The sequence below is a fragment of the Aplidium turbinatum genome, chromosome 8, assembly GCF_918807975.1.
Source record: "Aplidium turbinatum chromosome 8, kaAplTurb1.1, whole genome shotgun sequence".
Taxonomy (NCBI): Eukaryota; Metazoa; Chordata; class Ascidiacea; order Aplousobranchia; family Polyclinidae; genus Aplidium; species Aplidium turbinatum.
In genome coordinates, this window is record NC_137479.1 from 27,823,030 (window position 1) to 27,895,118 (window position 72,089).

A 72,089-nucleotide genomic window follows, 5' to 3' on the forward strand; every position below is an offset into this window, starting at 1 on the left:
CATCCCTGGTTCAGGTTCTAGCATACTTTCTTCTTCATCATCACTTACTTCTTCAACCACCGTACTATCTTCCTCTTCGTATTGGAAACCAAGAGTCAGAAATTCATATGTTGTTCTATAGGCCTACTGTCTTGTTCAATACTCGTAATGTGACGCCAGCGCCGAGTCAGACTGCGTTCACCCTCTAAGCCAGCTAGTGGTGACATCTGGCGGATTAAAACTCATCTTCTACAGTTCTTTTATACTTGTTATTCTTCGGGCTACTTTCGGAAATATTTTTGCTACATAGACAGACAATCGATAACAACTTAATAACATTGAATTGCATAATTCAAAATTAATACAGAAATGAAACAGATACATAATTTCAAACGTTTTCGGCAAAACTTTCTGCCCTCTTCAGGAAAATATCTTAATTCATCTAAACAAAACAAAATTATTCGTGAAATGTTAATAATAAATGACTGAAATTCAATAAAACTGCACTGACCTGCGTACAAGCAACAACTGACGAACAAACACAAAAGGTGGTAGCAATCTGTCATAATTATGCGGGAGTGTGGTCATGAGACAAGATAGTGAGCGGACAACATAACATAAAATAAACGTAAGCTAATACAAATTCAACAAAAAAGATGCCCCTTTAGCGAATAATTGTTTGTTGAGCCTGGGGTTGTGCTGCTTTATTTGGAGTGCCTCATGAATTTTAGTTTCAAACTCTGATTGACAGTTGCGAATTATCTTGAATGAATCTAATGTAAATTTGATGTTGGAACAAATAGTGCAGTCATAAATGTGGTCTTTGATTGCACTGTGTTTATTGATGTCTGTTAAATTTAGGTGTTCCGTTGCTCTTGTTACCAAGTGTCTTGTGGACATACCTATGTATGTCATGTTCGTGTCGCACGAACAAGTGAATTTGTAATTTTTTTTGTTGAATTTGTATTAGCTTACGTCTATTTTATGTTATGTTGTCCGCTCACTATCTTGTCTCATGACCACACTCCCGCATAATTATGACAGATTGCTACCACCTTTTGTGTTTGTTCGTCAGTTGTTGCTTGTACGCAGGTCAGTGCAGTTTTATTGAATTTCAGTCATTTATTATTAACATTTCACGAATAATTTTGTTTTGTTTAGATGAATTAAGATATTTTCCTGAAGAGGGCAGAAAGTTTTGCCGAAAACGTTTGAAATTATGTATCTGTTTCATTTCTGTATTAATTTTGAATTATGCAATTCAATGTTATTAAGTTGTTATCGATTGTCTGTCTATGGTTTTTAAAAAGTACCTCTCTACCAAAGCTATACTATTTTTGCTACAATTTATTAAAATCCGCTATCAATAAATATGAATAGCCTATTATAGATATTACTTTGATAGAAACAGGTAAATATTCATTTGGCCTTTTTTACCGTTCCATCGCTTTAAAAAAAATGTCAAAAATCAACTGTTACATGGATATACATGCATAGTGCTCAATACAAAGGATAACTACCTTTACAGTATATCATCGTATCGTACTTCTTAATCTTTGTTCTCTACAGTAGTACCGTATCAGATTGTCCTGTTTTTGTATGTTTTACATAATAATTGTTGCAATTCGGTGGAGGTATTCAAGTTTATCCCCGTTATTTCAGGAAAGCTTTCGCAAGTGTTGTAGCCTATTCTAGCACACAATCACATATTGGTCGTTGGTTAATTGTTAGTCGCTGGTTTGAGTCTTCATCCTCGGCTTACTCAGTCTGAGAATGGAGATTCAAACCAAAAGCAGTTGTTTCTCAATCTCAGTGGCAAACCTTTTTTATTCATTGAAGTAATGTGCCTGCCTCTGCACACTAGTGTGTATGAATGTGTAGTTAGATTTACTGTTATGGGGTGGTGGCTGACTGATGACTGCTTATGGTCTTTCGCTGCCATCCTGATTGCGCCATAATCCAACCAACAGTTGTACAATGCATTGTTTTGACAATTACATTTACTCTGCTTGTTTGTTAATATATGGCGCTGTTGAAACAAAATAAATTGACTTGACTTATCTAATATTTTCCTTGTTTGGCCTTTTTTATATATTATTTTGGCTTTAAGACCTTCTCATAGTCTGGCAATTCTGCTGCTGAATGCTGATCATCATCTGCTTACTTTATCTTGTTTGAGTTTGGCTTATTTTTGGTCTTTTTTCTACCTATTTGGCCTCAATTTGGCCTTTTTTTTTGATGAGTTTGGCCTTTTTTGCAAATTTCAGTCTGGCAACCCTGGAGCATTCATTCATTCATTTTCCTGCTAGCGAAATTAACAATCGTTTTCGAGATTTTGCCGCAATTGAAAAGGACTTATTGCTATTCACTTCTTTCTGCGGGAAACCCGATGAGACTCCGGCTCACCTGCAGCTAATTGAGTTTCACTGCGTCGCTATGAGTGCCCAAGTCGACAGCAATATCATTCGCCTTCGGCTCTGGTGCTGGTAGATCTGAAATGGATTCCAGGTCGGGTCAAACCGAAGACTTTAAAAACAGTACTTGTTGCGTTCTTTCTTGCACAACACGGTTAGAATAAGTCGGGTAACAATGTGATGACATTGTAAAGCTGATATAAAATTTAAAATGAGCCCTATCGCTAAAAAACCTTAGCTGTTGCAGAGCGACAATAAATAAAACCATAACATTGTTGTGCTTTTTTATCAACAGCCGGATAAAACAAATACCAGAAACTCGAACGTTTTGCAAAGAAAAGATTAATGCTTGTTCGGCTGGGAGTTTTCGGTTATGAACTTGAACAAGAACCGCTTGCGATAAACATTGAGCCACTCTCGCATACGTGATGTTTTATGTGTGTCTGTCTACCACTAACCTCGATCCAAATTTGACCTGGGTATTGAAATCAAGACTGTCAGTTTTATCCTTCACACAGTGCCGGTCTTCGGGGTGTGCAAACCGTGCGATCGCACAGGGCTCGCAAATTAGCGGGTCCGCAATTTACTCAGAAAATGTAGAAAACATAGACTCAGCTTTATTTCCGAAAAATGCCAAAGAAAACATGATCTTATCCTTTTGCTATGCCACCAGACAGCACCATTTTACAGTAACATCATACCCAAATTTTTGTTTCACATGCTCTTAAGATGCACCGAATTCAAAGTAGTTTTCCAAAATTTTCTGCGGGAGGCCCCCCAGACCCCCTGCCTCTGGGGGTCGCCTTCGGCGAACACGCCGTCAGGCTTCGCCCGCCGGCCGTCAAACCCCCCTCCCCTTTCAAAATACCTAGCTACGCTACTGAATTAGATGATCTGGATCAAAAGTGGGAAAAACTAACCGGAAAAGGCGATCTGGTACTATGACACTTCCTCAAATGGGCGATCAACCTAATACAGAAAGCAATCACTAAGAAAACAAATCTATAGCTTTTTTTCCCCAAAAGTCTGAACCTTAAAACATTTGACCAGGCTAACACTCACAATAGTATTTCAATAAAATTTAATTTATGTTGTGGAACATGTTTTCGTTCATTAGAACTCTTCAGCACAACTGGATCGAAACAAAAATTATTCGAAACAAATTTAGCTTACAGTATAAATAGATGTCAGCACAACTGGACCAAAAACGAACGAAAAATTACATATGGTATTCAGTGGCGTAACCAAGGGGGGGTTTTGGGGGTTACAACCCCCCCCCCCTTTGGCACGCGTGTGACGTCACGATATTGAGAATGATGCTTTCAGTCTAAAAAAAATTGCTTAATTTTAAACAAAATTGCATTAAAAGAGCAAGTTTTGCCAATACCAAACATCTTAGCCAGGAATTAGCAACAAGAAAACATAGAGACTTAGCTTTATTTCCAAAAAATGCCGAAGAAAACATGATCTTATCCTTTTGCTATGCCACCAGACAGCACCATTTTACAGGAATATTCGTAACTACATTTTTGTTGAAAATGCTCTCAGAATGCACCAAATTCAAAGTAATTTTTCAAAATTTTCTGGGGGAGGCCCCCCAGACCCCCGCCGTTGGGTCGTCAACCCCCCCCCCTTTTCAAAATTCCTGGCTACGCTACTGATGGTATTAATTAGATAAAATGTTCATGACCTTCATGTTCTTTTCTTTTCTTCTTTCTTTTCTTCATTGTTTAGCAAACGCAACTATCGAATACTATAATTATAGTATAGGGAAAAAAGCTATTGATTTGTTTTCTTAATGATCTGGATCATTGTCATTAGGGCCCGCTAAGCATATTCCGCACAGGGCCCGAAATAGGCTACCCTAAGACCGGCATTGCTTCACATCAACACAACTGAATTTTAGAACATTTCTGGATGTTTCTCTTAACTTTTAACTCCCGTGATATGTAACTTATATAACAAAATACTTAAATCTGCATATTGCTTTGTTGTGTGAAAATGATATTAAAGTAAAGGGGGGTCCCATACTTGATTCAAGTGTCGGGTATGAGAAGATAAGGTTCTCATTGTACTAAGCCTTCGGCACTAAGGAGAGTAGGGTGGCCAGTTCCTTTCTCTCGGCCGCCTTTACTTCAGCAACTACGCCCACCCAACTTATTACACCCTGGGTAGAGGTGAGCGGTGTTTTTCAACAACCAGCTGAAGCCGGGAGTCGAACCAGGTTTGCATAATTGGGAAGCCAACGCCTTATCCGTTGCGCCATCCCACCGATATCAGTGCTTCCCAACCTTTTTCAGTTCACAACTCACTTTTGATGCAAGTTTTATTGCGCGACCCACTTTTAATGCAAGTTTTATTGTACGACCCACAATGATATCACATCTTTATTATGGCATCTTTTACTGCTGGCGTACGTACTGAAATAATTAATGCGACACAACACATCTAATTGTTAAGTGTTTGTTACATTGTTGCTTAATTGTTACGTAATGATAATGCAATAATTTCCCGATCTAATGGAAAACAGGGTGCACTGCACAATTCATGAAAAGTCAACAAATGAAGTGAAGATTAGTGATGGCGAAGTAGCCTACTGTTCAAGACCAAACTGCGGCTTGTGAAATCCATAGTATTTTTTAGAAAAATTTAACATTCAGTAACATTTAGAAATGCTTCGCGACCCACCTGAAATAGCTTCGCGACCCACCAATGGGTCGCAACCTACCATTTGGGCAGCACTGCACTATATTACTGCATGATGTACCATTTTTTGAGCAAAACAAAATTATCAGAGATTGTTGGCCCGCGGACACTTCCGCATTAACAAATTTGGCCCGTCTGGGGAAACGTTTGGACACCCCTGGGCTACAAAATGACAAATACAAGAGCAAAAAAAGAAAGTATAAACAAAAAATGCATGTTTTATGCTTAATCAAAGTAATGGAAGCCTACATTTTTTCCTGAGCCGAGTATTTTGTTTTTATGTTATTTGGTAGGATGACGTCAATATCAAGTAAAACAGGTTCTACAAGATACGTGTGAGACAACAAACGGTCAATTGATATCAGGCATTGACGATGCTAATTTCCAAACACATATGTAGCCAACGCGAGGTTCTCTATAATAACATAGACGTTTTATTATAGAATTAAAAGCTCAAATAAGATTTTGTAAACTGCAATTTTTTTTCGGCCCAGGAGCAAGTTTTTTCCAGCCATTTTTGATGGAGCAATACTCTGTCTGTGAAGCTTCAGAATGGTTTTAGCCAGTTGTAAGCGCGACCAGTGGTTCTGTTTGACGATTATTCGTTTTGTAGTGGCAGTGTAAAAACTCACCGGGCTTTCAATAGCTGTTAATGGAAGATATAAAGATCGCGTACTCAGTTATGTGGAATAAGAAACAGTAAGAGGAACAAGAAAATAAGGTTCTCATTATACTAAGACCAGGCACAGATGAGAGTGGGTTTAATTGATTGCGGGAACCGTTTATTCTCGGATGGAAGAGACTTCTTTAAGAGTTTAATCCTGGCAGTTTCACACAGTAGCGTTGACAAGGTGAGTCCAGAGAGTACTTTCGGACCCGGGCCCAAGATGAATTTAAGGGTCCGTAACCTTTCAAAGGGGCTCGGGAGTTTGTAGAAACCACAGCGTATTCTTTGGTTACAGTGTGTTTTTCTTAGAAGTTTCTTGGTTTAGAGCTCAAAAGATAGCATTGGTACCGGGCTCAAATTATTCTCTCAACGGCCCTAGTTTCACATATTTATAGAGGCTTTAAACCACTGACGCAGGACCGGACCGGTCTGACAGAGTGTAGTTTCCGATTGTTGTTGAAGTGTTGCTGTCTGTGAATTAGTCCATCCACAAGCTACCGCTGAATGAAGAGCTGCCCCTGAAGTGCATTTAGCTAACCAACTTCTCTTGGCCGCATTTTTTTCAGAACATATTCCCAACTAATTTACTGCATTACACTCGTGGTAGTTTTTTCCACCAGCTAAGCTGCCTGTCAAACCAGGTTTGCATTATTAGAAAGCCAGTGTTGTGCTGCGTCATACCATCGATGTTGTTAAATTATTGATTTAAAAAACAATAGAAAGTTATGCAGAGTTTGATTGAATCTTTATCCTCGGACTGGGAAAGCTTCTTGCAGAGCTTTATCCTGGAATTTCGCATAGGCTACTTGTAGAGGCTTTGAATCACTGACGCAGGCCCGCCACAAAGAGCATTACTCCAACCAAGTATTCAATGAAGCTGTGAAACCTTTGGAACAGAGACATTGAGCTTTATACACAGTTTATTTTTCAGATCAGTTTGTAAAATCAATTTGGTAAAATGTCGTATCTGAAAACAGCACTTCTAGCTTTCTTTGCCGTGTCGTGCTGCAATGGATCACTATGTAAGTGGAACAGCTTTGATTGCCTTGGATTGTAGAGTAGACTATTCCATGTCAAATTAGCTTAACCCTATTCGGACTGACGTGTGGACGGGTTCCGACCATACCTAAAACTTTCATCGATTACACAAAATCTATTGGCTGAATTTAACTGAAGTTTTATGACGTTTCCTAAAAATTATTCATCTTTGGTTTAGAAAAAAAAAATGACATTTTTGTGTAGTACAGTTTTTTAGTTATCAGCAGTTTTTTGACACCCTACTACCAAAATTGTCTGCAAAACTAGTAAAAGATTAATCAACGTGAAATTGAATAGAAATTAAAAGGGATTAACTCCATCGCTGGATTTTGCGTCAGCAGTTGTCGGAAGAAAGTAGGTCATGTCAAGAAAGTATAACTAGACGGTGCGTGCCTTTAACGAAGAGATTATAGCGATTTCAATAGATTATGGCGGAGACATCAGACAAATTTAAAAAAAAGTTGCCTACTTTTAGCAAAAAAGCAATAGCACAAAATTGGTAGAGTATGTGTGTCCACTTAAAATTTTAACCAGTTTGTCAATAATTTTGCTCTAACTTTGCAACAACAAAAAAACTCGTAACGTTTTTATATCAAAAGTTATTAGAAAATGAAAGTGTGAATGGAATAAGTCCACACGACAGGCCATTAGCTCACAAAAATAGCTTGGTCCGAATAGGGTTAATAACGAGGAATTCACGTGGTTATTTTCACTTTGCCTACATTGTGTAATGTGGATTTTACACCACCTTTCAAACACATTAAGCATAAATAAAGTGTAAGAAAGCCTTTGCCAGTTGGCGAATATAAACATTATTGAAAAGCGTGACTCCTCATTTAAAGTAGCCACGCTTGAGCCACTGATGCATTCGTTCTGCAGAAAGCCACAATCATATTTTAGTGATCATCAGTAATGACAGAAGAGCAAGAACAAGATAATAGAAATTGTTACATTGTACAGTGGCTAACGCTCAGTAAATTCAGAAAATTTATTAAAATAACCCAAAAATTGGAATCTTCTTTGTTTTCTTATCAAATTTATTAGAACAGCGTATAAAGCAGAGATTCTCAACGTGGTTCAGGTGGACCACGGGTGGTCCATCTAGAATTTCTGTTGGTCCACAGAGAGTTTTATATAAATTCTTGATAAAACGTTCTTCATTAACTTCTTCGAAACTTATTTTACTAGTTGACGAGTATCCTATTGAATTTTTCATTTGTTCAAGGCATAAGTGAAGTGCTGGCAGGCCTAATCAATAAATCATAATGTGTTGCTGTTTCACTGAATGTTAATTAAATTATTTTATGAATGTCACATGGTATATTTTTTTAAACTCTAAATTAGTACTGTATTCTGCAGTGCTTTTAGATTAACAAAATGTCAGAAACTCCTGTTGGTAAGAAGGCAAAACTGACAACTGATACAGTACCATTTTATTGAAACAATATATATGTGCATGATGTTTTGTTAGAATAAAATTTGAAATTAAAATTATGTGTATTCAAGTAGTTAAGGTTGAGTGTAAATTAAGAGAGTTTGCTTAATTAGAGCATTTCCAGTTTGTGGCAGTAGACCTGACAAACATTGAATTAATGCAATTTGATACATGACATAATGTAGATGAGTTAATTTCTTTTTCCTTTTATGGAAGTTAGCCTACGATGTTAGTATAGCCTACTGGTACTGGCTATTTTTGTAGGCTACACACTCAATGGGTTGACCAAAATTTGGCAAAAACAAGATGGCAGTATTCAGAACACACATTAGGCTACCTTGTTTGTGGTAATTTACTAAAGCAAGCTATTGCCACTAGCTTGTTTAAACATGTTTTTTAACTCATAGCTTAACAACGATGTATTGTATATGGTTTATAAATGTTGAAACAGAAGTATTCTTTTCGTGTGTGGTAAGGTCTTACATACTTTGTCATTGATGCTTCTTGCAGATTATTTGTGACATAATGCAAGAGATCTTATCACTGCTATTTTTAGCTGTCAAAAGTAAGTGCGTTTATCAGAAAAGGTTTAGGTTAATGTTCCTTTCAAATGCTCACCACCCATGTTGACTATTGCTAGTAACTACCAACCTTGAATGAAGACATTTTCCCTTTAAAGTGGAGTTTTTCAGCACTGCGCAGTGCTCACATAGTGAATAATGCTTCATAATACTTTTCCTGACAAATATAAAGTTTTACCCACATTCCCGCAATGCAGGATAAAGATACAAAACAAACATCAAAGATGAAAAATTATTTTATTTGGGAACTAGGCCTACTACTTTTTGAGATAAAAAGAAATTGACCTCTTGTCGTTACGCACCAATAATACCATGATGCGTAACTTTAAATTTTTTTTTTGTTTATTGGGTAGAGGAAAGATTGACGAAAAGTTTGGCAAAAACAGAAAAGTGCTAAAGTCTCAAAGTCCTGCAAACTAGTTCCAATTGAATAGAATAAGTGGAACCATACTACTTTAAACATGTCTATGACAGCACAATGGTGTGATTAGGGGAAAACAAACATAACTATGACATCACAATAGAGTATTGACCTCTTCAGGGAAAATAAAAAGCATCAAAATGTTTCCATCTTTCACTACATTTAAATGTGATTTGGGCTAAAAGTTGGGACTTCAGCACTACACTGTTCTGCCAAACTTTTCATCAATCTTTCCTCTACCCAATTAAAAAAAAATGTAAAGTTACGCATCATGGTTTTATTGGTGCATAACGACAAGAGGTTAATTTCTTTATATCTCAAAAAAATAGTAGCCAAAACTTGTTTTAATGTTCATAAACAGATAGCCCACCCAGAAAACATGGGGGTAGAACTAAAAATTATCCAAATATGTTGAGCGGTTCTTGAGATATTGCCGTTTTTCTATTGCTCCTTTTCTATGAAGCCACCTAGTGGCTAAGGTTATTTCACTTATAACTCAAGAACCAATTGTGTGATTTTCATCAAGTTTGCACCAAATGCACATCAACTGGAACAACCTCTTGACGTTGTAGGCTACTGGAAAAGGTGTGGAGTGCTGGTCAAAAGTGCCTTTGTAAAGTAGAGAAACAGGACACTGACCACCTGGTCCTAACATGCCCATTAACCAAAACCTCAGGTAGCTTCGAAACTGTACACGAGTGTGGTACTGCATTTAACAACTGGCTGGACCAAATTACAGACAATACTTGAGATGTGCCAACCATAGGACACTGTTACCACTATTTGAGACGATGAGAAACCTTTATGGCTCGTGTGTTGAGACTTGAGATCTACAAAATTGCAATGAAAAAATATACGAGACATATTGTCTGATTTAAAATAAGTTATACAATTTATGAGACTGCTTGTTTGTTGAAAGAAACGCTATTGCAATGAATTTACTCTATTTACTGCATATTGTGACATTTATTGTCAAAATAGGTAAAAAAAAAACAAAAAAAAAACGAATAAAAAACAAAAAAATACGATAAAAACCAACAAAAAAAAAGGAATGTTTTTTACATCTCTAGTCGCGACCCACCGGTTGGGAAGCACTGGTTTAAACCAATACCATTAAGATGTCGTGCAATACTACTTCTTCTATCTATATTCTTCACTGGTTTATTTTGGGGCGGAAAATGTATGAGCTTAATGATTTGTATTTACTTTGTAACTTTCAATGTTTTCCTTGAATTTATTTTAGTACAACTTGTCTATATATATATATATATATACTTGTCTATATTGAAAGGCAATAGACTCGACTGCAGCAACTACCGTCCAATAAGTCTACTCAGTCATGTATACAAACTCTTTATCACTATCATTGCGGCACGCGTAAAAAATGACCTATATGCATCCCTCCCCCCTACACAAGCAGCCTACCAACCAGGAAGAGGAACAATCGAGCAAATCTTAGCGCTGGAACAAATCATAGAAAAGTCTATTGAATTCAACAATCCCGTTCATATCACCTTCATTGACTTCAAAAAAGCGTTTGACAGTGTTAAATTACCCTACCTTTGGCAACTTCTGGATAAAACTTCCATCAACAAAAAATACATCAACCTCTTGAAAGCAACGTACGACGATTCTAAAGCACTAATCAAAACAGACATCGGAACAACCAGACGAATTGATATTATAAAAGGTGTTAAGCAAGGAGATGTCTTGTCTGCTATCCTGTTTTGCATCGTAGCGGCTGCAATAATCTCAGAAACAGAAAATAAGTGTACAACTGGATTCACCATCGGCGGTCATGTAATATCCAACTTAAGCTACGCAGACGATATGGCCATTTTGAATAATTCTAAACTGAAAATGCAGGAATACCTAGATGCTCTGTCAAAAAATGCTGCTAAATTCGGCCTCCAAATAAATGTGTCCAAAACCAAATGTATGACAACCGACAAAACTAACAACACACTCAATCTCACTCTCTATGGAAAACAAATAGAACAAGTACCAGAATTCATATATCTTGGCCACCGACTATCCGCAACCAACGATGGAAAGACTGCAGTGCAACACCGAATTGGCTTAGGCTGGGCAGCATTTGAAAAGAACAAAAAGATTCTAACATCCAATAGACTCCCAATCAAACTGAAAGCAAAAATTTTCAACACCTACGTTTTACCAGTCGTGCTGTACGGTCTAGAATGCGTAAATTGGACATCATCAACAATGAAAAAACTCACTACCTTCCAAAATCACATCATGAGAAGCATGACCAACAAAAGGTTACTTGATCACATAAAAATAGAAGATCTTTTAACTATGACAAAACTACATCCAATTGCAGCAATAATAAAATCAAACGTTTTAAAACTGTTCGGCCACACTAAAAGATCACAATTCGGAATCAGCAAACTTTGCACAGAAGGCAAAGTAGAAGGAAAAAGAAAACGTGGCAGACAACCAAAACGATGGCAAGACAACATTCAATCATGGACCGGACTCCACTTGACGACACTGGGCGAGTTGGCTCAAAATCGCCACTCTTGGAAGCAAATAAGCCATGTTGATGCGCAATCTGCCGCAGGCGGAGATAACGACTAATGATGATGATGTCTATATATGGTAACATAATGGCAAGTATTACGGTTAACACTTAAATTGCTATTTTTAATAATAGCATGATGAAATAGTGCAGCAGAAGGTGCAGTAGTGATTTCCAGAACAGTCCACAGTGAAGGAACATTTGCCATTGAACTCGATTTAATGAAACATTTGTGAATTGATTTCAAATGTTATTATTACTGTGACGTAGGCTACACAAAGACAGTGTCAATTGTGAATCCACATTGTATGATAGTTGTTACATTAATTTCATAAAATATATTTTAATGCCATGCAATTCCTACTAAATATTATCACAGATCTCTTGTTGCATGTTAATGTTTGAGAGTGATTGCTTTAAATTTATATTTTTTCATGTTTACTATGCAAAAGTTAAAAAAAAATTATTCACATGTTTATGCAAAACTAAACTTTACTCATTCATGACATAATAATTTACAATTCTTTGTAGCTACTAAAAGCAACGGATTTCAGCTCAACAATGTAATTGAAAACCTGGCAACACTATCCTCCAACCTCACCAACGCTGTGACGTCGTACCAACCTTATCGATATGATTCCAATAAATTTCCAATGAATTTCATAGATGGAGGTCACGATTTGTACGACAATGGAATAATGGTAAAGAACGACTTGGTTAAAATCTAATTATTCATGTCACAATTAAGTTCAAAAGCCCAAGCATTGTTGTAAACACTTAGACTGAAATTTGTCAGCTTGGGTGATGGTTACCAATCCAACATTATTGACATGCATTCAATCGCAATGTATGAAAAACGTTATAAATATATAAACAAAATAGTCTTATAAAACGTGATATGACTAATGTTATACTGGACTTACATATAAAAAAATTAAAGCAACTACTTCGCTTTCTCAGCAAAGATATTTAGTGGCAAAAAGAATCCTGAGTTTTATTGATAAAACATAGGCCTACTAACGTTTCTTCTATAAAGTCAAAATTTATCTGACCTGTTTCAATTAATCTACCAAAGTCGTGTCGTCAAAACTTAATGTTTTTTGATTGGTCAAAACTTATCTAATCAACAAACCACTTCAATTTTTGCACAAGAAATTATATTTTTCTGGAACACACGTGCTATAACAAGAAATTGATCACTGAGAACTTTGCAAATATGTCAAATGCCAAACCTAAATTTTTTTGCGGTTTCTCGTCCAAGAGTGTCAATAATTTGTACTTGGGACAAAACAATTTCCCAAACTAACAAGTATTGTATTTAGGCCTACTGTATTACTGATCAAGTTGGAATATTTAAATCTGTCCAATCATTCTCAGACAGTCAGGCTTTTGTACAATTACAATGTCGATTAATCCACGACAACCAGTTTTGTGACTTGATAAAGGTTAATATGAGCGCCACAATAAATAAAGTTTATCCAGCAAACTTGATTGAAGATTTCACAGCGCATTGCAAAATATAGCGATGTTTGATTGTTAAAGGCTGCCGGCTACGCTGTGTTTGAATATAAGAACACGTCAATTTGATAGTTTACTTGTTTCAAAAAGATTGGATTCCGATTATAAATAGTTAAATTTTAATAAACGTGTTTTAATTATAAATCTTCTTGTTTTGGTATGCAAGTTTCAACACTGGTGCATATAGGTAAAACGACATGATTTATGGTATTATTAAACAGTGCCTCAGCAAAAATGCGTAACATTTAAGGTAAATAAAATTTATCAAATTACAATTGTTTATAACAACAACAAGCCACGTGTCTATTTTTTTTTTTTTTGGAAGATATAATATTAAACAGTATAACCTCACAACTAGATAAAAATGCATAAATGAAATTGTTCGCATTGAATGCCAAGCAAGCCATTTCCTTCATATTGCCGTCTGAGGCAAGTCGCATAAAATACCCTTCTTTTCTTTAATTTTATTCTTAGTTTTTTTTCAATCACTTTATTACATTGTCACATTTATGTCATCTAGCTTTTAATAGCAAAATATTATTACAATGATTTAAAAGTATGTTTCACACATACAGTAGACCATATTTGTAAAAAGCATGGTCTGTAATTGGCTACTTTCGTTGATTATAATCAATTAAGTAATTACTTGTTAGATTACTTGCTAAGTAATTATTTGCTAGATTACTGTTTAACAAGACAAAGTTTTGATTTTAGATAAGATTTGTTGAAGGAAGACGGCGTCGTAATCTAGAATACAACGCCACAGTTACGTAAGTTTTTGAATGATATATTTTGATGTAGTGTAGGTTAATGCATAAAGTAGTTCTATCTTATTTTGGTTACAGTTCTGGGAGTGTTATTGATGAAAAGCATTGACTAAATACACAGTAGGAATTACATTATGTTTTAAGACATCAAAGCAAATTGTTTTTTTAGAGTTTATTTAAGCTGCAAATTTTCTTTTGTTTGTTTTGTACATTGCTATGACAACATCATTGTAGGCGTTAGAATTACAAGCATCAGACTTTTGAACAGATTTGATAAAATACTCACGTAGGTTTTGGCATTTAGTCCAAATTTGATATCAGTTTTGCTTTAGCTTAAAACGAACACAGCAGTGATGATAGGATTTGTTGAAAGTCATGCATACAATGCAAAAGTAGAGATTCGTCTTTTTTATGATTGGTCAGAATTGTACTCGAAGCCAAACTGCCATTTCTATTCGTCACTCTTGCTTTCTGCTGTTCAATGAGGATCATAATTTCAGTATCATTGCTAGCACCATCTGGCAAATTGACTCATAAGTTGTATTTCTGCTTTCAAGATTGTATTTTGACTTCTGGTTTGCTGTGTGTCCGAGTGGTGAGAAACGTATGCACGACGTTCGAAAGGACGTTGGTTCGACACCGCTCTAGAGCACGCGGTTATGTATCGGCAAGACACGTAATGACATGTTAAAACGTTGAGTTTTACTACATGTATCTTCGTTGCTTTCTGTTGTTTGTTGTGTTGCATTTGCAATCGTACTGCATTGTATGTTGTCGCAATGGTGGCAAAACACAACACGATATATTATTATCACTGTTTGATAATATCTTATTATTATTTTAGAACTACTCGATATAACGTCACCACTTTGGCCATCAATCCATTTGTGGCACTTGCAACCATCAGCAACCCTGAAGAAGAACCTCACTTTTATACATTTAGAGTAAGAACATCAAATAGTTACTCGTGCTTTGTGACGTTGATGACTGAAATACAGAAGATACATTTAACACCTTGAATAATATGTAGCCTATGACTATTCTTATTTCTGTTTTACAAAAAGCAGGATTATTGTCAATGATATTGTTTATATGACACATTCAATTGTACTTCCCTCATCTCAAGTTTAACTAATGTTGTCGATTTTGACGCATTAAAAGAATCGGTTCTAGAATATGTTCGGTATCTGTACCAAATTGAACTATGGATGTTTTGATATTGAAAAGTCAAAACATTTATCAGAACTGTTTCCTTTTCTATCAAATGACTACTGTGTTTACCAGACAAACGAGAAAGTAGAGCAAAATTATGCTATTTTTGAGTTTTGAGCAAGCACTGTGCCATATAAAACTTAGATGCAATTTATCTATAGGTGAATGGAGACTTGGGAACTGACGGAAAAGGAAACATTGCTACCGAAAAAGGTCAAGTGGCGGAAGGAAATGGAATTGCGGATTATTATTTGTTTCAAGTTTACAACTCGGATTACCCGACCTTGTGTGAAGTGTTCTTTACCATATCAAATAAGGTAACCAACCTCAATCATCACGTCTATTTCATTGATTTAACTTTGAAACATGACGAATTTGAGACAGTTTCAGGCATATTGAGATCTATGCTGAATTATACAGTAACAGTAGCCTGCTGTCATTCGAACTGTGCTGCAATAAAGAAGTTATACACTGTACTTGCGTTCTAAGAGGCTATACTGTACACTACTGTACTACAGGGTGATCAAATCAAGTGTAGAAAAATATTTATTGAAATAACAGTACATCCAAACAGGAAAAAAATTACAAATATGAAAAAAAAAATACAAAGAAAAGTATAAATAAACAAAATGTACTCTTATTTTTCAATATATCCTCCCTTTGCCATCACCAAACGCCTTAGTCTGTAGTGCACTTGACTGCATGAGGCAAGCAGCCACCAGTTCTTTGGACAGACGAAAAGTTATTTACCGTCCAGGCTGTGCATAATCATTAGAATGATCGTATTTATGCAAAGAATAAAGAAGATATCCCACAGAATGAAAGGCTGATGTTCCATGAACAGAAACCAGCCCCTGGGATGGCTTAGGGTGGGGTAAATTCAACTGGTGAAGAAAATCAACATGCTTATTTGAAAATGTTGAGGGAGAAATTGATTCCCTGGATCAATGCAACATTTAGAGAAGACGGAATAACTTTTCAACAAGATGGGGCTAGGTCCCATACAGCGAATCTTGTCCAGCACTGGTGTTAGGAGAATATGGAAGAGTTTTGGCCAAAGGATTTATGGCCTCCATCCTCTCCTGATTTAAACCTAATGGACTTCGCAATACGGAGTATCTTGAAGAGTGAAGCCTGTTCTTCAAATCATTCAAGTGTTACAGCTCTGAAGGCAAAATTGCGTACTTGTTGGAAAAAAATATCATCAGACACCATACGTGTCTCATGCAGTCAAGTGCACAACAGACTATAAGGCGTTTGGTGAAGGCAAAGGGAGGATAAGGAAAATGTTGAGGGAGAAATTGGTTCCCTGGATCAATGCAACATTTGGAGAAAACGGAATAACTCTTCAACAAGATGGGGCTAGGTCCCAGCCACACAGCGAATCTTGTCCAGGACTGGTGTAGGGAAAATATGGAAGAGTTTTGGCCAAAGGAATTATGGCCTCCATCCTCTCCTGATTTAAACCCAATGGACTTCGCAATATGGAGTATCTTGGAGAGTGAAGCCTGTTCTTCAAAACATTCAAGCGTTACAGCTCTGAAGGCAAAATAGCGCACTTGTTGGAAAAAAATATCATCAGACACCATACGTGTCTCATGCAGTCAAGTGCACAACAGACTAAGGCGTTTGGTGATGGCAAAGGGAGGATATATTGAAAAATAAGAGTATATACATTTTGTTTATTTATACTTTTCTTTGTATTTTTCTTTATATGTGTAAATTTACCTGTTTGGATGTAGCCTACTGTTATTTCAATAAATATTTTTCTACACTTGGCTTGATCACCCTGTATATGTTGACTAGATTTTTGAGTTCATCATTGAATAACTTAATTACAACACTTTGTTGTTTACGGTACTGTTGCCAAGACATGTCCAAGGTATTTGTTTGTAAGTAACTTGCTTGTACAACCTAATGATATAGTTTTCCGTATTTGTTATATGTTGCTTCACATGATGCGTTCATCGATGCACAAGCATGTGTTTGTAGCCTATGTCAAGAAAAGTTCAAGATTTCCTGTAACAACATGTTACTTTTTTGTGTTAGAATCAGTAATGTTTTCTATTCAATGTAGAAGAATTGTGTGCGAGCTCTGTATTGAAAGTTTGTGCTCCTAAAATTTATTCAAAGCCATAATTAACTTTGCAAATTACATTTCCTGAATGTAATAAATTAGCGACACAAGGCGACATATACTGTATTAAAACCTACGGCGTCGATAGAATTCAAACCAATTTTCGACTTTTTTCAAATTGGAAAAGCATGATTTGCCTCACAACTCCACCTTATGATGGTGAACTTGTATCCCATTTGAATAGTTTTGGTCGCTTGATTCTCCACATTAAAAGCTTTACTGCATGTAATGTTAGGTCGAGTGAACTGTATTTATTACGCTATCTAAAATCATACATAGTCCATTTTCAACAAAGGTTGATTGTGTGTCTTATTGTTCCAGGACTTTGATTCAGTGGCTCCAAAGGTCTTTCGAGTTATTCGTTTTTCCACTTCCACCAGAGTAACAAATAGCGTCGTCAGGATATCTGGAAGACCACACAACATCTACTTTGGGATAATCGTTCTTTCCAGGTGACTCGTGCTTTTCAATAACTGTAATTTTTGTAAAACAGTAATAGAAAGCTTTGAAATAGAATTTTTACGTGATTTTTTAATTGGGGTGTTGGAAATAAAATAAGTTTTCAATATGATGACTGTATCAATGGAAAGCATTTGCATCACCTCAAGTCAGTCACAAAGGGTACGGATAAATTGTGTTAAGTGATCTTAAAGTATTATTCAAATTAGTAGGACAAGAAGTTATGAAGACAGAAAAAATTAAGTTTGATAACTTATTAACTGAATTTAAGTTGAAAGTTGAAGTTTAAACATAATCATTTTCCCACTATGAAAATCATCAAAAAAAGTAATTTTCAGGTTCTAGGTTATGATATATAGAAAAGGAAAAATGACAACGTTAACCCGTCTTATAGTATTGTATAGGTTAGACGCAGTGCTTGCTTTTCTTGGTGACTACAGTAGAACTCGGTTAATCCGGATTCGATTTGACCGGCGATTCCATCCGGATTAGGCGAAGATCCGGATTAACCGATGACGGTTCTATCAAGCCTGACGTTACCTAGATAGAAGGGTATCGGTAAAAATCACCGAAATTGAACGCATTAGTGTGGTCATCTGCCAATTTCGAGACGCGCGATCACCACATTAGCGACCCAGTGATAGAGTTCTTTTGAAATGCAGTATGCATGTAAAATGAATGTATTTGTAGACTCTGCGTCTAACGCAAGAACACACTGGCAAAAGTTACATCTTCAGACATGCGTGTCGGAATAATCTGTAGTCACTCAAAACTTATGAAAACAGTTACCGAAGACGAGTTTCTATTGAAAACTTACAAAAAATCACGGTCAAACAAAGTTATCACCGGCAAATCCGGAAGAAGTGATAGAAAAAGCGCAACTTTTGTCCGGAATAGGCGAAGATCCGGATTAAATAATCCGGATAATCCAAAGCTGTTTCTCAAGAAAAAGATTACAAATCATTTGTACTTCCAGTTTTATCCGGATTAGGCAAAGATCCGGATTAACCAAATCCGGATTAACCGAGTTCTACTGTAATTGTAAATAAAAAAGTTCTAACAAATGCAATACAACGTTGTTAAAAATTTACTTTTCTCTTCAGACAAAAAAGTGAGTTAATTCCGGATCACGAAATAAGAGATGTCATGCGACTACTCTTAAAAGCAACCTCACCAACACAAGATGCCTTCACAGAAGCTTCTGTACCTCAACAAATTACTGAATTATTCCCACAAGAAACAACAAAGCCTGGCACAGAACAAACTCCTCGCTTCAGCACGACTCCCCAGGAAGGTACAAAAACTAAAGTAGTTGGGGTACCGTTCCCCAATGAGGCCCACTGTCGAATGGTTCCACTAGTGAAATGATAATCCAACTTCTTGAAGGACTTTAACAAACGGCTTCTCAAATAACTCTAATTTCGAACACAATTTATATCAGCACCAATTCTCATCTACTTGTATTCGATTACTTCAACTCTCAATCAACAATAATTTCTGCACCAACTACCAATCCACAACCCATAACACAACTCTCATAATCAACTCTCAGAATCAACTCAATAAATCATCATAATCAATTACACCACTATTTATAGAAGGTTTCTCGGTATAGTAACTTCGAGAAGGTTACGCAATATTACATCACTCATTGTTCTGACAAGTTGCATTAATGTAAACAAGCAGAAGCTCAAAGAAGTTTAAAGAATATCACGTGGTGTAGAAGATTCTTACATAATAAATATTTCGCAATCGGACATTTACTGATAAACATCCTTATGACGTCATGACAAACGACGCTCAGAAATCATGAAAAACAACAGAACATTCCAGAGTTGCATACTTACAGACGATTCTAGAAATACGTTACATAATACAGATTTCTCATTCAAAGGTTACTTCAGGTCAATACCAGATAATAACACATCGCTCAAAATTCCATAATGAAAACAGCACATTCTGTCAAGACGCAGAGTAGCCCGACGCGACGCCTTGCACATTGATTGTGACATACGCCCCCCCTTAGAATATTGTTGCAAACAATATAACAACACAATCAATACAAAACATATTACAAAAACAATTAATTACTCAATAAATCAATTCTCATAAGTCCATCGTTGCATGATCTACCAACGATAGTTTTTCTCAAAACAATAGTTACGTTTTCTGCGAAAGTTTTCAACGTCCTCAACAACTTCAGTGCATCGGCGAGCAAGATGACCCATCTTCTTACATCGGAAACACTTCCTCTCCGGACAGTCCTTGGCCAGATGACCTTCTTTATGACAGTTGTAGCAAGCCTTTTCATCAAAAGGGCAGCTCCTGGCTACAGTATGTGTCCAATCTCCCCACATCGGTAGCAGTGGTTGTCACGGCAACGTCTGTTTTCCGAATGTCCGCCGTCAGCAACGCACTCCCTGGCAAAGTGTCCGCGTCTACCGCATCTATAGCAAACTCCAAATGGTCGTCGCCTGCCTCTTCCCCTCGGTTCTTCGCGCTCGTTGTATCCGTGACCGTGAGATCGTCGCTGATTATCTGCAGAACAATCTCGAGCAAAGTGACCATTCTTGCCACAAGAATAACAAGTAACTTCAGAATTTCTCTCAATAACATTTCCGATTATAAGATCAACTAAAGAGTTTTGTAAACATAACGCTTTCACAGTCCCACTACAATACGGAGTTTTGATGTATATCTTCGCTAACGGTCCTTGGATTGAAGTGTTATTTATCGACATCACAATTCCAGTTTTTCCCGTTAACTGACTGTCTTTAACCAAATCTCTCCTCACCATTATACCCGTAGAACCAGAATCACGTAAAACTTTTACCCTTTTGTTTCCAACTGTTCCGTTCACTACTGGCAGGTAATCTTCAGGTATTATTTTTTTGCAAGCATCTTTTTTTGTCTTCTTTCCCGTTTTCTTCTCCAACTGATCATCTTCATCCAATCTTTCATCCTCAAGCGCTGGTTCATGAATCATTATCGCACAACCACCTCGATAAACGTCCGTGTCTTTATTCTTCCCAGACTGATTGGGTAAGGAAAACGACTTGTCCTTGCATTCCTTCGCTTCGTGTCCTTGCCTATTGCAACGATTGCACCACTTCCTCGATTCCTGATGATTTCTGTTAGTCTTCTTCCGGCAGTTAACAGCCTTATGACCTAAGCCATTACAATTAAAACAACGTACTTCTCTTGGAACCGCACCTCCTTTAAAATTATTTGTTTGCTCCTCGTCATCATCAAATGACAACATCTCTTCAGTCGACAACTTCTCATCATGGGCAACTAAATACTGTTCCGCCACACTGGCAATGTCTTCTAGAGTCTTTGGATTTCTCTCCATTAAATAAACAGACAGATCTTTTGAACATGAATCTGTGAATTGTTCCTTAACTATAAGGTTTGCCAATCCGTCCAATGATTGTTCGGCCCCCGAAAGTTCAAACCATTTTAACAAAAGGTTTCTTAAACGTTCAATAAATTGACCTGGGCTTTCGTGTCGTTCAGGCTTTGCCTCACGGAATCTTTGACGGTATCCATGCTCGGTGAAATTGTATCGCTTTAACAGAGCTAACTTTAATCTGTCGTAGTTCATGGCCTCTTCTTGCGAAAGTCTTGAATATACATCAAGAGCTTGTCCCGATAATAACATGCTTAGCTGGGTAGCCCACGTCGACTTCTCCAATTTGGCTATTGTAGCATATCTTTCAAATCTTAACAAATAACTATCCAACTCATCTTTTTCTTCAACAAATGATGGCAAATCTGGACGTCTAACTTGCGCCACAATAACATCTCGAGCATTATCATTAGTAGAATTAGATCGCTCACCAATGTCCAGCTTTTGTCTTTCTAAATCAAGTCTTATCTTTTACAATTCATATTGCGCTCTTCTGTCTTCAGCTTCTGCTTCATACTGCCGTTGTGCCCGTTTTTCTTCAGCTTCTGCTTCGCGTTGTGCTCGCTTCTCTTCAGCTTCTGCTTCGCGCTGCGCCCGCTTCTCTTCAGCTTCAAGTTGTGCTTGCTTCTCTTCAACTTCTGCTTCGCGCTGCGCCCGCTTCTCTTCAGCTTCAAGTTGTGCTCGCTTCTCCTCAGCTTCAAGTTGTGCTCGCTTCTCCTCAGCTTCAAGTTGTGCTCGCTTCTCCTCAGCTTCAAGTTCTGCTTTCCTTATTTCACGAACAGCTCTTCTTTCTTCTCTTTCGTCAGCTTCTCGCTGAGCTTTTTGAGCCATTATCTTGTGATACTCTTCCATCACAAACTGAGACTTCTCATTGTCACTCAGCCCCATTCGTTCAGCCATGCTCCGTAAGTCTTCAATCATCTCATGTTTGACGGTATCCACCATTTTGACAACTTGTTGTTAATTTATTATTCTCTCAATAAATCTTTCGGTATTCTTCGGTTTTTCGGTTATATCCCGGACGAGCCCCCAGAATGTCACGATTTCTTTCTATCTCTTACCAGGAAAAAGACTTGGAAAGGTTCAATGACGTAGTTTAATTGACTGCTTTTCGGTTTGACCCATTAAACTACGTCATTGAACCTTTCCAAGTCTTTTTCCTGGTAAGAGATAGAAAGAAATCGTGACACCCACCATTTTGATTTTGTCGCAAATTGATCATGAATTGAAAAAAGCGGCTACCAATGTGTGTTTTACTGTGTTTTAGCATCTTTAAAGCACTTCTTCAGAAACATTTTAATAACATATTGGTCACAGCGGTAAACCATAATCTCTTCATGGGAAAATTGTAACATAAGATTCTCGGATCCGTTCGTCTGTATGTAATGACCGAAAAAGCAACACTCTTCTGAAACGTCTATTCAAAAAGTGTATTTCTGTAAAATTAGCCCGCGGCTATCGAAAATGAGGTGCAACGCGATACACCACTAAAAACCTGTCACTACAATCCAAACTACTTAGATAAAGACGGAATTTTCGTCCAGCTGGCAAGCACTAAGCAAACAGTTAAATATGCTACCAACTTTCAAGCAACCATTTTACGAATGACCAGAATAGACCGCAACATCTCAAACTCACGTACACAGTTACTGTGACGTAATAATCCATATGCATTGTGAAGTAATTCTCAACAGGTGTGATACAAGTCTTACGAACGATGGTGCAATCTTGGCTCATTTTTTAGGGAAAATTCCATGACGTAATACGCTATGATTCAGTAGACCTGAATGGTTTTATATGACGTTTGATTTGGTGAACCATTGTCGGGAACACATATTGACCACAGTTTTAAAATTATAGTTGATTTGCTAATTACTGCTGAGTGGGCCTTAAAAAGGCACCATTGCCTTAATAAGGCCAGCCTTCTAAACTCAATTTTTTGAGCCATAAATTGCGGGGGGAAAACAATACACAACATCAAAACAGTGAAAAATCTCGAAAACAATTTATTTGCATAGTTGTTTACAAAAACAAATGCTAGACTTCACGTAGTGAGTTCAAGTAAGTTCTTTTTCAATCAAGCGTAAGTTTGTGAAACAAAGTTTTTTTCAATCACAAGTTCAAATAAATTTCTTCAAAGAAATTCTTTTTCAACAATAAAACATTTACATATCACAATCAGGGCATACAAATCCACCATCATCTTTTGTTAAACCAGCACAGTCTTCATGGTGCCATATTTGGCAACTTTCATACTGCCTCGTGTCAGAGACTGTATTTTCTAAACATACTGGGCAATACCAATCTCCTACACTTGGACGTCTTTGCATATGTACTGTTTGTCCCTTTTGTTTTGCCTTTTCCCTCCCTTTTCCATTTAGAGTCAAACAGAGACTTCGGTACAGTTGTTGCTCGATAATTAATGCTCCTTTTTCTTTGCTCACGCTTCTTGCTTAGGGTGTTTGCTGACGGTGTAGCCATAATGCTATGAAATGGTGTTGATATGGGGGCTGTGTTGAGATCCACATGGTAGCGGTATTTTGATCTGAGGTTGTGCTTGTTAGCTGCCAGTAAGGAAGTATCAACTACCCTGTCCTTCTCCTAACAGTCCTTACAAGCCCACAATTGAATGCCAAGGGTACCTGGTCTAATAACGCCCATGGCTGATTTTGATGGGCCTTGTTAGGGCAACTCTTCACAATCAGTTCAGCGTGAACTACCTAAATACACTATCCAAGAAAGGTCAATATGTCAATACAATCATGTTGAAACTTTATACCCTTTAGCATATCCTGAAACTTTAACAAAGGTAGAACACAAACACCACTTACGTAAACACGCAGATAGATTAAGTACTGAACAAAATTTTACTCCTGCAAGATAGTTTTCAAACATTTACAACTACGCTCTGCTGGCATGGGGTTTCTTCTAGGAAACCAAATCACTTTTTCTGTTCATTCACTTGATTATCGCAGTCAATCAAATTACAACAGCTGTTCCTTGCTTTCTTTGGTTTTCCAGATATGAAAGGGTTAGGGCCTTATTTAGGCAAAGTACCTTAGCTGCCAAAGAAACTTAGATAAAAATGTGTTTTGATTTTAGAAGATATTTGATGTATTTAGAAGTAAAAATTGCATTTGACGTTTGAAACGTATAAAAACTATGCGCATGAAAAATCCACCTCTTGAAATCTAAAAAAAAATAGCAAACAGTTCATGTCTGCAGAACATAACAAACTATATGCAATTGGTTGTTGGAGATTAAGGTGATTTAAATTTTGATCATGCGTATTCTAAAACTGACAAACTCTGTGGACTTTGTTACTGTTTTACACCACGCAAGTTAAAACTTTACTGGAATGTAAGTTATTAACCACATTCACTCTTGTTTTTGACAAATAAAACCATTTGCTTACAAGAACCTGCAAAGCGTACATGGGCCGAAGTTGGGCTACGAAAGTACTTATAAGCTTTTCTGCAGCTATTAAAATTCACACTAAAAAAAGATAGTTAGTGCATTTCCTATTTTTGTAATAAAAAACAAAACAATAGAGATCCTTGCAGTATGTATGTAAAAGGTATCATAAATTCCAAATATTGGTTAGCCGACATACCATAGTTTACTGTAAATAAACTACAAATGTGAAAGATAGGGGTGGGACTGTAGTTTATAGCCTACGTCTGCTCAAAACAAAATATTTGGAACTTTGTTTTCGAAACAAAATTTCACCTTTCCTCCTTCATAGCCTAATTCTTTGTGAAATAAAACGGTATGATCAGGGTCGTTGAGAGGATGTTTGGGCCCGGTACCAATGAAACCCTTGTGCCTCAAATCAAGCGATTTATAAGAAAAACGCACTGCATCCAAAGAACACGCTGTGTTTTTTTTCATTTTTCGAGCCCTTAAAATTATCTTTGGCTCGGGTCCAAAGGATCCCTACTGCGTATGAGTCCAGTGAGTAAAACCGATAGGCTTACAAACACTTCTTTTCATCACAGTAGACTATGATTCGTCATGTCCGAACGATTAGACATAACGCATCGGTACGGTAAGCTAGCTGAATTTAGTAGCCTATTTTTTTTTGTCAAACCTGACCCATGCAAGCCAGTTTTGTAATCTTTTTATAATGGTAACTAATGTTGTAATTATATTTTTCCCAGTTTTTGCAGGACAGAGCCGACGAGGAGAAGACATAAACGGAGCAGACAGAAGTGGTACACGTTTCAGTGGATCTGATCTTAGAGGAATGAATATGTACGGAACTAACTGTACTAATTGTGATTTCAGTGGTGCCGATAGTCGTGGTGGGAATTTTTATGGAAGCATTGGCACTTTCTCTGACTTCAGTGGATCTGATTTCTCCGGCTGTCAATTTAATGGTACAGCGTTTTCAAATTCTCGGTTTGTGGGTGCTGATTTTAGTGGCTCAGCATTTTACGGAGTAGATTTCAGCAAGTCTGATTACACGAGTGCGGATTTCTCAGGAAGTTTTTTTGCCGGTTCCACCTTTCGTGAGTCTCAGTTTTTTCTCGCTGATTTTAGCGGAACAAAGTATCAGAGCTGTGATTTTGGAAATTCTAACTTTACCAGCGCAGACTTCTCAGGTTCGGAAAAAGTGAATTCCAATTTTCAAGGTGTGGGATTGGAATTTGATGACTAACCACAAAACGTTTTATGTAACAAATAGCCCATGTACTGTAAATACAAAACTGAAGGATAGCTTTATTGCATGAACAACTTTCCTTGAATTTTATCAGTTTGCCAAGTGTTTTTGTTCTCGTAAAAGCAAGTAAGCTATATTTGTTTTAAAAGAGTCTGTGTGTATTTTCATGCTGTGTTACAATACCCAAAAATTTCATGCAAGAATTGATGAAAATGCTATGTCGATGTTATAAATTTGAAATTCAGTCAGTGCTAGCGGCAGTTTGTTTTACGCTGTGATGGTCAAATATAAAAACAAAACGATTAAGTTCGTGTATCATATTTACAAAAACGTTCACTATTCTGCAGTCGAATAATGAACGAACCTATCGTTTGCAATTGGTCATTGAAAGTTTGTTTCTTTGGAAACCTTTGTCATTTGACTGAGAAAGCCTCTTTGGAAGCTTAATCCTGGCAGTTTCGCTTACTTATAGAGGCTATGAACCTCTGACGTAGGCCCGATCACCTTGGTTGGAAGAGTGAAATGTCTCGCTTGTTGAAGGCTTTTGTTGCCTGTACGTTTCACCTTTCACCAGATACCGCTGAAGAAGGGTTGTCCTACTAAAACTTCGTCACTCAAACGCACATCCCGAGAGATAAATCATCAAACCAGTTTCGATAAAATCATGTTTATAATCTTTCTTCATCAAAACTTGATTAATTTTAACATTGTGCGTATCTGCACTCGTCATAGAGGCTTTTAGTGCAGCAGCTAGGGATTGTAGATCATAGGGATGCGAAACTTCATCCGCTTTTGGCTTATCCGCAACACTAGAAGGATTACGTTTTTTTGTAATTTACAAAATATTTTACTTTTTATAGGTTATATAAGAAGAGTGAAGTTGGTTTTAAAGTAATTTAAGGTTTTTAGTTGAAAGCAAGCCAGCAGTAAAGCATAAAAAAAATGTCAAATTGGCAATTGACCCTTCTAATGTTGAAGGAACAACGGAGTTACGCGTCCCGTAATGTACCGTCCCTAGCAGCAGCACATTGAACACGACACAGATCTTATGATGCCAAGTGAGTAGAATAGCCATACCAAAAAAGTTGATTACAAGCAATGTTAAAGTAACGTTCCAGGACTTCGGTTTGAGGTTAAGCTACTTCATGTTTTCTCTTGTAAACTACACGCTATTCCAACAAAGGACTGAAGCTCATAAATCAAAATAAATCCACTCGATCCTCCGTTTGTTTACACAAACCACACGCAATCTCGCGACTATATAATGTATTTCCTGCCAGCTGTTGCGTGTCATCTGCTGGATCTTTTTAAACAGAATTTGTATTAATCTGTACAAAAATCACTTGTCTATAAGTTTGAAAAATTAATATTTTGACATTTTGTATGCTTAACTTGATATTTTATTTTTTGCCATGATACCATTTGTTTTTCATAAGCCAATGCTTTCCGAAACTCATAATTTCTAGTTTTTATGGAACCAAGCATCCCTTAGCAATTAGTACCTAAAATATTGACTTTTTTATTTGTGTGGTTTTGGCTTACAATCATGAAAAATTGATAGACAACAAAGTAATTGGGTTGAAAAACACTAATCAATCCCAATGGCAATGAGCCTACTTTTTTGTCTATCCATTGTATCTATGATATTAGCTATGTAGAAAACGAAACTTGTACAATTGGTCACGTAATAATTTGAAGCCTTTTTTTCAACGCTATTTAGCAAAAATTTCAAGATTATGGAAAAGAAAAGAGAGAGTTTTCCGTTATTCAAACATATCCTGCACACTGCACAGTGCACACATAAATCGTAGTTGAATCTTTATGGCAATACTGGCAATCTGACATGTGAAGTAAAGAAAGCTATCACATTGTGTCTACCGCATTTATTTTAGGTCAGCGTGGTCCAACTACAGGCCCGCGGGCCAAACTTGGCCTGCGAGCTCCGTTTTTTTGGCCCTCGAACTGATAGTCAGTAAGTAAGAAAAAAAAGTTGTTGAAAGAGCTATTCGCATGTCGTCTTTGGGAACTAAGTGAGATCGATGTTTTGTTTTAATAGTCAACAATGAGAAGAACTCTGCTTCACACAGATAAATAGTTGGAAAAGGTATAGCCTAATAACTTCAAATGCACGCTTAGTCAGCGTAGGAAACTCTTTGACTAATCCACACCAAAACTTGGAAAAGTCACCATGGCACGATAAGAATTTAGAACAAAGCGTTGTTGAACATTGAAGATCAATCAATTCATCTTCAATGTTCAACAACGCTTTGTTCTAAATTCTTATCGTGCCATGGTGACTTTTCCAAGTTTTGGTGTGGATTAGTCAATTCATCTTTGCAAAGATCATCGTCAGCAGTACTTTCTAACTTGGCTTCGAAGGGATGAGTTATGTAAAGAGCCGTAGCCTACTGTTAAAACTTTCACCTTCGAAGTAACCGTCAAAGTTCTTTTTAAGGCGTCAAGGGGCTGGCATATTTCGACTTCGAGGTCAGAAATCTCGTTGCGACTTGTAGCCTACTGACTTTCCAATCATCAAATGTTAGAAAATTTGTCTAAATTCCTTTTTGAACTCTTCTACTCCACAGATATAATTTTGTCTGAAAGCCTTAGTTTATGATTCAGTAAATTTACCCCCTCGGTAGGTGAAATTTACCCCGAGGGGGTTAATTTACCCCCGGTTAAGAACCCCTGGCTTATGCGGACAAAAAAAAATTGATTTATTTTGATCAACGACGCACGAGTACACAATAATTGACACGGCGAGAAGAACACAATAAACATAGCTAGGTCAGAGACTTTAAAGAACCGGCCTGCCACGCCCCGTGGAGGCGGAGAGCGGCGTGATTATGGGGTGGCGATGCACCCGGAAGGGAAGTCCACCAGCTTAGGTCGCGGGGGCCAGGCTGGGGAGTCTAGGTATCTGTGGATCGAGAATTTTGTGCGACTCGTCCGCAAAAGTAGAATGGCGGAACGGGCCAGGGAGACGGGTTTTGGTTTCTGCAAACGCAAAAAGGTCAGCTCACGACGGGCCGGGCGACAGAAGTTTTATAAAGCCAGGCAGCGCCCACGTCTCCATCACGTGACCGTAACACAGGTACGTTTGACTCCTATACCCGGTCTGCCCGTAGGCAGAGCGGATAAACTTTGGGGTCTCCCACGAGGAAGAGAAGCTTAGCTACAAGGACGATTCGAATACTCGTGGGAGACGAAAATTATATAAAATCTGGAGCAAAGGCTCAATTAATTGGTGTAAAAAAAGAAGGTATGTGGGAATATATTGTATGCTTTACTTACTGGAAAAGTGGACGTTGAACCAACGAGCACAGATGTGCACTGGCCAGATGTTGAGGCAGGTTCGCCCAGATGGGTCGGGGGAACTAGCGATCGAAGCGTAGATATGACTAGGCTACGTTACCAGGAAAAATATAGAATAGTGGGATGAAACTTTTGAGGTTGCATCGAGTTGATCGGGAAATCATGTTTATCGATGTGTTAAAAGCAACGCGAGGTTGATCCGAGCGGGAAAGAGCAGCATATTGGGAGAAGGTATGTGTGTAATATTCTAAAATATTGAAATATGAAAATACAGATCCAGTGTTGTTAATGATATTACGTCATTGATAGATGATATGAGTCCATTCACGATATGCAATATATACTTAATTCATATATTGCTATTTTATTGATGATGATTGTATTCTTCATTGAGCTGCAGCATGCTGATGAAACGACAATTGTTTACAGATAAATTGATAATGAAACAATGGATTTAACATACTATGACGTCACACAATTACTGGCGGGTTTTGAGGTGGTTTGCTGTCTTGCGCGCTCGGATGCTTACTGCAAAGCTTCTGCTGTTGGGGAATTGAGCTTCTGATCGCTGGAATCGTCTTTTCTATGACGTAGCCTCTCCACGAGTGAGCCCGGCGTTCCAAGCTTTCCAGACACGGAGGGAACCTTCGATTGAGAGGGAGGCCACTTTTCTAGCCACCTCTGCTACCCCACGAGCAGGAACACCCAAGGCCGCCAAAGCCCCAGAGCTCAACGGAGCATAGCTCCCGAGGGAGCCTACGACGAACGGAAGTGACAGGACGTCCCTGCAAGGGCGCTTCCTGTCTTCCAATATGTTTACACATAACTCGCCGTACTTGTCGTGTTTCCTGTCGTCGGCTTTTCGAAGGGAATCCGCGCCGTAGTCGAACGGGCAAGTGACGTCACATACAACCGTGACACCGTTGCAGGACAATGTCAGGGCGCAGATCAGCACCGCCCGCTTCCACGTGTTGTGGAACCGTACTATCTATGGTAAGCAAGGGTTGCCATTCGGCAGGTACATGCTTCACGATCTCCCACAATACTGAATTGTGTCGTTGCGTGACAACAGGCATCACGGTAGGGCAGTGGTTCAATATATGAGGAAGAGTCTCTTCCGCTTTCCCAACACGCGCGACATATGGCAGGTTTATAAGGGCGGCCATGGCTTGGTTTTGATTTCAAGGGAAGTAGGTTTAGGCGGGCTTTATAAGCAAATGCACGGTTCGCGTGATCCAGGAGCTCCGGGCGCCGAGTCCAAGAATTCGAAAATCTGGACAGACAGTGGGCACTGACCGTCTTGCCTTGGTCAGGTTTGGATTCCCACTGTTTCCTCCACCACAAGTCATTGTGTTGGTGGAGAGTTGGAACCACTTTTTTTCTTTGGGGAGGGATGATTTTGGAGCTCCCCGCGGTCAACTCGAGACCGCCATCCGGGCGTGCGGACCAACGTACATTTAGACGACGGGTAGCCGCCGGGACGCGGCACCACAAGCTTTCGCCTGTTGGGCACGGTCGAGAACGGGCACCTTCAGGGGGGGTTCTTATTCAAGTAACTGGCTAGCTGGCACGGGGTAGGATCTGGAGTGCCGAACCTCAGACTGGCACAACGCCTAAGCTGCCCGAAAGCGATGGCAGAGACACGGTCGTCAGGAGACATCAGCATCTTGAAGGCCTGGGCTATCGAAAGCGTGTCGCTTTCGCGACACAGATTCAACACACCAAAGCCCCCCGATGCAGGCTTACAGTAAAAGAAAGCGCTGCACGCCCACCTGGGAAGACGCCACACCACCTTCAAACACTGCAATACCAGTCGATCGAGCTTCAGAAGCTCATACTGTCTGAAGCACCGCACTCGCAGATGGTATGACGCGGACGGAAGAATGATAGAAGTAAGTGCCAGAAGTTTCTGGCTTGGAGTGAGGAAATATTTTTGTGTTTCTCCAGGGTGGAGATGAAAGGTTGGGTAAGGGACGCATCCGAGGCGTAACCGGTTCGAGCGCCAAGATATTTGTACGTTTCGCCTTTTGGGATGACTCGGATTTCGTCCCGGGCTAGGGAGAAAGGTTCCGGGTCGACCCGCAAACGGGACGCCGACGCTTTCCTATAGGATAAGGTGCCACACTTGCGTGGGTTGAACCGTAGCCCGGACCAGGAAGAGAAGGGATCAGTAGTAGATAAGAGGGAGATCATCTGCTCGCGATCGGAAGAAACGAGACAGATGTCGTCTGCATATGCCATACAACGTACTTTGATGTCTTCTTTAGCAGGCAGGTTGTAGCCGCAATCCGTTTTGTCACGAACGGCCTTGAAGAGCACCTCGATGACCAAATTGAATAGCAGCCCAGACAACGGGCAGCCCTGACGGACTCTCCGCCCCACAGGGATACGGTCGGTTTCACCATTGCCACAGCGGACGGTGCAGGTGTTGGCGACGTATATGTCGAAGATGCACTCAATAAGGTCTGTGGGGGCGTCGAAATGACGCAGGACCTCGGCTATGCATTCGTGCCGGACACTGCCAAAGGCGTTTCGAATGTCTAGAAACGCAACCGACACAGGCCTTTTGCGTGACTGTGCATTCGAAAGGATGGTGTCGAGCATGAACACATGCTCGTAGACGCCCTCCGTGGGCATGAATCCCTTTTGCTCTCGGCTGATAACATTCCCCTCCACCGCCCATCGCTGCAGGCGTCGGGCCAATACGGCGGCGTAAATCTTATATATGTTTCGGCAGATGGAGACGGGCGCCGCCCGGCGGTCAATTACTGCCGGTTCCAGCGTCCACACGCGACGGGTCGCCCGGCCCGTCGCAGGCCATCTTTCTGGGCAATGCAGAAAGAGCCTGTCTCCCTGGCCCGCTCCGCCATTTTAAATTTGCGGACGGGTCATGTAACGTTTTCGATCCACACTCTCCCTCCACAGGTACCTCGACTCCCCAGCCTGGCCCCCGCGACCTAAGCTGGTGGACTTACCCCTCCGGGTGCATCGTCACCCCTAAATCACGCCGCTCCGCGCCGCCGCGGGGTGTGGCAGGCCGGTTTTCGAAAAGTCTTCGACCTGGCTATGTTTGTTTGTGCTCTCTCGCCGTGTCAATCCTTTGTACCCCTGCGCTGTTGATGCGAATAAAACAGTTTAACACCGGTGTGCACTGTCTGCAGTTATATATATATTATAGATTCTATTTGAATAAGACCTTCTGATGATCCGTTAGGTGAAACAATTTGTAAAGGCTTCAGATAGTAATAACTAGTGCAACCAAAAGTCAATAAAGTCAAAATTTTTCTGCCTTGTTCAAAGTTTATAAAACGACCAGAAACTAAATTTTAGGCTGACACGAAGAGAGGTTTCAAAGTTATTAAGTAAAAAAAAAGTCAAATTTCATGGTTAGGTCAAAATTTTCTTTTAACGTAGTTTTTCTTCTCTCTATTGATATTTTATTAAAGCTACATAGATACTGATTTTTTGTTGCAATTTCTGTTGCTCTTCTGACGTAATAATCTATTTGTTGCAATTTCTGTGGTAATAGTCTAGTTTCGCCCTGCCAAATTGGAAAATGGGACGAGATGATATTTCACCACATTTATATAGCCTGCTGAGGAACTCCCAAGCAACTTCTGTAGTAGTAGTGAGAAGCTTCTCCATTTTAGGAAAAATTTTGGCTAGAGACAGGAATTTCAAAGGCGATAATGTGAAACATTACTTGATGTTGAAGTATAATACTGCAAAACCCTCTCAGTAATTTCGTGATATTTAAAGACACTCCATATTTGTCTTTTGCAGTTTTTCGAGTGATTTTCATTACATGTTCGTTAGCTGTAGTGTCGTTGAGTCTTTCACATTTTTCTTTTATTTTATTAGAAAAAGAAGATATCCTTACCTTACGGTTTGATTTCTAACATGCTTTGTATTTCGCATTTGGGTTGAAAACGCATCAAGTTATTGGTCAAAATTAGGTCAAAATTTGTAAATTATAAAGTCAAAATTTTAAGTTTTTAGGTCAAAAATTTGGTTGCCCTAGTAATAACCATATTTGAATTATATTATATATAAATTATATTCTCTTAATTTTCTACTTTGATCGGCATGTGTCATCCTCATTATAACAGCACATGAATAAAAGTTTGTACACAACCTATATATTCATAACATTGTCGATAAAGGGGGCCCGAACATAAATTGGTAACGGGCACGAGAAATCCTGTCAACGGCCCTGTTGGCGGCCATAGGTTGCCGAGACACGTTATGTCCTAACCTGTCTCGCTTGCACCGACACCTTGTGCAAAATATCCCCAACCCTGCCCATTTGATTGCCACCCATCAGGCCGTAGCAACAAAGAACGTGGCCCCCTCCGAACATAAGTTCGGAGCCCCTTCCAACGCAGAAACTGGAATGTGGTATTTATTTTACACAACATGCAGGGATCATATTAAGTATACACAGTAAAGGGCACAGTTCCGCTAACCGCTAATTAGCGAAGCTATAACGCTTTGGTTAGCGGATTAGCATTTTCGCTAATATTTAGAAATTTTAGTGGACTCGTTGGCGAAAGTAAATTTATTGGAAATCCGCTGATTTTTTTGTTGAAAGCTAACTTTTACATTAGCTGCCCTCACCACTGTGTATAGGCTACATAGGTCTACAGTGACAGTGTGGACATATATTTCATAATTACGCAAAACGCTTCTTTCGAGCCTTGTTCTGCGCAAATTGTAATGGGTCATAGTCCAGGGATTTGGCAATCTTGTTTTCGATGGTAATTGCAAGAGAAGAAAGCCTGTCATCTGCCACGGTTAAGCGCAGGATATTCTTGATCAGTCTCATTCTGCTAATGGTCCTTTCAGCACTGCCGACAGTAACTGGTTTGGTCGGTCAGAAGAATTCTGGTGCAAATGCAAAGATTCGGATATAGCCTATCTCCTGAAGGCTGTTCTTGTACATTAAAAAAAGCTTGCCGTGATAAGTCCTCTCTCTTTTTCGGTAACATAAATAAAACGATTTAATTCCATTTTTCTTTTAATCTTTTTTTTGCAGTGATTGTCCAGTTCCATTGTCCGCCCCGTTAGCACAGTGGTTAGCCTCGTGTCCGCTCAAGACCACGCGGCGCAAGTTCGACTCTCGGGTGTGCGCTTGAGCAACGCATTTCAGGACTGCTCTCCATTCAGCGGCACCTAGTGAATGGAATAATTTCCTGGCAACAACACTTCAATAATCGGAAAACTTCACTCTGCCAATCTCGGTGACCGGCCCTGTGTCAAGAGCCTCTACAAGTATGCGAAACTACCAGGAATAACCAATCAAGGTTTTGTCAGTCCGAGGATAAAGATTCAAAACCAACCAACCCAACCATTTTCTCTGCGACACTTCTACAATAGGGTGGATCAAAAATGGCAAAAAAAAAATTTTTACACCACTTTTTTGTTTTGGACTTGGTGAATGGGGCAATTATTTGATGCTGATGTAGCCTACTCTTTTCGCTGCTCTTGTAATCTAGCAACACAACCTCTGAGTCTGGCGACAAGCACATACGGTAATCTCTTCAGATCAATTTTTTAGCTAATTTTGTCAGGCTTGATACCTCAATGAGTAAAATTGGTCAATATGCTAGCAACGATTAATTTGACTTTGATCAAAAAACACAAGATTCAGCCCAAAATCGATCGGAAAGCACAAGAGCACAAGATCAAAAGTAAAAACACAAGATCTTGTGCTGAAACACAAGCCGTGGCACCAGTGATTTTAGCAATGGTGATAAAACGGTTAATTGTAGCCTATCTGTTTAAACCAGTGGTTCCCAAAGTGGGCGCCAGCGCCCTCTTGGGGGCGTTTGCGACCATGAAGGGGGCGCTGGCTATAAAGTGGGCGATTGGGGGGCGCTGAGGGTAAATCGGGCAGTTACAAGAAGAGGATTGCAAAGCATTTTTTGTCATGTTTTGCTTCAAAGAAATACAAAAGAAGACGGTGACTATTTTATTTATTTTTATTATTTATTTGCGTCAAACAAAGTTGTCCATATCCAAAACAAAAACAACGAAATAATACACAAACTGAAAATGCACAAAGATCACAGAGAGCCACCTTGGATGCCGTCGGTTTAAAAGTTCACTAAATGGGCTATCTACTGTTACAAATTTATATACAATGAGCGTTGGAAGAATTGAAAGTATTCAGAGCGATAAAAACAATCAGATGACATCAGGTCTGATATAAAGCGATTGGAGGAGTGAATGCAACGGTTGATAAACGAAAACATGTTTTTTCTCAATAAAGCATCAAACGTTGTTATATTATACATTACTTGATATTCACGGGCACTGACATAACGAGGCAAGTTGTGCAATATTCTAAAAGAATCATTGTAAGCAACACGTAATCGTTTTATACTAGAAGATCTAAACTTGTTCCACAACTATAAGAGCTCTGTGGCAGATATTTTGGCAATTATGTTGGCAACGTCGCTTCGCAGTGCCTTACAAGTTAGTTGAGGTCGTAACGTAACGCATGGCAATTTGAAGCACTGCGATTAAGCAAATCCGATCTTACAATCCGAGAGTATTTTGATCGAGCGTTCGTCTTGATCTGTCTTTGAAAATTGTTATCAAAGCAATGAATGAAATTATAGCGCACGCTCTGAACAGGGCCCGATTAACCATGAGGCACACGAGGCACAGGCCTCAGGCCCCCTGGTTTTGGGGGCCCCCAATTTTTTTACATTAATACCGTAGGCGTCAATACTTTTATAGGTTTCAAGCAGTGCCGTGTCAAGGGGGAGCCGGATCCCAGGCCCACCATCTCAAGGGGCCCACAAATAATAGATTTTTGCATTTCAGAAAAGTGTTTTTTGAGTTGCTAAAGTTCACTGCATGTACTTGTCCATTAAGAAGATGATTTAGGCCTTTATTATACTAAAACATCTCAAATTTGGGGCCTATTTTACAAATTTGGGCCCTAACTACACTGAAACATCTCTAAAAACACCATTGCTATCTAAAAACAAAGTTAAAATGCGATAAAGTTAGTAACATGTTCTGCAGAAATCTATTGGATGCAATTGAATATATGAATTCAAAAAGGGCCCAATTGCCACAAAGTGTTTTTGGCACAACTGTTTTGATTATTTTGGTCATTTACTTTTGTGGTGAAACTTCGATAATGATTACATGCTTAAACATACTGGTAAGAAGCATCATACCTAAAAAGTTCACTCATTGAGGATTCTGTGGAGAAACTATAGAGAAGTTGAAGTGCAATTGCTGTAGTTGGGCCCATTTCAAAATCAATGGAAAAACTGATAGAGTATTTTTTATGTGTTTACCAATATGTTTGAAAAATCTGGCTGTTTTTTTAAAAGTATCATTTAGAAGACATTGAAAGAAATTGGAAAGCACAAATAGTGAAATAAAAAAAAAAACAACTGGAGGGCCCTTTTGAATTCACATATTCAGATTCTTTTCATCAATAAAAGTGCTTTGTTTTAAAAAATTGTAAGCTGTAAGCAAAATAGCATTTCAGATAGTTTAATTATCATTTTAATTTTAACATTTACAATACCATAATTATAAATATCCTTGACTAGTGATGTTGCGAGCAGGAAAAACCTGTCCTGCACTTTTAGCAGAAACGTTCTTCTGTATTTACTTTTTCTGAATATATGCACATGAAATTGCTCTTATTTTCAAATACCTTATAAGCCTGGCATATCACATGTTGTACGGTACAAAACAAAAATCATTTTTAACACAAGGGACCTGTTTATTCTTGCCACTAACTTAGGCTACCATACCCTAAAAACTTTAATTAACTTGAATACCTACATAAAATTATAAAAGCTTTGCCTTGTAATGAAATAATGTTGAATAAAAATAATTGAACACCTGATCCTCAAAACGCTTTACACTGCTTTTGTTTACAAGTTACCGTACAATCACAAAGTTTTCACCTTGGTTGACAGAACAAGTAATGTTGCCAGATAAAACATAAAAATAGTGAAAAACAATAATGTTATCAGATGACCAAATCTGAATGGAAATTAATAATTTTTACAGCTTTGGTTTTATCCCCAGATTTTATCTGCGCGGTACCGGGCGGCAAAACAGGGCAAAGTTAAAACAGTCAAAATTTTGTGTGGTACGATGGTATGACCGCGTCGTGACCGATAATGTTTCATTGCCAGTATTGGAGCTGGTATACAAGTTCCCCCCCACCCCCCTTGGCAACTCATCACAAAGACAGGACTCAACCAAACAAATAGGGTGAAACTACTTTACCTTTGCTTTACTGTTCACACACTTCCATCCACATGTTTTGGTCAATTCCTCTTTATCATGAGTTGCCAAGGGTGGGGGGACTTGTGTACCAGCTCCCCAGTACTTTTTTTTTATTAGAAATTGTTAACACTTTTGGCTTTCATTCCGAGCAAAGATGTAGCTAAGAAATGATAGACCTGTGTTTGCGGTTACTTACACTTGTGTTGTTTTCTAAACTGGTGAGAAAGTCTATTGAAATGAACCACATTTCCATGTCGATGCAGTGAAAATATACACAATATTATAGGTCTGCTTGACGATAGAGGGCCCAAAATTATTCTGGCCCCGGGGCCCACAAAAGGTTTAACACAGCACTGGTTTCAAGGAACCATTAATAAACTCTGCTAGTTCAAATTCAAATGTAGCCTATATTTTGCTAGTGTTTCCTGTATGAAATTGAAATGAGCTCAGTTGCCAATCTGTTAGAGAGATTTTTCATCCAATAATTTTTGTAATAAGTATAAAAGTGTTCATACTGTTAGAAAGTTGTAGGTAAATTGGCTAAATTAATATTTATGAAGTTATAGTTTTGCTTGAACTATTTTTTAGCCCATATTTCATCATTCGCAGAGACTACATGGCATTGCTTTGAAAGCGATTGCCAACAGGGGCCCCTAAACTTAGCTGTGCCTCGGGCCCCCATGAGCCTTAATCAGGCCCTGGCTCTGAACACACGCTTATTCAAACGATTGTGCCATGAGAATGATGAGGCTTTTGAGCGGTTACTAGGCTACTCCACACCGAAGTACGATGGCTTTCCAAGAGAAATTGCCTTGCACGATTGTATTCGCTGTTTGAAACTATAGTGGAATTTCTACAGAGTTGTGACCCTGGCCTTGCGAATGACGTCCTGGTTGTGAGAAATAATATCGCCTACTTGTCAGACATATTTTCCAAATTTAATGAATTGAAATTATCCCTTCAGGGTAACGAAATAAGCTTGTGTTGTATCAGCGAAATTTAGCTAGACGATAATTTTTCCAATTTTCAAGTTTGCATCAACTTGATACCAGTGACAGAGGCATATCTGATGTTGATGTAGAAACGTACAGCAATCATCTTCAAGAAGTACACAAAGGCATGAAAGTTCGATTCCAGGATGTATTCCCGTTAGAAATCCCTGACTGGACAATCCACCCATTCTGTGATATTTCCGAACATGGAATTCTTGAGGAGGAACTGATAACATTGCAAAGCGATTTTGCACTCAAACCGAAGTTCAATATCTCGTATCAATCGTTCTGACTACAGAACCAAATCAAAGAGAAATACCCTCACGTGTGGAATCGGGTCAAAGTTTTTATCATTGCCTTTTCCAGCTCATACTTGGTGGAGCGTGCTTTCAGTTTCAGTGCCGTGAAAACGCTTCTGGATAACAAAAGAAACCGTCCTGGCTTAGTTAGACGGGAACACTTAAGATTATTCCTATTCAAACTGGAACCCGATATCAAGAGGCCGACGACATTGCACCAACCTCATCCATCTCATTAGAGTTGGACTTTAAGTTGTGATGAATGGAAAATAACTTTGGTTTTACTTTTTTTGTCGAAAGGGGCGTTTGACACTCTGTACGTTGTCCAGGGGGGCGCTATTAAAAAAAAGTTTGGGAAACACTGGTTTAAACCATGGTGGCCTGGTTTAAACACAAGTTGCTTATTATGACATCATAAAGCGCATAAGTGAGTCACACAGTATTTATGCTTTTGACCAATTTTGTGGGAGAGTTTCTCCAACCCGATATTAGGAAAATTAAAACCTTGCGGGGGGCGATCAAAAAATTGTCAATACCAAAAAAAATTTGCATGTATGTTATTATGGGTATTTCGCACCTTTTTGACATACTAGCTTAGAAAAATAAAAAAATTGGATTTTTCGATCCACCCTATTCTACAGGCTGCTGGCGTTGTACAGAAATCAGTGGAGCCGAAGTAGGGGGGGATGGGGGGGATATATCCCCTCCAGTATTTTGGGAGCATCTCCCCCAATAATTCAGAAAAAAAATAGTTGCTATGAAGTTGTAGCCTACTTCGATTTAGTTGTTTGCAAGCATCTCGAATTGCTGTTGTTTTTCTTTTATTGTTGTTTGATCACAGTTCTAAATTGTCTTGGATTTGACGCTAGACAATGAAGGACCTTCATCGAAGGTATTAAGGACGAGTTGGACCTGGCCACTGGCCACGGCACCGCAGTAACGAAGAAACTGCAGAAGTGTATTTGGGACTTGTGCTGATTTTGAAGCCTTTGGCACTTATAGAGCAATTTAGTAGCCTATCACGTTGCAAGGAGAAAAGCTTGACACTGACTCTTGTGACGAGCTGTTGCAGACCCTGAGAATCACTCGAGAGAAATATCGTGATTTGGAGTCTGAGAACAATTACAAAAATGCAGTTTCACTTCCGGAAAAATTTGCTGCTAATTTTATCACGCCTTTGCAAGCACCACGGCAAAGAAGAGTCCCTGAAAGATTGGGTGTAGGCTCGATGGCAGCTACTGTAGACACTCAACCGCATTAAGTTATAAAATACTTTACAATCAGTTCATGGACAGAGTTATCTCTGAACTGACCGAACGGTTTGAAAGTAGCCTGAATTCCGATTCGGCAAAGTATAAAGAACTTGCACGAATTTTCAAGACCGGCTTAGTTCCTGAAATGGTCAAAAATTATCCAGAGCTGAATAGACAATCGATGAGTTATCAAATTGATTCATTCAGCAAGGCAACAGGAGCAAAATCTCTGTACGATGCTAAAAGAGCTTACCAGGCATTGTCCGAGTTGGAAAAACCTCTTTATTCTCAAATATCTCAGCTGATTAAAACTCTCTTTTTGCGCGGTAGGCTCTGCTGCTTGTGAGAGGTCGTTTTCCAGTCTTTGTAGATTGAAAACCTGGCTGAGAAATACTTTGGGACAGGAAAGGTTAAATGCTAGCATTGTTTGCAACATTCAACAAAATATTCTTAATGACATCAACATAAATGACAGTGCTAATGCATTTTCAATGCGCACTACCGTAAGACGCAATTCGGTTGTAACAAGTTCTTGTGATGTGTTTGAAAGTTATTATTTTTGTAATGAATTTGAAGATGTTCTTCCGTAGATTCGATTGTTTTCAGTCTCCTGACTAGTGACTTTGTCCTATAGTGCACTAAGTGTAGTGATTCTAGTGAAGGAGAGGGCAAGAAGAAAAGTGTAACTTCTGTTTTGTTTTTTTGGAAAAACTAAGTATTCATTGGAAAATCATAGGTTCGAATCCCTCTGGAGGTACCAATTTTTCTTTGCTTGTTTTTTAATCTTGCAGCAGTCATTCACAAGAGCACTGGTAGCGCTTTTATCTCCACGATTTCTTGTCTGTATATTATGCTGTTAGCAGCTAATTTACCGAGGTCCGGTGATTGTTTAATAAACTCAATACCAGAACCACTAAAATTGTGTATAAAAGTATGCATCCCCCCCAATGTTCAAAATCGTCTAAAATTTGATAAAATTGTGATTTATCCCCCCCAATCCTCAATTAACTTCGGCACCACTGACAGAAATCCAAACAACTTGTACCACTCCACCAGTTGGTCAAAGCGCAAGGAAGCTGAAGACATGGCCTGATCAGTGAGAACAAGAAAAAATTGCGATTTGAACTTTTCTTCAGCAGAAAGACGACTCGAATCATCAGCACATTGGTAACCAAACATTCTCTTCCTACGTCGTTTTTTGAAAACACCTGCTCAATACCAATAAGCTCTGCTATTTCGCATGCGTTTGTGACCACTTGGTTAGCCTATATCCTGTATTTCGATAGTCTTCCAAAAACTTCGGCGAGGGGCCCTCATTCCTTGCCGGGCCCCCTCCGATCGGAGGGTTCGGAGGGCGGTTGCTACGCCTCTGGGGCGTAGTGAGGCGAGGGAAATAACTTTATTTGCCAATCAGATTCTATAATAGTACGGTACACAATAAACTTACATCACAATAACATACAACTCATAAACAGAGGAACGCTAGGTATAAGTTCGCTCAGTGTTTTTCTAATTCAATCTGATTAGCCAGGAGCAGCGACGACCATTAGCCTATAACCATATAGGCCTACTCTATCAGTCCATTGCATGTTTTCAATGCAAAATCTATCAAAATTACCTAGGTGTTACAAATTTGGCCACTGGTAAGTTTAGAAAACCTTAGCCAGAGTGCGATAAGGCTATATGTTGATTGTTATTAGTAAACAAGGGTTTTTCTTTCAAAAACAAAAACACGGAAATGTCCTACTGCCCTTAAGAAAATTCTTTATACGCCACTAGACGTGTTATTTAACAGACAACATTTACTAAAGGCCAAATAGGTTTCAACTTTATACATGCAAAGCCACGTTACCATGTTGTTGTTTCATGTCAGATAAAATGGCAGTTGATCGATGTTGCATAAGTATTTTGATCTGGCCTTAGGCTATTCGTGAACATACAACAGAGAAAGGTTTTGAGATGGGATATCATTTTTAAGTTTGGGGTGCCCGAATACTGATCCAAAAGCAACGTTCTTGCTTGTAACTAACATGACGTGCCTGTAAGCATACCAGTCACTGAGTCGTAAGTATTGCATAACAAAATTGTCAGTTAGATTGGAGAGCCAACGTTTCTTCACTTGGTAACCGATGTCGTTATTTCAGACAAATGTCCTTGAAAATAATAATAATATGTTTGATAAAGCACTGCGTTCTTCACAAATTTGTGCTTCTCTCAGCATTTTATCAAGAATAGGCTACGGTGTCGCCAAGTGGAGGTATGTATCATTCCAGCCAGCAAATCAGTTCTTTTTGAAATTGATTCAACGTTTGCAGACATTGAATCAATGTAAAAACGGTAGCATAACGCAGTAAAACCGTAGCGATTGTATTCTTTTTTGCCTACGCAGTGAGAGTAAGTCGGGTAATAAACTAATAATTAATGTAATAATATTGTAAACCTGATATAAAACTTTAATAGAGCCCTGTCGCTAAAAGACCTTAAATGGTGTGGTTTTGAATCTTTATCCTCGGACTGACAAAGCCTTGATAGGTTTTTTCTGGTAGTTTCGCACTCTTGTAGACTTGTAGAGGCTCTTGACGTAGGGCCGGTTACCGAGGTTGACAGAGTGAAGTTTCCAATTGTTGAAGTGTTGTTGCCGGGGAATTATTCCATTCACTGGGTGCCGCTGAATGGATTAATGCCACTTAACGTGCGATGCTCAAGCGCACACCCTGAGAGTCGAACTTGCGCCGCGTGATCTTGAGCCGGGCGCGTAACCACTGAGCTAACGAGGGGGACAGTTAATGCTGTAGATCGACAATAAATATAATCATAATATTATTGCGCTATTTTATGAGCAGCTGAATAGAACAAATTCCAGAAATGCGAACGTTTGACCTATTGAAATCAAGATGTCACTTTCCTCTCCACATTAACACAGTTGTATTAAGAACATTTCTGGATGTTTCTCTTAACTTATCACATCCTGTGATTTGTAACTTATATAATAAAATACTTAAACCTGCATATTGCGTGAAAAGTTGTTGTGTGAAAATGTGATCAAGTAACATTATAGTACTGTATAATGCACCATTTTTTGAGCAAAACAAGGTTATTTTTACAAAATTATCAGGGTTTGTTGGCCTGCGAACACTTCCGCATTATCAAATTTGGTCGCCTGGGGAAAAGTTTGGACACCCCTGGGTCACAAGTTGATAAACACAAGAGCAAAAAAAGTGTAGGCTAAACGAAAACTGCATATTTTATTCTTAATCAAAGTAATGTAGCTAAGCCTATGTTTTTTCCTGAGCCAAGTATTTTGTTTTCGTTTTCATGTTATTTGGAAGGATGATGTCAATATCAAGTATAACAGGTTTTACAAGATACGTGTGAGACAACAAATGGCCAATTAAAATCAGGCATTGGCGATGTTAATTTCCAAACACGAATGCAGCGCACGCGAAGTTTTCTGCACTTGCAAATCAGGTTTAATAAAAAATACCGAATACGTTCAAAATCTTACTGAAATTTAGTTTGTTAATTGAGCTTTGATGGAGTTGTCGATCTTGCATCAGAGGATTTAAAGTTTTTGAATCAATCATAAAAAGTAATAACATAGGCGTTTTATGATAAAATTAAAAGCTCAAATAAGATTTTGTAAAACTGTAATTTTTTTTTTCGGCCCAAGACCAAGATTTTTCCAGCCACTTTTGATGGTGCAATACTCTGTCTGTGAAACACCAAAATGCTATTAGCCAGTTCTAAGTGCAATCAGTGGTTCTGTTTGACGATTTGAGTGACGATTCGATTTGCATTGGTACGGGCCCAATTTATTAGAGGCTTTAGACCACTGACGCAGGCCAGGTCAATTTGACAGAGTGTAGTTTCCGATTGTTGTTAAAGTGTTTCTGTCTGTGAATTATTCCATCCACATGCTGCGTCTGATTGAAAAACAACAGAAAATTATGCAGAGCAATGCTCCAACCAATTATTCAATAAAGCTGTGAAACCTTTGAACCAGTGACATTGAGCTTTATACACAGTTTATTTTTCAGTTTAGTTTGTAAAATCAATTTGGTAAAATGTCGTATCTGAAAATAGCACTTCTAGCTTTCTTGGCCGTGTCGTGCTGCAATGGATTACCAAGTAAGTGGAACAGCGCTATTATGATTGCTTTTAATTGTAGGTTATTTCATATCAAATTAGCTTAGCCACGTTCACTCTTGTTTTTGACAAATAGGCTAAATCTATTTGCAATAACCTGCAAGGCTTACATGGGCCGAACTTGGTTTAAGAAAGTACTTATAAGCTATTCTGCGGTTATTAAAAGTCACAGAAAAAAAAAGAAGATATTAAGTGCATTTCCTATTTTTGTACAGTAATTAAAAACAAGAAATAGAGATTCTTGCATGGGCTGCAGTGGCCTGCGTTTGGAAGAGATATCATAAAGTCCAAATATTGGCTAGCCTGCATGCCGTAGCCTATTGTAAATAAACTAAAAATGTAACGGATAGGGGTGAGACTGCAATTTAGGGGTAAGGGTATGTCTTTTCAAAGCAAAATATTTGGAAGTTTGTTTTCAAATCAAAATTTCACGTTTCTTTCTTCACTCTATTAAAATATTCTTTGTGAAATCAAACCGAATGAGAAGGGTCGTTAAGAGGATATTTTGGGCCCTGTGCCAATGAGACTCTTGGGCCCCAAATCAAGTGATTCATATGAAAACACACAGTATCCAAAGAATACGCTGTGTTTTCCTCATGCTTCCGGGCTCTTAAAATTATCCTTGGTCTGGTCCAAAAAGTAAGCTAACCCCTGGACCACCTGTCAACGCTACTGTGTCTGAGTTTCGTGAATAAAACCTATAAGCCTACAAACATTACAACTTTTCATTACAGTAGCCTATGATTTGTCATGTCCGAACGATTAAACATAACGCATCAGTACGTTAACTGAATTCAGTAAGGCACATTTTTTTATCAAACCTGTTTCATAGCCTACAAGCCAGTTTTGCAATCTTTTTATGATGGTAACTAATGTTAGCCTATATATTTTTCTCAGCATTTTCTGGACAGAGCCTTCGAGGACAAGACATGAACGGAGCAGACAGAAGTGGTACACGTTTCAGTGGATCTGATCTTAGAGGAATCAATATGTACGGAACTAACTGTACTAAGTGCGATTTCACTGGTGCCGATAGCCGTGGTGGGAATTTTTATGGAAGCCTTGGCTCTTTCTCTGACTTCAGTGGATCTGATTTCTCCGGCTGTCGATTTTATGGTACAGCGTTTTCAAATTCTCGGTTTGTGGGTGCGGATTTTAGTGGCTCAGCATTTTACGGAGTAGACTTCAGCAAATCTGATTACACGAGTGCGGATTTTTCAGGGAGTATTTTTGTCGGTTCCACCTTTCGTGAGTCTCAGTTTTTTCTCGCTGATTTTAGCGGCACTGAATATCAAAGCTGTGATTTTGGAGATTCTAACTTTACCAGCGCAGACTTCTCAGGTTCGGAAAGAGTGACTTCCGTTTTTCAAGGTGTGGGATTGGAATTTGATGAATAACCAACAAGCGTTCTATGTCACAAATAGCTTATGTAAAGATAAAACTAAAGGGTGGCTTTTTTGCATGAACAAATTTCTTTGAGTTTCATCAGTTCGCCGACTGTTTTTCTTCTCGTAAAAACAAGTAGGCTATATTTGTCTTACAAGAGTCAGTGCGCTTTTTATGTTGTGTTATAATACGCAGGAACTTATTTAAAAATCAATAAAACTGCTATGTCAAAATCATAATTCAGTGAATGCTTGCAACACTTTGTCTTCCGTGATGATGGTCAAAACTAAATTAAGGTCAAGGTTCAAGTTACTGTATATACGCCTAAAGGTGGACACGAAGATTGGCTTCCTTGCCTTCCCGTCCACTTAATCTAAATCTTCAACCACCAGGTGTGTAAGCCTGGATACGACAAAAAAAAGTTACTGTCTCACGTTTAGAAAAACTTTCACATGTTCGCTATTCCACAGTCAAATAAAGAGCAAAACCATCGTTTGCAATCGGTCATTGAAGGTTTGTTTCTTTGTAAACCTTTGACATCTGACTGAGAAAGCCTTTTTAAAAGCTTAATCCTGGCAGTTTCGCATTGCCTACTTGCAGAGTAGAGGCTATGAACCGCTGACGTAGGCCGGATCACCTAGGTTGACCGAGTGAATTGTCTCGCTTATTGAAGGTTTTTGTTGCCTGTATTTTTTCCCATTCACTAGGTGCCGCTGAATGAAGGGTTGTCCTACTAAAACCACGTCACTTAAGCGCACATCCGGAGAGATAAATCACCAAACCAGTTACCGACAGTTGATTACTTTTGCTAAAATCATGTTTATAATCTTTCTTCAGCAAAACTTGATGAATTTTTACATTGTGTGTATCTGCACTCGTCACAGAGGCTTTTAGTGTAGCAGCACATTGAACACGACACAGATCTCATGATGCCAGGTGAGTAGAATAGCCACACCAAGAAACGTAGCTACAAAAGTTGCTTACAAGCAGTGCTGTATTCGAGGGTATACGGCGGTATACGCAGTATAATCTCTGCTTTTTCGAGCAACTAATAGTATACCCTCTGGTTTTCCAAAGAGAGTGCCTGCCTATTAGGGTGGGTCGAAATTTGGACTTTTTCTCCGATTTCATTGCTACAAACTTTTTTTCTTGCGAATAGTCATAAAACGACATTCCTGAAAATTTGAGCTTGATCGGACATCGTCTTCATTTCTAAAAATTGCGATTTATAAAGGTACCTGAAGCGATTTTTTAGAGGCTTGAAAATACATTGTTTTAATTAGGAAGTTGTTTTCACGAGATTTGAAAACGTCATAACTTACTTAGCCTAATTCTTATTGTAAAAAGATGATTTATGCGTCAACAGATTCAGTATAATTAGGAGAATCCAATTCATTGTGTACTGACTCCGCAAAATGATGACGTCATCAATGACGTCATTAAACAGTAATTTGCAAATAACGATAAAACTGATAATTCTACAATACATGCTTCATCTCTAAGTCATTTGATAATGAATTGATGTACTTTCTAAACATAAACATCATGCTGGTGCTTGATGGCGTAATTGATGACGTCATCTACATTATTAAATTACATTTCACTATGATGGCTTCTGGAAAATATTGCGTGTTTCTGATAGATAATGGATCGTTATCAATTAGTTATGATTCGCTTGATTTTAAATAACAATATTGCTTTTTAAAGATTTGTTCCACACTGCCTTTCCGGGTATGCAAAATAGGCATTCTTTTTAACATATTTCAACGCAATGTCTCGAATTTTATCAGGCAAAAGTGAACAGCACTGCAATGATTTAAGGATATGCTTTGGTCCGTCTTTGTACAATGGTTCACATGTTATATTAAACCAACATGAGGCATATTGAATGACTATATGCGCAACAATTATTTTCAAGTTTTCTGCAATGTCACTTGGCAATTTGTGGTCACTGATGTATAGTTTGTAGCAACGTGAAGCGAAAGTTAGCCACCGCGAATGATTTAACGGACCAATCTTTGCGTACATCAGTTTAGATCAAGGGTCTCAAACTCAACTTGCTCTGAGGGCCAAATGAACACTTGTAAATCGACTCGAAGGCCGCACAACACATTTCAGGACTGCTCCCCATTCAGCGGCACCTAATGGATGGAATAATTCCCGACAACAACACTTCAACAATCGAAAAACTTCACTCTGCCAATCTCGGCAACCGGGCCTGCGTCAAAATCCTCTACAAGCATGCGAAACTACCAGGAATAACCTATCAAGGCTTTGTTAGTCCGAGGGTAAAGATTCAAAACAAACCAATAAACAAAATAACACAGTGAAAACGCAATAAAAAAGATACTGTACAGTAGTAAGAACACACCAAGAACATTAGATCGCAAGAAAAATTAGTAAGAACAAAGAGATGGAAAAACACTGTCCAACGCAAAAAAACAAAAAAGAAAAACAAAAAACACGCAAATGTAACGACGGACTTGGAGAGCTAAAATCTTGCGATCAACTTTCAAAAACGCGGTAAAAACTAAACTGTTCAAGAATTGACTTCAGCAAGTGCCAAAGTTACTATTGCAATTATGGCACAATGAGTGAATAAGCAATGTGATTGCGATGTAACAATACGAGTTTCCCGCACGCAAAAATGGCGCGACAGTAGTGTTAAAAAGTCGTCTGAAGTTTGTTGAGCATTTTATCTTTCTATATAGAAAAATATGTACTGTGATTGTGAATTATTTCAAAGTTTAAAAATGCATCGCGGGCCGCACCAAAAGTTTTCGAGGGCCGCATGCGGCCCGCGTGTTTGAGACCCTTGGTTTAGATCAGCGGTTCTCAACCAGTGGGCCATGGCTCACTGGTGGGCCATAGAAGCATTTTGAGTGGGCCACAGACATATTTTAAAAACTGACAGATTTATTGAAACATTTTGTTTCATTTTTGTCACTAGGCTATAGTCAATTTTACACTTGTGTGTTTGTTTAGTTACAATGAATGATGCTGCTGTTTTTAGCTACAAAGTGGCAATCATCATTCTATCTAAGTATTGCAACATACAGTACCGTACAGTTTTACATCAACTCAGTTTTTACAACACTTTATGATGTAATAGACTACTAGTTTGTGGTTACAATTAAGCCATCTTTATAAGCGGTAGCCTTAATTATTGAACTTCTGCAGATCCGCTTTTTAGTAGGCTACGTGCAGCATTTTATTTTGTGGATTATTTGGGGAGGAATTGACAATACAGTACTTGAATCTTTAAGTTTGACAAAAATTACATTAAGTATGCAGCCTACCAGGGGCGCCGAAAGCGGGGGGGGGCAGGGGGGGCGAAAGCCCCCTGCCCTCAACTTTTCTGCGGATGGGGGGGCAGGGGGGCAATGATGCCCTTTTGAGGTCATGTAAGCTACTGCACATTTTGCAATATAACAATTTCTGCTATTCGCTTTTAGCCTAATTATAATCTTTCATTGTTGCCTCAAAATAATATTCACGACACAAAATTCTGTATCACAGTAGGTTACATCATTATAACATAGCATGATGCCCTTCTGTGCCATTGTTCTTTGCCTAAAACTTAAAAAAAAGGCTTTTCAACCACAAAAGTGTCCTTTTTTCATAATCCTGCCCCCCACCCCCCCCCCCCCCCCCCAGTCAAAAATCGTTCCGGCGCCCCTGCAGCCTACATCAATTTTTGATAACAGAAAAGAAAGAGGACAATGCGTATTATGTTGTAAAGTTCTTAGTCATCCAAATTACAAGAAGGATGAAGATGTGAATTTTTTTTAACGAAAAAAAATACTGTGAAGCGTCAGCGCCTGGATTCAACAAGGGGATTCCAGTAACATTCCAAAGGCAATGTTTTGCTGCTTTTTGTTTATAAATCTTTTTTGTAATTTTTTTCTTACATAAAAACTGAATGGGCCACAGAACTTTTATGCAAACAAAAGTGGGCCACGAAAGAAAAAAGGTTGAGAACCACTGGTTTAGATGAAACATAGCCATTTCTAATGGCATTGGTAATCTCGTACAGATACCTTTGATCAGTCGATAGATCTTTTACTATGTGCTCCGGTAGCAAACGATTTCCTGGCCCCATCTTCACAGGCACAAATAAAGGGTTGACTTCTTCAAATTCAACTCTACATAGAAGCTTCCCTATTGGCCCTTTAAATGGTCTGTCACCACTGCTGGTAGGTCTATCTAATGTAGCGAAGACGTGTCGAAGGGGTAACTCGTTGGCTGCATCTGTGCAACATGCATATAAACCAACCCACACGATGACCAAGGCGTTGTTCCAGTCCAGTTATCACACCTGATTTAAATCCAGTGTTTACATTCACGGAATTACACCCAACTACTTTGACACAATGCACCATAGTGTATTATATTTTTTGATGCAGTTCATGAGAGCATTTGTAATATCTTCACTCAGCTGTTCCTGATATTGGACTGACAACAGTTAAATACTGATTTCCAGGTTTCTGATCAACACTGTAGTGTTCTTCGCGAACAAAAATCTTGCCACCTGTTCTTGATGCTATCTTAATAGTTTCATCGTAATAAAGTGGGTGACGTCATCAAATACGTCATCAAGTACCAGCATGATGTTTATGTTTGGAAAGAACATCAATTCATTATCAAATAACTTAGAGATGAAGCATGTAGAATTATCAGTTTTATTGCTACAGTAGAACTCGGTTAATCCGGATTCGGTTAATCCGGATCTTCGCCTAATCCGGATGAAACTGGAAGTACAAATGATTTGTAATCTTTTTCTTAAGAAACAGCTTCGGATTATCCGGATTATTTAATCCGGATCTTCGCCTATTCCGGACAAAAGTTGCGCTTTCTCTATCGCTTTATCCGGATTTTCCAGACAGTTTTGCCATTTTATGCTAAAACGTAACGTGGCTTATTGCGAGAAATTTCTTATCTATTGTTCCGTTAATGTGACGCAATAAATTATTGCGGATTTCTTCTTTTCATGAACAGTAATCCCTCCTAACGCAAAATTCGTGCGCAAATGCCCAAACTCGTACTGTAACTTGAAAAGATGTCGGTGGAATTTTCGGCGGTATGTCGGTGATGTTTTTCCAATAGAAGACTTTGTTTGATTTTTTGTAAGTTTTCCAAAGAAACTCGTCTTCCGTAACTGTTTTCAAAAGTTTTGAGTGACTACAGATTATTCCGACACGCATGTCTGAAGATATAACTTTTGCCAGTGTGTTCTTGCGTTAGACGCAGAGTCTACAAATACATTCATTTTACATGCATACTGCATTTCAAAAGAACTCTATCACTGGGTCGCTAATGTGGTGATCGCGCGTCTCGGAATTGACAGATGACCACACTAATGCGTTCAATTTCGGTAATTTTTACCGATACCCTTCTATCTAGGTAGCGTCAGGCTTGATAAAAACCGTCATCGGTTAATCCGGATCTTCGCCTAATCCGGATGGAATCGCCGGTCAAATCGAATCCGGATTAACCGAGTTCTACTGTATTTGCAAATTACTGTTTAATGACGTCATTGATGACGTCATTATTTTGCGGAGTCAGTACACAATGAATTGGATTCTCCTAATTATATTGAATCTGTTGACGCATAAATCATCTTTTTACAATAAGAATTAAGTAAGTTATGACGTTTTCAAATCTCGTGAAAACAACTCCATATTAAAAACAATGCATTTTCAAGCCTCGAAAAAATCGCTTCAGGTACCTTTATAAATCGCGATTTTTAGAAATGAAGACGATGTCCGATCAAGCTCAAATTTTCAGGAATGTCGTTTTATGACTATTTGCAAGAAAAAAGGTTTGTAGCAATGAAATCGGAGAAAAAGTCCAAATTTCGACCCACCCTACTGCCTATGCTATCCTTACTGATTCTTGACAACTACTAGATCCCAATTTGTAAAGTCAAGTCAAGTCAAGTCAATTTATTTTGTTTTAACAGCGCCATATATTAACAAATAATCAGAGTATTTTGATGTTGATAATTCATGTTATGGTAGAATAAAGATTAGTATTTTGAAAGTTGTGTATTATTTATCATTTTGGCAAACCTGGCAGTATACCCTGTGCTTTTTTTACGAATACAGCACTGCTTACAAGCAATGTTAAAGTAACGTGTCGGGACTTCGTTTTCAGGTTATGCTGCTTCATGTTTTCTGTTGTAAAGTCGATCAAAAACACGAGTAAAACTTGGTTCAAATATTATGCCTGTAAAAAACGTGACGGTCAAATCACGTAAACACTAGGCTACCACTATTCCAATAAGTGACTGTAGCTCATAAATCAAAATAAATTCACTTGATTCTCCATTGTTTACACAAACCTCACGCAATCTCGCGACTATATAATGTATTTCAGGTTACCTCTCGTGAAGAACAAAAAAACTAGACAAACGATTTGACGAAAAACGTTAAAAGGCAAAATAAGCGATTGCTGGTGCAACCAATAATTCGCTCAAAACCATTCTTTACAAGTCATGCCAATGGCAAACTCTCCGACATAAAATAGCTCAGTCTTCTTTTAGATTAGATTCTACGCTTGTTTAATCGGTAGCCTACACGAAAGCGTCCTATTCCATTAAGGAACTAGGAGAATACTGTGAAGGTTTTCTGATAATGGTTGTGTATTTTTGTAAGGCAATGGTTTCTAGATTATTTAACAAAAAAACGGAGCCTACGGCGGCACAATTGCCTTGTCACAAAAGCATCGGAAATAGTCTTCAAACCACACGATAGTTCCACCACACAAATTGTGAATCAATACTGAATGCGGTGACATCAGTAACATTGTTAGTTGCTGGAAGTATGAAGCCTTTAATAATAATGCACGAAACCTGACTTTGCTCCAAAAGCTTTGAATCACTGACATTGACACAGTACAATCAATGCAAAAGATAGCGTAGGGTAGGGCATGACACTGCAAACCTGAAGCGGCAGCATCCAAGCCCTCATGCTGTTAACATGGAAATGTCTAGGTAGATCGAATGGAAAAGAATTTTTCACAAACAATTATGAAACGTTTTCCCAGTCAGCAAATGAGTCCTTTTTACATTGATCTTCTTCTTGCTTATGAAGCAGTAATTCAGGCAACATCTGCAGACGTTTACAGATGTTAAATCAATGTGAAAAGGACTGATTGGCTGGCTTGGTTAGTAGCCTAATCCACTGGTCCTCATAGCTGGTCCTGAGCGTACAGCAGGCGTCCTCTAGCGAATCCGAATGCCACTGGCGTTTAAACCACCGCTCATCTTCAAAGCGTTTGATTAAAACCTACGTTATCAACATTTCGTTGAAGACAATACTTTCCGGCAACGAGAGTTCAGGTACTGCTGAGCATATGACATCCATCTTAAGGTCTTTGTTCATAAACCCGAGATGAACTGAAGCCTTCGGTGAGCAGACATGTTGATACACAATCGGGATTTGGCCTTTGAAAGCCGATGCCGGGTTAAAATAAAGTACTGCTAGATGTCTGCAACATAAAGAAAAATATAACTATTTATAAATCTTTGATTTTTTTTTGTCATATTCAGGTTAAGGCTACACCCGATGGTCGAAAGTTTAGATTTAGTGGATCGTAAGCTAATCTTTTTGTCCGCCATAAAGCATCTCAGTGTCAGCCAAAGAAGCAGCTGATGCTCTTGAGCGGTGTCGAACCGGCACTCTTTTGAGCGCAGTACTAGGGTTCTGAACACTAGGCCATGCAACTTACCAAATCCTTAATACAGTAGCAATCGGCTACAAAGCAAAGTTCATTGAGTAATATTCAGTGCAAAAAATAACAAACTTAAGTTATTCAAATTTTTTATTCATTACATTTTTAAAGATTAAACAAAATTAAATCAAAATATTGATAACGAAAATTAGATTTGAAAAACGCCAAGAACAACCTTAGAAACATGGCAAAATCCACTAAGTATTAAAAACCTTGAATACAAGTAATCTCGCGCCCATAGCACCATACCCTTCATGCGGACAAGCCAAGTCGTCGTAGCCGTCCCCGTTTAAATCTCCCACCAAAGTACCGTTGATGTAAGAGCTGCCACACAGAGAGTGTCGAGTTCGTCCGATTAGCTTCGGTAGTTCTGTCTTGCTACCGAGGTACACTCGTCTGTAAAGCAAGCGTCAAATGTGTTACGAACAACTATGATGAACTACACCAAAAGTAAAGACAGTGGCGTTATAAGAAGATTAAAAGGCAATATGATTACACTTTACAATTTGAAATTTTGGCTTTATAAAAGGAAGGCAAACTTTAAAAATATAATTGGCTTATGAACTAAAAACTTCATAGCTTTATAACAGCCATTATGTCTATCTATCATTCAGCAAATATAAACAAATTTTATCCCATTGAGAGTTATGTCGTCTGCCATCACTAACAAACTCACATCTCAGAGGGTTCAACGCACACTACGTCACCATGTGAGTCGTCATTGAAGTTACCAACGCGATAGTAGCGATTGTGTCTGCAATATCTATACACGCACTTCTTCCACAAGATGAAGTTCAGCGTCTTTCCGCAAGGCTCTAAACATCAACTCAGGTCACAGAAAAATTTAAAATTTGTTCTTGTTTTAACGCTTGCCGTCGTTTTGCCTCATGTCTGAACTTACGCTTGATGGTGGAAAACTCAAATTCATTGATCAAAAAAGCAAGTAAGGAAACTTTCGTGTTAATTTAAGCACGTGATGGTCTTGTTAAAAAATGGGCTCGAACTAACGCCTATTCTTTTGTCGTCACTTATCAAAAAAAAAATTAAAAAATTTCTTTAAAAATTATAACAAAATTAGTGATATATAATATAAAAAAATCAAAACATTTAAAAAAAAATATCAGACCTAACGCAATAAAAAAACTCTATACCAGAAATACTAGACGCGTAGGGGCATTGCCGCTTGTCCATCCAACTTCCATCGCACTGCTCTTTGAGGCAGCTACGAAACCTGGTCGTCACGCTGCTACCACACGTCACTGGGCAACTGTTCCAACTAAGCCACTCACTCCACGCTGGAGACTGGACTGAGAAAGGAAGTCAATACGTCACACAGCATCAGTTTGTCAATACGACACATTACGTCGGTGCGTCAACACGTCGATCACGCAAAGTCATGAATGATGCGAATGAAGCAAAATACTGAAATGCTTGGCCAATTTGAATGAAAATCGAGTTCAAAAACAGCAAGCAAATTCATTAAAAATTATCATGCTGTAAGTTTCCGCATTTAAAACTGTAATACTTTTGTGGTAAAATAATATTTAATCATGCAAACTTTTTTAATCACCGGGTGATGAAAATCACTTTGGAGAAACCGTTAACATAGACACGAATCCAGAAAAATAAAATGTTATTTCATAATAAGCTTGTCTTGTTTCACAAGACCAACTCTGTAGTGCATTTCTTACTTGGATAGGATGTAGTTGGTAGATTCAGGGTAGCTCCCAGTACCGCAGTTTGAAGAACAAATAGAGTGGAAGTGTTAAAAGCAACAGTGCTAGATGGTTGGGTGCGGGGTATGACCAGGTCTTCGTCATGTTCGCCAAATTTACAAAGCGGAAAACGATCTCCGCACATCCGGGATTGGCGGGCGTCACCAGGACAACCGGGAGATTTCTTTTCACCTTTCAAACACCGCCTTTCTCTGTGCAAAAAAAATTAATGTATAAACAGCATTTGCAATTAGAAAGACAAGGCTTCAGTATATTTGAAACCTCTCGTGCCGTCTTCTTTATGAAATTAAAGAAACAGATGTTATAAAGAGTTAATTTCTAATAAACTATGTCTGCAGATTCTTTCCCTTTGCTGAAAGTGAGAATCACATTGCAAAATCATCGACCTACAATAGCGTTAACACTTAGCTGGTTTACCCAAAATAAACTAAAAATGACAAACCAACCGAAATTACACCTTTTATGAAAAGGTAAAAGGCAGAGCTCCTCAACCCCTGGAGTGGCAAAGAAGGTTCACACGAAGAAGAGAAGAATTTGATCCAGTAGCCTAAATAAATTCTTGAAATACAGCAATATCACTGGTCATGGACAATAGACGGCAAATATTAATTAAGTACTGTAGTAAATAGTCAATGATCAGGACCGGGTACAACGTTGAATGTGTTTGTTTCACACTGTTATGTCACAATACCTCGACACCAAAGAACCTCTGCATGTTCCAGAACATTCGCTCCACGAGTTCCACTTAGTCCATGTTGAGTTGACATGCAGCGCCAGTTTGGCAATTGGAAATAACAATTTCTTTTGAGTGACGCAGCTCTGAGAAAAAAAATAATTATTAAACATAGCGAGAGAAACTTGCTGTTTTTTAAAACAGCAGGATTTTTATTTTACCGCCAGCGGATTGAAATATTCCAGAGCAATAATCAGTAATTGTTTGAAAAAGCAAAATCACATGTTCGCTAACGTAAAAAAAATCTTGTATAGTCAACACAGCTAGGCAAAGTATTCAACTCACTGTTAAGGAACAGTTTTTGTATTCGTAGCCTCTTCCGATGATGTCGGTCCCCCCTGGGCACCTTCGTACAATTTGATTGAACTTAAAGTAACAAACGCGTTGTCTGCGCCGCTTTACGTTACACGCTAAGGGGCATTTACTCCAAGGCGACCACTCTCCCCATGTTCCTTCTGAAATGTTAACAGCAAATATATGCAACAGATTTTTTGAACCTGTTTCATTTCTGATTAAAAAGCATCTGGCTACTACTCCAATCGCCATATTCACTCGTTTTTTTCTAAACACAATATATCACCGAAGAGTAACGACAGTAGTCACTAGGATCTTGCTGCACTTGTGATAGATGTTTTTTAACCACGTCTACTAGATAATTAAAAAATACTATTCATTTTAATCAAAAGCACTTTAATGTTTTACTGCATACAGATTTTCATGGCTCCTTGTTGGAGAATTTACAATGCGGGGTGCTAAAGAAATATACGCTAATGGCATTTGCTTGAAATCAAACTCAAAACCACTTTCTCAACAACTAGCAAAAAACTCACCAACGAAACTTTCTCCGATGCATTTTCTTGACTCGACTATAGGCAGTTGCTGGCAGTCAATGCACTTTCGGCGCCTGAACAAAGCACATTTCAAGAACACACCGACTGCAGCAGATACAGGCCCAACCTTTTAATTCTAAGTAAACTCGTCTTTTCACTGATGTCCTTTGGTGATTTCTTCAAGCAGATAGCCTACACTTGAATACCATATACAAACATCCTACAAGAGCAGTACATACCGACGCCAGAACATATTAAGCTTTAAAAGAAATTTAATAATGTTTGTTCCGACTGTGCTTTTTTTCTATGGATTATTTTTATAGATGAAACATTAGATTTTGTTGCAAAAATCGAATAGCCTACCTTTCCTGCACTCCACTCCCCTCTAGGGTGGAACAATCGCTCCATGAGTCCCATGGCAACCATATTGTGTAGGTCACTGCAACGTCACAAGACAGTCATCGCCAAGCGCTCACAACCACAAATAAGAAAAATCATACGTTGTACATTTTTACAGCAATTTCCGTGGTATGTTACGTCAAGACTATAATCCACAATTAGGCGTCACAAAGCGACAGACAAAATTCTTCTAAATATATTTTTTGTTTGTTTGTTTGTTTATCTTTATCCTGCATTGCGGGAAAGCGGACTTGAGCGCTATGCATCGGTGTACGCCTTCCGACGTACACCTGACCCACGCTGCAGCCGACGGCAATGTCTGTTTCCGGTTGTCTACTCTGCTTATGACTTAAATTTGGTACTATACCCATTACTCGAAATCGATCACTGGGTAGAGGCAATTATCGTAAAGTTTCTTGCCCAGAGAAACAACAGCAGTGCGGGTGGCTGGAGTCGAACACGCAGGCTCTCGACTGCGAGCCCAACGCGCTAACCACTCGGCCACTGCTGCCGAATATATATTTGCAACTAGACTTCAATGGCACTGAAGATGAAGACAGTTTAGTTCTCGAAGCGTTTTCTGAACATGAGTTGGTTTCTACACTTCAAGCTCTTTATTTTTTGATTAGATTGTTCTCTTCATGATATGAGATGATGAAGGGAAATACAGGAAAACACTCGGCCACCATTTGCAGTGGTTTGGAGTGAAATTAACAAAAATAAAACAGATGGCATTAACTATTACCATAGCAGAAACATCATAACTAAAGCATCGAAAGTATGCGAAATATTATCCATATCATCATTATGGTCACCAAAGTATAAACCTGACATCAACAAACGATCATCAGACTATATATTATGGCTGAGAAAGTCCACCTGATTTAATTCCACACGTAGCAGTGGCGCATTTCCCATATTGTGTGCTGCCTGGCACTGTGAAGGGGCACTCTCGTACGTCGAGTAGATTGTAGAACATGTTGTAGCAATATCTCCTTCGCTGTCGGTATCCTGTGCCACAAGATCGGGAACATCTGCTCCATGCCACCCATTCTCCCCACTCGTTGCCAACTTTAAAAAGTACTCAAACTTTCATATATTGCTTTTATTCATTGTTATCTAACATCAAGAGCGATACTTGGGAAGCACAAGTTGCAAATGCGGACAGAAGCAAACCGTGTATCATCTATTTGAATGACCTGTCCTAAAAGCAAGATGCTCTGCACAGGATTTGGCCGGGTTCAACGATAGAGCAAGAGCTTGCGTGGTGCTCTAAGCTACGGCCTTGTAACACACGAAGAGTCGTCTTAACATAAAGTGTGTACGAAACGAAACTCGTGGTCTGGTCATGAAAAGCGATGGGTACTCAGAACCTTTCCTGGCGTTTAGTCCGAGTTAGCGTCATTGTCTCGAGGATGATGAAAGACAGAGCCCTAGCACTGACGCAAAGAGTTTAAATACAGAAAATAACTTGATATGAACACACCAACAACTGCTTTACAGGAAGGAAATATTCAACAAAACGGTACACGTAAGTAGTATTTGACAAATTTACAAACAGACAATAGGCTGCATAATTACTTCATCAATCATGCAAAATTTCAATCTGCTAACAAGATAGTATAGACCTAAAGTGTAGCTACAAATTATGCTTTTCGTGTATCAAGTAAAGATATCTACCAGTTGATCCACTAAAGTGATGCAGGTTAAAAATAAAAACAAGATTGTGATATTTTAGCGGCACAAAAGAATATAGAAACTAGCAAGACGTACGCAAGTGTGGGCATATCTTTAAGGAACATGATTCTTCTTCATATTGCTCATTTGGAGAACAACAAGAAGATCTGTAAAAATGTAAATTACTTGTGGAACAGCGCACATCGTAATCGTGTGAGCCTCTTGGGCAGAGGGTCTATCCTTTTACCACTCCAGATTCACAATGTCTCCCGGACTAAGCTGGAAGGCTACTAGAGAGTAGTCAGTCATTTGTTTCATTATCCAAGACACGCAGGCCTTCCACGCCATTAAGTGGATTGAAGGTGGTGCCATCGTTGATGATGTGGTCTGCGGTCTGTTCTTCAGCATCACATTCACAAGTAGAGGAAGACAATGACCAACACGTAACAACAAGCAACTACTCAAACTTTCACATGTGTAGATTGAATCTTCTTTTTCAGCTTAATGCTGGTGCGCTGTGGAAATAGCAGTTTTTCACGAACTTTCGAAATTTGCTCCAGACTATGGAACTGTGTTCTAAAAGCTTATGAAAAACCGCTATTTCCACAGCGCACCAGCACGAAGCTGAAAAAGAACGTTCAATCTACACTTGTGAGATAATAATTAACAATCATGCTGCTAAAAACGAAACTCAGTCTATTGCATGCCGTACCGAAAATTTATTTCGTTTACTGTTTGAAAAACTTCAACTGAGCTCCAGACTCAACTACACATTGCTGACATATCAATATGTGCTTTTTTTTGTTACGTTTTTGTTTAGAAAAAAATTACGTGCTAAAAATTGAATGAGGCTGTTCACCAGGTATTTGGTTAAATAACATGATGTACGTTCTTCTGGTGCAAACTAAGCTGAACTATCACAATATGTATGGATGAGAATTCAAAAATGGCCCAACTCCATTTTTTTTCAAATATCACTTTTTATGCTTTTCCGATTTCTTGTCTTCTGAATGATCACTGAAAAGGTGGCCATATTTTTCAAGCCTACGCATGAAAAATACACCCCTTAATATTTCCATTGATTTTAAGAAAAGCCCAACTCCAGCAATTGGGCTTCACTTTTACCATAGTTTTTCCACAGAATATTCACCGAGTGACATGTTCAGGCATAATACTTTTTACGTGTATAACTGTGTATCTAAGCATATAATCATCATCGAAATTCCACCGCAAAAGTAAACGACCAAAATATATAAAACGCCTTTATCTCACAAACACCTTTGTGGGAATTGGGCCCTTCTTGAATTCACGTGTTTATATAGGCCTACCTCTCACATTGAGAAACAGCTCAACTACACCTGTGCTTTATTCCAACTCCGCACGTCACTGAACATGAAGACCAGGATGACCACAGCCCTTGGCTGCAAAGCTGCATCACGCAAGTTTCCATCTCAAAATACTCCCCTTCACACCAACGTCTATTCAGTAAGGCTCCTGTGTAATTTTTGCACTCTCTGACCTTTACCCTTTGACCTATTCCACAGGAAGAAGAGCAAAGTTGCCATGTCGACCAGTGACCCCAAGCCCCAATGTTTCCAAGAGGTGGAGCTTGCACTTCTTGCCGTGCTCGCCCTCTCACTTGATTGATTGACTCTGGCAGGAATATAGTGCGGTTGAGGAATAGGATATGCAGATTAACAAGACTGTGCTCACAAGTAACACAACAAAACGAATGAAATCCATACGGTACGGTAGTAGGTTATTTTATTTTGTATCAATACAAGTGCAAGGAACAGACAACTATCTCTTTCAGTCTCGCCACGTTTAAAACGTGAAGCTTTGTTGATTAACAGCTAAGTTAGCCTGAGTGAAATTAAAAAAGACGATTGTTTCTCCACAGCCATCAACTATGCATAAGTGTTGCGTAAGAACCTGAGGTATCTGGACTGCTGCAATTATATATTTCATTCAGTTTCTTGATGTCCGTCTCAGTGAAAGCCAAACGTTGGCTCTCCACGGGAGAATAATAGTTTTTATCTATGATGGTTGGTTTCCCATTGGTTGAAAAGAAATATCCATATGAATGCATGATGGACAGGTGCTCATAAGGTTCTCCCGACACCCAACCAGTCAAGCCGCGTTTCTCAAAATGTATGAAGTTATCTGAAATTTAACGATTATCAAATGAAAGCAGATTTGCAACAATGGTGTTTTTTAGATTGAAATGACGTTGAATTTTAACACAACGCGCTTAGATGCACGAGTTAGACGTCTGTAGAACATAGCTAGCCCAACATCAAAATAGGTAGGCCTAATGTTCTTATGAATGATGAGTAAAACTTAAAACAATTGGAATTCACTTTGGGCAATATTTTCGTAATTGATGTTCACGTGTTCGTCTCTGTCGTGCCTGCTCTGTTCGTGCCAGAAGCCCAAAGTGTGGAGGAGCTGATGAAGAACCAAGCCAATAGACTCGCAGCCGTTTCCTATTATCACGGTTTGCCTTCCACCTTGTTGACCAAGAAAAGAGCTAAAAACCAAAACGTCACAATGCAATCAATACATAATCTAACAGACAAGAAGAGATGTTTCTTGTCAGCCGATTGTAGTAAGAATTGACAGTGATATCACCGTGTTTCGCCTATGAGGCTGGGCTTGTCAGTATCGCACCAATTCTGCCACAGACTATCAGCCACAGCCCTTTACCGGTCTGTTTAACACTTATCTTTGTGAAAAGAAAAGAGCCAACAACACCAGCAAGCGCCAGGGGAGGACTTTGTGAAGAAGGGAGTGTTCTTCCTGGCTATCAGCACAAGGCACTCAGCCTTGTGCTGATAGCTCACTTGTACACTGTACAGCTCACTCACTTGTACAGCGAGCAATAGCTTGTTTACTCCACTTGTACAGCGAGCAATTACGATTCGCTAACCATAACGATGAATCTCCTACGTTAGTCATTTAGATCATCCAATCAGCGATATGTCAGTATCGCACCACAAATTCTGCCACAGTTCATCAGCATAACACTACAGAAACATAAAATGTAGCTAACTATTTCAAATTACACTTATCTAAGACTTTTCTGTTATGAACCATAGGCTAACTCTTTACATACTTGCAACCAAAACCATCCGAAGAAAATTCGACAAAATCTTTATCTTTTGTTCTCAAATAGAAATCAATGCAACTTATTTCCGATAATTTCCAAATAGATTTACCAATTATATACTTTGCATCCTCAGAAATTCCTAAATACAGTCAAAGCAATGGTGAAAGATCAGATGAAATGCACAGTACATTACCTTAAATGTTAAGACAAGTGCTAATACGCTCTTTGCTGCGCTCATTTAGTTTTTGTTAATTCTATGTTATTTTCAACAAACTGGAAAAAAAGGCAAAACCAAAGAAGTACTCAAACCTAAGCACTGCAGTCCTTAATTACATTATTGTATTAATTAAAACACAGGTCAACAATTTAAAACCAACCTTCTGGTGCATAAACAAAAAAAATGTTTTTAAGGTAAATTTGGGTAGTTGAGTTTAAAAATGAGGTTTGTTTCCCCGTACCAAATCTGATATTTTCACTGCAGCCATCACATTTTAAGTTGTGATGGCTGCAGTAAAAAAAAAAAAAAACCTCCAAAAACCCGAAAACCTCCAAAACCCCGCTTATCTCTGTTGCACCAAAAATTGTGTTGACCAGTGTTGTCATTAAATTTATTAAATGAAAACTGACCAGTTGCATATACATATGGGACTCTGTATTTTCCTGTCACCTTGTTTTGTTTCCAATAACGCTGCAACATTTTGTTGCCTTTAAAATACAAATCAAATCCGTTGTCTTCTTCTTTAATATAAGCCTATAGTAAAATAAAAAGCCTGAGCTCTAACATCACAAAATCGTTTGGAAGCAATACAAAAATGTTATAATTATTTATCAATGCTCATCAATAGAAATGCCTTTTTATACATATTTTCATATTTTAGAACTAAATTTTAGTTGCACGTCTTCTCCATGTTATATAGTCACAAGAAATATATGTTATCAAAGTAGCAGACCCAGGTATAGTAGCCTATTTGTATTTGTGGAGATTAGTATTTATATTTGTGTATTAATATTATATTAGTATTTGTAATAGGCTGCTCAGCATTTGTGGACATTAAAACATTGGCTACGTTAAATTTGATGACATATATTTTTTGTGACTATATAACATGGAGAAGACGTGCAAATAAAAGGGTCTGCTACTATTCGGTGAGTCCGATTCGATGAGTTCCTAACATCTAACCCTAAAACGGCAATGATAATTAGGCTACGGTACCCAATAATTTAAAAAAAAAATGAAAAAATCCCCCGTTAAGGGATCGGACTCACCGAATCGGACTCACCGAAACGGGCCATTCCGACTATATATACCTACTTGTATTTGTAAATGATATGATAAGTTTCAAATATGTTATAAATAGCTTCCACGGCATCAAATCCACTACAGTTTTTGACATGGCATGCAATACTGTTTTCATTTTTAAGTGGCATTTGTGTGGTTGACTTACTGATAAAATTGATTGAATGGTATTAGGATTAAAAGAAATATCATTTTCGAAATGGCCAGTCACAGCACAATCACAACTAATGGGACATGAAAATTCATTTTTTTGGTAGCCAAGAATACAACCACTGGTGCACTGAGAATCATCAAAAACGCAAGCTTGGCTCTGGTTTTGTCCTAAAAATACACAACAAAAATACAATAAAATGCGCCATTGCAAACAAAGCTACAGCAAAATTGAAAAAGTTAAAGACTGTTATTACAGTTTTCTAATGTAAATGCATAAAAATGAATCATGATTAAATAAAATAAATTGTATGTACTATAATTAAATAACATTTAAATTACATTTTATCTATTAGGCTAAATATGATCATAATATAATTATTATATACTGTATATTGTGGCCTGACAGCTTTTACTATGTGAATTAAGTGTAGATTGAAACTACAAAGTAAAGATACCGTAAGTTATATGTAATAGTCATACTTTGACATAAAGTTATTTCATATTCCGATGGTTCATGATCAAAATGGCAGTAGTCAGTTGATTGCAAAACTGTAGAAAAATGTAATTTAAAGAACATCAGAACAAAATCACCGATAGGCTCAACAAGATCATTGTAGACAACCAATGCTTAGTTGTTATTAGGACAATGTTTTATTCAGCAGTGCATGTCTGACGTCTTTTGTGAAATATATATATATAAGAAACTCTCAGATATAAAAATTCAACTAGTTGCACAATTGGCAATGCTACAATGGATTTCTATAACAGGATTAATTGTAAAATAACAAACATTAAATTTCTTTCAGAAGACAAAATTTAGGTTATCACTCTATTAATGTTAGTACTACAACTGTAACAGTGCAGGAGCCTTAGGCTACAAGATTTGACAAAATTTTTACAGTTAGTACCGTATACTATTCACAGAACAGCTGTTTAATATAATCACTTCAATACTTACAGAAATAAAGTGCCACTGAAGTCCCAGCAACAAGAAGAATAAACAAAACAATTAAAGGAATTCTCCAAGAAAATGTTCTCTTTACTACAATAGGAGTAATAACATCAATGTGTGTCTTACTTTTTGGAGTTGTTTCTGAAAAAGTGAATAATACAAGTAAGCAGGTCATTGAACTAACACACATTTTAGTTTTCAGTTTGTAGTTTCCTGGTAATAGTTCACGCTCTCAACATACAGTAGGTAATAGGTATATCTGACAACATAATGTCAGAAAACTTATCAAGATTTTCACTTTTCCAAATGTCTATTTGTAACAAACACTGTTTGGTTTATATATTGTTTTCTTTTCTTTACTTACAGATTTTATCTGGTAAAATGAATAGAAATATAAAAATATATGAGAAAGTTTACATTAAAACTAAGGTAGAATTTCTCAAAAATATCTGCTATTATGATACAAACATAGAAAAACACTAAACTTACTACATTTTACTGATGCAGCTCTTGCTGCAGCAGGGTTGGAGAAAAACAGTTGTTTTCTAAGGCGCTCATGCCTTTCTCTTTCAGGCTCACTTTTCTTGTGAAGATATAATCCTGGACTATATGAAAACATCATAAAACAAATATTCCATAGAAAAATACCTTCAATTATGAATTTTATGCTGTTTTTGTTAAAGAATTTGCTGCAAGCTAAAATGAAGAATAAACCTACTCTTGTAAGCTTTCTGACAAAATCTTCGATAGGCCTAACTTAATTTGGACTGAAGTTTAAAATTTTATTCTAGCTTATCATCATGATGATTGACCAATGACCATGCCTGAATAAGGCATCGTCTATCATGACTTTCCACAATGATCGATTGTCCATTGTTTTCATGGCCATTGTAGCGCCTGCGGCTTTTTTCGTGTTTGCTTTAGTCTAATTGCCGTTGTGAAATTTGTGCTTGGTAGGAATTTGAAACACTGGCTGAAAATTAAGGCGTCTCCTCGGAATTTGCACCACTTATCAAGGTTTGATTTACATCTGTAGTTTTACGTTATTGTAGCGTTGCGCATTTGACACATGCTGCATTGCTTAAAGCAATAAGCCTCCTTTAAAACAATCGTTTAGCATGAAACACAGTCAGTTTGTCAGTTTTCAGTATAGTTTCTGTCGGCCAGTTGTGTGGTGCCTTATTTTCTCAGTCAGTTTGCCACGGATTCCTTTCTTGGAAGTCACGGTGTTAGTTTAATTATGGTTGTAGTGTACTTTTTATGTTCTGAATTAGTTTAACTCATTCTATTTGAATAAGGCATTATTTGTCTTCAACGTTCCGACGTGGAAGTTCATTCATTTCTTTGCAACAATCTCATACTCGCAAAAAGGAGCAAGGTATTGTTCTCACGATCATCCCCACTACACGCTAGTATCCGGGATGTTGCTGTAGCAGCTACAGCTAGGTATGGGCGGATGTTCAGACCACTCGACGTCTGCTACAGCCATCATTAATTAAAACGAAAAATGCCCATGTATGAAATATTTATATCTTCATTGAAAAAAAAAATTCCTGGTAAAATCTTGATTCAACTGAGTCCCATCCAATCTCAATTAACCTAGTAGCCTAAGATATGTATTGACAAATATATGTTGGAACTGATACAATAAAATATCACAAAATAACACAGAATTTAAAATAGAAGAAAAAAAATGATAAAAAAAAAAACTTGCAATATCAGCCATTCACTACCAAGCAAAAAATTCTCACCAAATGACCTAATCAATCTCCATTTATAAAAATACGCACCAGGCTAGCTTATGAATTGCAGCTAATAAAATAGGCCTACAAAATGAAGATAAAACTAACCTGGTTTAGAATAATTTTGCATTAGCGTTAGTATAAATATGCCCCTATTAGCCAGGAAGCTAAACCTAATCAGATGTATTTTTCAATAAACAGCATCCTAGGCTATAGCCTACTGTGATGCCACCTAGCATACCGGTAGCTTACAGTCTCAGGCTAAATGTCATTTGGCTGAATTCGATACTTATTTTACTGCCATGGCATCACAAAAATGATAAGAAAAATATATTGCGGGCCTTGTGTAATTTAAATACCACAAAACTTGAGCTAATGAAGTATTATAATTCATTACGCAATAGCGCTAAACGAAAACTAGTCTTATTTCATTAACAACAAAAACTGTCAAATTGTAAAAACAAGAAGTTGTGTTGCCAGACCTTACCAAACAAAACTTCTAATTGGATCCTCAAAATTATCCTAATAAAGAAACCAAGGTAGCAATATATATGTTTTTTTATAGCTCCTGTTTAATTGATTCCAAAAAATAATCCAATCATTCACAAATTGAAACAAGCACAAAAGTAGTTCAAAATTTTTACGTTTACATAAATCAAGAAAAACTCAAAAATTTTTTTTTACCTGGACATGGTATTCATTTTGTGATATTTGATTTAAAATAAAACAAAACCAAACAAAATCAATCAGCAAAAAAACGTGACTGTCACAATTTCTTACAAGAGTAAAAAATAAAACTGGCAACGCTGATAGAAACTGGGCACTAAGCAGAAGGACTAGGGTTTCCACAAATATTTTAAACTTTGAGATAAATATTTTGGTTAGTTCAGTTAGGTTGTTTTTATTTCTGACCATCAAAGCAAAAACAATACACGTCTACATAGTTCTCGACTTTACAAAGAGAGACGTTTTTTTTCATCCTGAGATTTTTTCCATCCCATTTCCATCATAGAAATCTTCCATTCTTTCACAAAAAAATTTTCCATTTGCACATTTTGTGGCTAAACTTAGGCTAAAAATTTAACAGCCAATAGCGTAGCCCACTCTTCTAAAGATTATGAAGTCCTGTCTGGTGATAGCCTAAAACTACAAAAAATCTAGTGTAGCTTATATTTGTGGTCTTGTTTCGATGCAACTTCAAAGCTTGGTGTATAAGAAACCCAGAGAGGTGAAATGCATTAAAGTAGCTATTTTCCATGTTCTGTAATTCATGTGAAACATCAAGCAGTGGCGTAGCTAGGGGGCAGAATGGCAACGTTCAAAACAGTGCGTAGCCAAGGGGGAGGAGGGGTTTGGGGGTTACAATTTAGGTTACAATCGTAATTTCCGTAGGGTGGCAATTGACTAGTAGACCGTATGGTCGTCTCGTTGTCTCCCTGTCGGTATGGGAACTTGTGTAACTTTTGTACTGTGTATATTGCATATTTCAAACATGTACCTATGTTCCTGTTACTGACAAATAAAACATTGATTGATTGATTGATACAACCCCCCTTTTGGCTCGCATGTGACTCACGATATTGAGAATGATGCTTTCAGTCTCTATGTCTCTAAAACAAAGTTTGCCTAATTTTAAACGAAACTCCATTAAAAGAGCGAGTTTTGCCAATACCAATCCCCATAAACATTGGTCGTGAAAAACACGTAAAAAACACGTAAAATTCTGAGGAAACTCGTGTAATACACGTATATTTCTCGTATTTTTACGAGCCAATGTTTATGGGGAAACATTCAAATATCTCAGCCAGGAATTAGCAACAAGAAAACATAGAGACTTAGCTTTATTAAGTTACCGAAAAATTCCCAAGAAAACATGATCTTATCCTTTTGCTAAGCCACCGGACAGCACCATTTTACAGGAATATTTATACTAGGGGATTTATACCCACATTTTTGTTGAAAATGCTCTCAGAATGCACCAAATCCAAAGTAATTTTTTCAAAATTTTCTGGGGGAGGACCCCCAGACCCCCCGCCGCTGGGTGTCGTCTTTGGCAAGGACGCCGTCGGGCTTCGCCCGCCGGCCCTTAAAACCCCCCCTTTCAAAATTACTGGCTACGCTACTGGTTCAAAACATACAATAAATTACACTTTAAGTCAATTAAAAAAATTTCATTTTCACATGCTTTTTCTTGAAGGGGTGGCAAAATCTGAATCCGCCCCGGGCAGCACATTCCCTAGTTACGCCACTGACATCAAGGTACCGGCATCTGTGTTTTTTCGATGCCCTCCAACGGTAGATAATTGTCAACAAGTTTTTTGTCGGATTGGTGGAGCATGGGAGCGACTGCTTTTGTTTATTTTATTTTTGCGATGATTTTTGTCCAGTGTGTGTTTGGAATTTGTAGCAGGCAAGCTTACTCTCTGTTCTACCACGTTTTATTTAAATTCGTGTAGTCATTTTGATTTAGGCTACTGTAAATAACCGCATACTTTTCCACCTCCACGGTATAGCTTCCATATCACATAGGCGATGGACAAAAGTTATGTGTAAGATCTGTACCGACTGCTGTCTCGTTTTCGTCATCAGCCATATCTGCAGTGCAGTTATCATAATTCTACTGTTTAGTCTACTTTCGACAGATTCGCCACATGTCGTACATAGCTCAATTCACTAAGAATCTTCAGCATCTCGCCGGTGAAGACAACGTAACCGCTGATTGTCTCTCCCGACCTCCCATAGCCGCTATTTTTGAGGACGTTCCGTCCCTGGATTATAATCGTATGGCTATCCTGCAGAATCAAGACACTACGCTTCCGCCTCTCCATGACAACTCATCGCTAAAACTGACCACTCGACCCGCCCCAAATGGCCTCTCCTTGTTAGGCGAGACATCTACCGGCCGTTTTCGCCCTTATGTTCCTCCGCTCATGCGCAGACAGGTATTCGACATTATCCACTCTCTGGCTCATCCAGGCATCAAACAAACACAGCGTTTACTATCTGACCGGTTTTTTTGGCCTAAGCTTAAAATAGATGTTCGCGACTGGTGCCGCACCTGCTTACACTGTCAGCAAACTAAAATCTTTCGTCACAATATCTCACCCTTACAGCAGTTTCAACCGCCAGCTGGTCGTTTTGCTCACATTCACCTGGACCTCATTGGCCCACTGCCATCTTCCCAGGGCTTCTCCTACATTCTCACCATTGTGGATCGGTTCACTCGTTGGGTCGAGGCCATTCCTTTACGTGATATAACTGCAAAATCATGCGCAGACGCTTTTCTCATGCACTGGGTCAGCCGATTCGGCGTGCCTGCCCGAATTACCACTGACCGGGGCGCTCAATTCACTTCCACTCTATGGAAAGATATTGCCCAATTTCTTGGATCTAAGCTCTCACATTCCACTAGCTATCATCCCCAATGCCAGGGCGCTGTTGAAGAATATAACCGCGTGATCAAATGGGCTTTAAAAGCACAAACTACCTCTGCAGACTGGGTCTCCAACCTTCCATGGGTTTTATTAGGTTTGCGCTCTGCTTTGAAGGAACAAATCGACTGTTCTGCCGCAGAATTGACCCTTGGCACACAACTCCGTCTGCCGGGCCATTTTTTTACTCCTTCTGATGACACACCTTCATCTCACACTCCACTCGTCAATGACTTCATCAAGTTTATGGCCGCGTTGCGTTATGCTCCTACCCGCGTAACGCGCAACCGCCAAACTCACATTGACGATGCCTTATTCTCATGCTCCCATGTCTTCATTCGCGACGACGCAGTTAGATCTCCACTTCAGCGTCCGTATCAAGGGCCTTTTCGTGTTCAATCACGTTCTGACAAATTTTTCACTTTAGACCTCGGTTCGCGCATTTCCAACGTTTCCATAGATAGACTTAAACCATTCTACCCGCTTGCACCACCTGACGTCACCCTTTCACCTACAAACACACCTCGTCCACCGTCCGTATCTAATATTAAAGACAACTGTTCTACCTTGTCTCAATTACCTTTCCCCCAATCAGTATCCATCGTGCGCGAACCTTCATTCATTCACTTTCAGCCCAAAGCGACTCGTAGTGGACGCATCATCGTACAACCTTCCAGGTTTACAGACTAACCTCCACTCAACCAATTTATTCTACAGCAATATACCGTCCTGAGCAAGACGTCAAAACTGCATCCATTCTGTAGCTTACCGTCCTGAGCAAGACGTGAAAACTGCATCCATTCATTCATTTTATAATCACTCGCTTAACTACAGTCATGTGACGTTGTAACTACTTTTTATGCTCGTGTTTGTCGCTTTTTTTAATGAGTGCTGAGCCTACTCCGTACTTATACTACGACTCTCATAGTTTCTTGTCTCGTTTCCTACCTATCCAGCCGGCATTGCCTTGCCATGCCCTACCAATTTAATAACTTGTATCCCTGCATGTATCGCTATTCTTTTTTCATTATGTGTCCCATCATCAGCCGGCGTCTGCCGCCTATGGCACTGCCATATTGCAACTACTTGTATCCCTGCATGTATCGCTATTCTTTTTTCATTATGTGTCCCATCATCAGCCGGCGTCTGCCGCCATGGCACTGCCATGCAACATATTGCAACTACTTGTATCCCCGCATGCATCGCTTTTTTTAATGTGTCTGAACTGCTTATGTGTAACTTTCTAGCGGTCGCTACTTTGTATCAATTTCGTTTCAGACCTGCCTATCAACACGGTTGCTGCGAGAGGTTGATGCGAGACTTCAAGGAACTTCAATTCAACACCACGATGATGACACGACAAGCTCACTGATGAGACCACTTCAACATGGCACCACAGCACCCCATGTTCTTCACGACTTGCACTGAGTTGAACAGTCCCTCATCATATACCTCAACATGAGATGCCTCAACCACGAGATGCCTCCACGGAGATGACCCTCAATACGGCTATCCACAGCCACCGACGCAACTCTAACATGGTAAACCCCATGTCTGCCGCTACTTGCGACACAACCTTCGACATGCAATTGCTGCATTGTCCATCATTCAAGCCTTCTCTGCGTCAGAAGCACACCGCGCCGTCAACCCAACCAGTGCCGCTATTTTGCGCCACTTTCGACATGCAATGGCTGCATGTCACACAGCTTGCAACTATACAAGCTGGCCTCTTTCCTGTCATATTCGTCCCATATCAACGGACTCACTACTCAGCTGCTGTCGTGCTTGTCATCCATCATTGGACTACTAACTGAACTGCTCATCAACTGCTGTCGTGCTCGTCATATATCATCGAACCTACACATCAACTGCTGTCTCGTCCTCCCTCATCAAAAAAACTCGAACTAATAGTATGACTCTCGGACATTCATGTCTCGCACAACCCTGCGCGCGCACCGCTTAGCCTATGTACTTTTCTGGTTTGCTTCCATGGATGTCAACTCCTATCTCTTCGGAGGCGGGGCATGGACAGCCATGGAAGCTTACCTGCTTATGTAGCCTACTTAATTTGTCCACCACACTTGTAAATTTTACTATCATTGCATTTTCATTTACAGTTGCGCCCCAGCATTCAATTTCAGTCACTACATCATAACCTAATTATTCGTCATTCACGACGTTTCATCTACGCTTCAACGTCGTTTTGACTGGGGCCAACGTATGTACCGACTGCTGTCTCGTTTTCGTCATCAGCCATATCTGCAGTGCAGTTATCATAATTCTACTGTTTAGTCTACTTTCAAGTTTTAATATTATTAGCATAATTCAACTGTTTCAAGTTTTATTAATTCATTTCCAATGCGCCTGGCAGCACTCGATTCTTGCATAAAACACGCTAGCATGGCAATATTCGTTCTTTTTAAATTGACACAACTTGGTGTAGCTCGTCGTTGTCTCGGCTATCTGATGACATCCTCTTGCACGCTGGGTAATCAATAAAGAAACCTTTTTGAGAAGCAACAGTAGTGCTTTGTCCACGTATACAGAATGTTAGTCTAACCTCTTCTGTTACAGATCTATTAATTTTGTACAATGTGGGCTCCCGCATCGGTAGAATCAGTGCCGGATTAACCATTAGGCAAAGTAGGCACGTGCCTACAGGCCAGTCAAAAATCCAGGCCACATTAAAATC

At 38.7% G+C, this 72,089-nt stretch overlaps 3 protein-coding genes across 4 annotated transcripts; 2 read left to right on the forward strand and 1 right to left on the reverse strand.

Moving 5' to 3' along the window:
* The first annotated feature begins 6,697 nt into the window (after nucleotides 1-6,697).
* LOC145775971 (uncharacterized) lies at nucleotides 6,698-26,206 on the forward strand. 2 transcript variants are annotated; one of them, XM_082587380.1, is made up of 8 exons: nucleotides 6,698-6,788; nucleotides 12,312-12,481; nucleotides 14,013-14,068; nucleotides 14,910-15,009; nucleotides 15,439-15,594; nucleotides 17,736-17,866; nucleotides 18,977-19,167; nucleotides 25,443-26,206. In XM_082587380.1, exons 1-8 carry the CDS (start codon nucleotides 6,725-6,727, stop codon nucleotides 25,940-25,942), a joined length of 1,368 nt encoding a protein of 455 aa, XP_082443506.1. In that variant the 5' UTR covers nucleotides 6,698-6,724; the 3' UTR covers nucleotides 25,943-26,206. The 2 variants fall into 2 exon arrangements, with proteins under 2 accessions (XP_082443506.1, XP_082443507.1); XM_082587381.1 differs by having other exon boundaries at nucleotides 25,452-26,206.
* Nucleotides 26,207-44,096: 17,890 nt separating this feature from the next.
* On the forward strand, nucleotides 44,097-46,068 carry LOC145775973 (uncharacterized). Its single transcript, XM_082587382.1, has 2 exons — nucleotides 44,097-44,200; nucleotides 45,116-46,068. The coding sequence occupies exons 1-2, from the start codon at nucleotides 44,137-44,139 to the stop codon at nucleotides 45,613-45,615; spliced, it is 564 nt and encodes a 187-aa protein (XP_082443508.1). The 5' UTR covers nucleotides 44,097-44,136; the 3' UTR covers nucleotides 45,616-46,068.
* A 5,898-nt stretch (nucleotides 46,069-51,966) lies between these two features.
* On the reverse strand, nucleotides 51,967-64,843 carry LOC145776225 (uncharacterized). The gene is made up of 20 exons (XM_082587626.1): nucleotides 64,714-64,843; nucleotides 64,231-64,365; nucleotides 63,753-63,821; nucleotides 63,268-63,440; nucleotides 62,450-62,573; nucleotides 61,829-61,961; nucleotides 61,074-61,243; nucleotides 60,646-60,876; nucleotides 60,072-60,366; nucleotides 58,810-58,880; nucleotides 57,916-58,107; nucleotides 57,001-57,076; nucleotides 56,638-56,711; nucleotides 56,093-56,262; nucleotides 55,766-55,893; nucleotides 55,030-55,265; nucleotides 54,490-54,645; nucleotides 54,015-54,153; nucleotides 53,588-53,734; nucleotides 51,967-53,095 (listed from the first exon to the last, which is right to left on the reverse strand). Exons 1-20 carry the CDS (start codon nucleotides 64,841-64,843, stop codon nucleotides 52,894-52,896), a joined length of 3,051 nt encoding a protein of 1,016 aa, XP_082443752.1. The 3' UTR covers nucleotides 51,967-52,893.
* Nucleotides 64,844-72,089: the final 7,246 nt, after the last annotated feature.

Excerpts from the sequence above, each read along its gene's own strand:
- LOC145776225 (XM_082587626.1), bottom strand. The coding sequence starts at position 64,843 with ATGTTTTCATATAGTCCAGGATTATATCTTCACAAGAAAAGTGAGCCT. Across the intron at positions 64,366-64,713 it reads AGCTGCATCAGTAAAATGTA|AAACAACTCCAAAAAGTAAG; the intron begins GTAAGTTTAGTG and ends TCACTTTTTCAG. Across the intron at positions 56,712-57,000 it reads GGGAGTGGAGTGCAGGAAAG|GCGCCGAAAGTGCATTGACT; the intron begins GTAGGCTATTCG and ends TGCTTTGTTCAG.
- LOC145775971 (XM_082587380.1), top strand. The coding sequence starts at position 6,725 with ATGTCGTATCTGAAAACAGCACTTCTAGCTTTCTTTGCCGTGTCGTGC. Across the intron at positions 14,069-14,909 it reads GAATACAACGCCACAGTTAC|AACTACTCGATATAACGTCA; the intron begins GTAAGTTTTTGA and ends TTATTATTTTAG. Across the intron at positions 15,010-15,438 it reads CTCACTTTTATACATTTAGA|GTGAATGGAGACTTGGGAAC; the intron begins GTAAGAACATCA and ends ATTTATCTATAG.
- LOC145775973 (XM_082587382.1), top strand. The coding sequence starts at position 44,137 with ATGTCGTATCTGAAAATAGCACTTCTAGCTTTCTTGGCCGTGTCGTGC. Across the intron at positions 44,201-45,115 it reads GTGCTGCAATGGATTACCAA|CATTTTCTGGACAGAGCCTT; the intron begins GTAAGTGGAACA and ends TATTTTTCTCAG.